At 46.4% G+C, this 72,089-nt stretch overlaps 1 pseudogene; it reads left to right on the forward strand.

The window, feature by feature from the left end:
• Positions 1-36,451: 36,451 nt before the first annotated feature.
• Positions 36,452-38,445, forward strand: LOC142750479 (heat shock cognate 71 kDa protein pseudogene; annotated as a pseudogene).
• Positions 38,446-72,089: the final 33,644 nt, after the last annotated feature.

Genomic DNA, 72,089 nt, shown 5'->3' on the forward strand with positions numbered 1-72,089 from the left:
CCCCATAAAACACCCAATTTTAAAAACTAGACCCCTCAAAGTATTCAAAACAGCATTTAGAAAGTTTATTTAACCCTTCAGACATTTCACAGAAATTAAAGCAAAGTAGAGGTGAAATTTGGAAATTTCATTTTTCTTGCTGAATTTCAATTGTATTCCATTTTTTTTCTGTAACACAGAAGCTTTTACCAGAGAAACACTACTAAATATGTATTGTCCAGATTCTGCAGTTTTTAGAAATGTCCCACATGTGTCTCTAGTGCGCTCGTGGACTAAAACACAAGCCCCAGAAGCAAAGAAGGACCTAGTACATTTTGAGGCCTCTTTGTCAGGTTTGAAGAGATGTTGAGGTGCCAAAACAGTAGGAATCCCCCAAAAGTGACCCCATTTTGGAAACTACACACCTCAAGGAATTCATTTATGGTTGTTGTTACCATTTTGACCTCACAGTTTTTTCACAGCACCTATTTGAATTGGGCTGTGAAATTAAAAAAATGTCATTTGTTCCAATAAGATGTCATTTTTTTATCACAATTTCTTATTTTCACAGGAAATAAAATACCCCATTTTGTTGCCCAATTTCTCCTGAGTGCAGCAATACCCCATTTGTGGTGATAAACTGCCGTTTGGGCCCATGGGAGGGCTCAGAAGGAAAGGAGCGCTATTTGTTCTTTGGAGTCCAGATTTTGCTGGATAGGTTTTCGAGTGCCATGTCGCATTTGCAGAGCCCCAGAGGTAACAAAGCAATGGAAATCCACCAGAAGTGACCCCATTTTGGAAACTAAACCACTCAAGGAATTAATTTCTTGGTGTTGTGAACATTTTGACCCCATAGTTTTTTCACATAACTTATTTGAATTGGGCTGGGAATTCAAACAAAATAAAAAAATGTCAATAATATGTAGTTTTTGCTGAAAATTTCTTTTTTTCACAAGAAATAAAATACCCCATGTTGTTTCCCAATTTGTCCTGAGTGTGGCAATGCAATTTGTGGTGATAAACTGCCGTTTGGGCCCATGGGAGGGCTCAGAAGGAAAGGACCACCATTTGGCCTACTGGGGATTTTCTGGTGCGAAGTCATGTATGCAGAAGTCCCTGAGGTACCAGTACAGTTGAAACCCCCAAAAGTGTGGGAAAACTACACCCCTTAAGGCATTCATCTAGAGGTGTAGTGAGCATTTTGACCGGAGACATACACCCCATAAACTGTAATGTGGGTTCTCACGGGTATGGCAATACCCTCAATGTGGCTGTTATCAGCTGCCTGGGCACACAGCAGGGCTCAGAAGGGTAAAGATGAGGGGGATAAGCTGTGTGGAGTGCATCAGGTTAAGTAAAACTGGGGTAGATTAAAAATCAAGGGACGTATGATACATTTTGAAGCACTCTTCTCTTTCATACGGAGCCTTAGTTTTTCGGGACACGTGTCACATTGATATATTGTGTCCTCCCTTATCCCCCTCTTATAGCAGACTTTGTACCTCTTTTGACTTTTTCCTTTCTTACCAGTTTGGGGAACTTCTTCTGAAAAGTGTTGCCCTGGTACGATGCGTTTCGCCCCGCTTCCAGAAGTACTGGGTGCCTCCCCTTCTTGGTCCCTAAAAATTAGTTTCTTGATAACCACCTCTTGAAATTCCAGGAAAGTTCCCGTCTGGCCAGCACATCGACGTAGCACGTACACATTGTACAATGCCATCTGTATGATGTGCACGGCCAGCTTCTTATACTGCACCGCATGGCGCTGTAGGGCTTCAGGACTTGATCTGACAAGTCCACCCCTCCCATGTACCTATTGTAGTCCAGGATGCAGTCTGGTTTGGGAGTCTCTGTACTGGTACCTCGTACAGGTACATGGGTACTGGTGTGGCATCTCTCTTGTCTTGTACTTGACACACAATATGTTGCTGCTAAATTGTGCCCCGCGCTCACCCCTTCTGAGTGTTTGCCCAAGCAGAGTCTTAGGGAGGCCTCTCAGATTTCTTCTAGCAGTGCCGCATGCCACAGGACTTCTGTAAGCGAGGCAGTTGACGAGTGGGACGATGGTATAAAAATTATCCAGGTAGAGGTGGTAACCCTGGTCCAGCAGTGGGTGCACCAAATCCCACACAATTTTTGCATTAACTCCCAGTAAGGGGGGGGGGGCATTCTGAGGGCTGAATACTGGTGTCCTTCCCTTCATATATCCTAAATTTGTAGGTATACCCTGATGCACTCTCGCACAGCTTATACATCTTCACGCTATACCTTGCCCTCTTACTCGGCAGGTACTGGCGGAATTGAAGCCTCCCTTTAAAATGTACCAAGGACTCATCAATAGAAATACACGTCTCGGGGGTATATGCTTGGGAAAACCGGGCACTGAAACGGTCTAATAGGGGTCTCCGTTTATACAAAGCGGTCTAATAGGAGTCATCTTGGAGTAGGCATTGCTCATTAGGAGAAGAGAAATATTGCCTTGTTTTTTGTTTTTTTTAGCTTCCAGTTCAGTTCTGAAGTTGCTTTGAGGGGCCTATATATTGGACACCCCTATGAAACACCCCATTTTAGAAACTAGTCAACAGCATTTAGAAAGTTTATGAACTCTTTAGGTGTTTCACAGGAATTTAGAGCAAAGTAGAGGTGAAATTGACATATTTCTTTTTGTCAGAAAATCCTTTTTATACCATTTTTTTCTATAACACAAAAGATTTTACCAGAGAAACGCAACTTAATTCTTATTGGCCAGATTCTGCAGTTTTGAGAAATATCCCACATGTGGACCTAGTGTGGTAATGGACTGAAGCACCGGCCTCCGATGCAGAGGAGCACCTAGTGGATTTTGAGGCCTCTTTTTTATTAGGCACCATGTCCGGTTTGAAGAGGTCTTGTAGTGCCAAAACAGTGGAAACCCCCAAAAGTGACCCCATTTTGGAAACTAGACCCTTTCAGGAATTCATTGTAGTTTTCTTGGGGTGCATGCAGATTTTTGATCAGTTTTTATTCTATTTTTAGATGGCGTGGTGACTAAAAAACATCAATTCTACTATTGTTTTTTATTTTTTTATTTTTTTGCAGCGTTCACCGTGCGATATAAATGACATATTCACTTTATTTTGTGGGGCGATACGATTACGGTGATACCATATGTTTATAGTTTATAAGAAACGACACCATTTATCAGTGCGACGCTGGCCTGTGCAGAAAGGATTGCTTCACAGCAAAATATCTATGAATTATTTTTATATTTTTTACCCCATTATTATACCGCTTGACTATGCCCCTTTTGTACTCTGCCCAGCTTACAAATGCCCCCACATTATAAATTTAAATTCCAGTAATACTCCAAACAAAACTACTACCAAGCAAAATCCACGCTCCAAAAGCCAAATGGCGATCCCTCCCCTCCGAACACTACAGCGTGCCCAAACAGCAGTTTACTTCCACATACCCGGGGGAACCCTTTTAACAATTTTTGGGGTGTGTGTCTCCAGTGGCACAAGCTGGGCACGACATATTTGCCACTGAAATGGCATATCTAGGGAAAAATTTAGATTTTTTACTTTGCACCAACCGCAGCGCAATCATTTATGGAAAAGACCTGTGGGGTGAAAATGCTCACTACACCCCTTAATAAATGCCTTGATGGGTGTAGTTTCCAAATGGGGTCACTTCTCAGGGGATTCTTTTATTACTTCACATCAGAGCCCTGCAATTGTGAACCAATACTTTGTAAATCGCCAAATTAGGCCTCTATTTCGCATGGTACTCTTTCACTCCTGAGCCTGGTCGAATGTCCAGGCAAAAGATTAGGGCAACATGTAGGGTGATTCTAAAACCGGGAAACACAGCATAATAATTAGAGAGCTGTTTTGTTATGGCGGCACAAGCTTGGCACCACATATTGGCATATCTATGGAAAAAATCCCATTTTCACTCTGCAACATCGAGTGCACACTAATCCATGCAAAACACCTGCGAGGTTAACATGCTCACTACACCCCACTTTGAGGGGTGTAGTTTCCAAAATGGGATCACTTCTGAGGGGTTTCCACTGTTTTGTTCCCACAAGGGCTTTGCAAATGCTACATAGCGCCCAGAAACCAATCCAGCAAAATTTCAACTCCAAAAGCCAAATGCTGCTCCGTCCCTTCTGAGCCCTGCCGTGTGCCCAAACATCAGTTTATGACCATAAATGGGGTTATGCCGTACTCGGGAGAAATTGCTTTACAAATGTTGGGGTTCTTTTTCATTTTTCATTTGTTGAGAAAATGAAAAATGTTAAACTTAAGCTACATCTTATTGAAGAAAAGGGATAGTTTTTATTTTCACTGCCCAATTCTAATAAATTCTATGAGACACCTGTGGGGTCAAAATGCTCACTACACCACTAGATGAATTCCTCAAGGGGTGTAGTTTCCTAAATGGCGTCACTTTTTGGGTGTTTTCACTGTTTTGGTCCTTCAGGGGCTTTGCAAATGTGACATGGCCGCCGCAAACCATTCCTGCAAAATTTGAGCTCCAAAAGCCAAATGGCACTTTTTACCTTCTAAGCCCTGCTGTGTGTCCAAACAGCCATTTATGACCACATGTGGGGTATTGTTTTACTCGGGAGAAATTGCTTTACAAATTTTGCAGTGCTTTTTCTTCTTTAGTCCTTGTGGAAATGAGAAAAAATTCGCTAAACCTACATTTTCTTTGAAAAAATGTAGATTTTCATTTTCATGCCCTATTCCAATAATTTCTGCAAAAAACCTGTGCAGTCAAAGTGCTCACTATACCCCTAGATAATTTCCTCAATGAATGCAGTTTCCAAAACGGGGTCACTTGTGGGAGGTTTCCACAGTTTCGTCCCCTCAGTGGCTTTGCAAATGCGATATGGCCTCCGCAAGCCATTCCTGCTAAATTTGAACACCAAAAGCCAAATGGCGCTCTTTAAAAAGCTAAAAAGAAGGCCCCAAAATCCAGTAGGTGCTCCTTTGCTCCTTTGGGCACGGTGTAGTGTTCGGAGGGGAGGGATCGCCATTTGGCTTTTGGAGCGTGGAGTTTGCTTGGTAGTAGTTTTGTTTGGAGTATTACTGGTATTTAAATTTATAATGTGGGAAAATGTAAGCTGGGCAAAGTACATCAGGGGCATAGTCAGGTGGTATAATAATGGGGTAAAAAAATAAAAAAATAATTCATAGATATTTTGATGTGAAGCAATCCTTTCTGCACAGGCCAGTGTCGCACTGATAAATGATGTCATTTCTTATCCCCCTATTGGTCCACACTCGGCACCTTTACAGTTTGGGGAATTTTGCAGGGAAAGTGTTGTATGGATACGGCAAAATGCGGGAAGCACTAGCTTTCCATGATGTTTCCATACGGCAAAGGAAGGGGGAAGGGGTTAAAACAGAAGGTATTTTAAACAATAATGATTAAGCAATTTTTTAAGTTTTCCCATTGTCGCATTCAAAGAGTTACAACTTCTTATTTTTCCCTCAACATAGCTGTATAAGGACTTGCTTTTTTGCGGGACAAGTTATATTTTTAAATTGCAGCATTTTGGGTACATATAATATATTGATTAACTTTTATTAACGTTTTTCGTGGGGTAATGGAAAAAAATCTGAAATGTTGCCATTCTTTTATGCGTCTTAAATTTACACTGTTTACCGTTTGGTATAAATAACATAATAACTTGATTCAGCAGGTCGTTATGATTGAGGTGATACTAAATGTATATAGTTTTTTTCATGTTTTTTTTTACCATATTTTCAGAGCCATGGCTTTTTTATTTTTCTGCTGACATAACTGTATGAGGGCTTGTTTTTTCTGGGACGAGTTGGATCTTTTAATAGAACCATTTTTACTTACATATAGTTTATTGATTAACTATTATTAACTTTTGGGAGGGGGAATGGAGAAAAAATAGCAATTCCACATTTATTTTTTGCATTTTAAATCAACACCGTTCACCGTGTGATAAAAATAACATCTTACTTTTATTCTATGGTTTGATACGATTACGGAGATATCAAATATGTATAGGTTTTTTCATGTTCTACTTCTTTTGCATAATAAAACCACTTTTAATAGAAAATAATTAGCTTTTGCATTGTTGTGTTCAAAGAGTCATATAACTTTTACATTTTTCTGTCAATGCAACCGTATGCAGGCTGGGATATAGTTTTGATTAGTATAATTTTGGGGTACATGGGACTTATTAATTAACTTTTATCACATTTTTTGGGCATGGGGAATAAAAACAAAGAAATTTTGCATTTTCACTTATGTCGTCCACCATGTGGTTTAAATAACATGTTAACTTTATTGTTCGGTTGTTTCGATTAGGGCAATACGATATAGGTGATTTTTTGTTCATTTTTTTACACTTTGACAAAATAAAACTATTGTTTTTATGCAAAAATTGATTTCTTTTTTATTTACTGTGCAGTTTTTAAATAATTATTATTTGACATTAAAGTTTTTTTCCCACAAAACACATGTATATCCTATCCACGGGATAGAGAATACATGTGTGATCGCTGGGGGTCCGACCGTTGGGACACAGAGAACGGGGGGTGTCTAGGGGCTGATTACTTATGTGTGGACTAACATGATTTCTGTACTAGGGTGACTTGTCACTTATGTAGCCTTGGGGGCGGGGCTGATTATCTGATTATCTGCCCCTAGTACAGAGATCATGTCAACTCATAAGTCATAGGAAAAAGGCTGGAAAAAAATTCATATGGCTACTAGACATAGACAGACAGACACACTCATACAAATTGTCACACTCACACTTCAAACTCAGCTCAGCTCAGGAGCCGGAAGACAATAGAAGCGCCGCACGGCCAACGGGGGTTGAGAAAGTGGGAGGCGTATACAAATACTGTCTCTGAGTTTGACGGCCGGGCAGCGCAAGCTCCGCACAGAACGTTATGACGCTGGAGTGGCCAGCGTCAGGACGTTGTGTGCGCCAGGGCCGCCCGCCGCTCACAATGCTCTGTCACTGGCCAGGACATTGTGTGCCTGGCCGGGCGGAGAAAATATATACAGACAATAAATGTAAAAGCAGAGGAGGGATGGGCGGGCCAGGCAACCCACTATGTCTTATATACGAGCGGCCCACCAGTCCCAGTAATGTCAATGGCCAATCCGCCCCTGGAGGAGTGGCAATTTTGTTCCCTTAGGGTATATTTACACGTAGCGGTTGAGGTGCAGTTAAAAAAAATCACACACGTTTTTTTACGATTTGTTGTGGTTTTGTGATGCAGTGATTGGCCACAGTTTTCATAGGTGAAACATGTCAATTAAATGTGTTTCACCCAGAAAAAACATTTGGCGACCATTTAACGCATCACAAAACTGCGATGCGTTAGATGCAAAATTTTCAAATGTGGTTATCAATCCACACCTCAACTGCTACGTGTGAATATACCCTAAGGTTTATGTAATGGTTTACAGATGGATATTGCGTGTCAGAGACACGCAGGACTCGCTCTCACTGAACCCGTCAGATCCGCGGGACTGACGGATTCAGTGAATAGCACTAGACACAACTGCTCTGTATATAGAATACAGAGCAGCTGTATCTCAAAAAGTAAAAATAATTTTTAATAAAAAGTGCTTGTAAATTTACATCAATCACACTAATACACTTTTTTATTAAAAAATAAAAATTTGCCTTGCAAAGGTGTACATAGCCTTTAATATAACATCTGGCTGCCCTATAAAAACGCCATGAAAAATACATCAAAACGCTGTGTGTGGAATCAGCCTCAGAAAAATTACAAGTTCCAATTTTCCTGTAACTCATAGACCAGCTGGTGTCGTTTTGGAGCGCTAGCCTAGATGCTATGTATCGGGGGAAATTCTGTGTCGGTAGTGGGGGTCTATAAATCCATTGTGTATCCTAGAATTTGCAAATGCCATATATCCGGAGGAAAAAGGTTATAATGTAATAAGTGCAAGGGGGCCTTTATTATTAAACTATATGGGGCCCAAAATGTTATCATGGCAGCCCACACTCAATTTGTTAGAACAGGCTCAATATTCGTATAATCTAAAGAAATGCATTAATTTAAGGGGTTTCTGTGTTTTTGTTTTGATAAATCTTGTGCAGAAAATACATACCATAAACTTACATTACTGATTCTTGACTATTCCACCACTGATGCTTTGTAGGGTACCGTGATGCTTTTTTATTTATTATCTGGTGCCATGTCTGTCGTCCATAGCAATGTCAAATCACGCTATGGTAATGTGACAACGTTATGGACGATAAACTATGACACCAGTTATAAAAACAAAATAAGCATCGAAGGGACCCAGGAAACCATCAGTGGTGGACCTGCCGAGAATCAGCAATGTAAGTGTAACTCTGACAACGTTTCTTATGTTTTTATTTCCTGCTAATACAAGCTTTTTGAAACTAAACAGAAAACCTCCTAAATTACAGAATAGCCGGCTAGTCCACATTACCATGCGTGACCTGCCACTCACCTCTTCTGCTGCCACAGTGGGATTTGCAATGGGCTGCAAAGTGTTCTCCGTTTACTGTGTGCCAATTCCGTGAGGAGAGAAGTGAGAAGCCATGACCAAAATGTATGTATGTGTAAAGTGCATGTACGTACGTAGTAGGTGTATATTATCTGTAATTGCATTTAGGATGTGAGTGTGTCTGCTTGTATTACGTAGTGACAATATATGTCTGCATTGTGTCAGTATAATTTGGGATTTGTTCGGTTGTATTTTTTATGCACCTTTTAAATTATTCTAGCTGTTTTTAATACCATCTTTTAACCATGGCTGGATTTAAAGCTCATTTACTCCTGCTGCCTTTATACGGACAAAGCAATTTTGGCAATGGGACCGGTGTTATGGCCAAAGTCGCCGCGTAGCCGCAGCCTAGTACTATAATATATATCTATTTATATGAGAGATGATAGATAGATAGATAGATAGATAGATAGATCGATAGATAGATAGATAGATAGATAGATAGATAGATAGATAGATAGATAGATAGATAGATAGATAGATAGATAGATAGATAGATAGATAGATAGATAGATAGATAGATAGATAGATAGATAGATAGATAATTATATCTTTATATAGATAAAATTATATATAAATTATATATCTAAAGCGATATACACAAAGATCGCTATGGAACCAGCTTTGGAAAATTTGCTCTCCAAAAGCCAGTTTGTGCACCATTCCCGGTAAGCTCTGCCTTGCGCCCAACGTGTGTGAAATGCACACATATTTGGTATCGTTGAAGTCAGCAGAAGTTGCCAAATATGTATTCAGGTGTGTTTGGCCAGTGGAATGCACCAGATGGCAATAAAGGTCACCTGAAATCACATATTTGCAAAAAAAAGCCTGTTTTAATTTTTTACATCAAACTCAACGAATTGTCAGGAAAAAAAACAGAGGGCTAAAATCTTTTATATGTCACTAAACTAATACCTTGGGGGTCTAATTTCCTAAAAAGAGTAATTTTATGGGGGTGTTCACAGTGTTTTGGCATATCACAACGTCTGTAATGGTCGTATGGTGTCAGCTGTGGAAAATTTGCTCTCCAAAAGCCAGTTTGCGCACCATTCATTGTAAGCTCTGCCTTGCGCCCAGCATTGAAGAAATGCGCACATATTTGGTATCGCTGAAGTTGGCAGCAGTTGCCAAATATGTATTCAGGTGTGTATACCCAGTGGCATGCACCAGATATATAAAAAAATCATCTATAATCACATATTCACATTTTTCTTCAATGTATTTTCCTTTTTTACCTTTACATTTTTAAAAAATGAAAATATATCACTTCATTTTTTTTACACAATATGAAAGCCCAACATGTTCTGAGAAAAACAAGACCAAATACATGTAGGTTGGAAGAATAATAGAACGTTCTGCTTTCAAATTGGCACATGGCTAAGGCCTTATTCACACGAACGTGTTTAAGGTCCGTGATACGCGTGAAAATCACGCGCGTTGCACGGACCTATGTTAGTCAATGGGGCTGTTCAGACAGTCCGTGATTTTCACGCAGCGTATGTCCGTTGCATAAAACTCACGACATGTCCTATACTTGGCCGTTTTTCGCGCATCACCCACCCATTGAAGTCAATGGGTGCGTGAAAATCGCGCATGGCACACGGAAGCACTTCCGTGTGTCGCACGTGATTCGCGCAACAGTAGATAAAGAAATGAAGGAAAAAATAAAAGCACCTCATTCATTTCTTTTTCTAAACATCAAAACCGCGTGTCATAAGGATGGCATATGCGTGAAAATCACGCAGCCACGCAGCAAACACTGATGACACACGGAACTGCAACGCTCAAAAAACGCAGTGTTTTTTGCGTGCGCAAAACGCACACGTTCATGTGAATAAGGCGTAAAACTTGAAAAAGGGCCTGATCAGGAGGATGGGGGGTAAACCCTCTGGTCAGGAAGTGGTTAATGTGACTGTTAGGGGGTTATATATTTTTTTGTAAATATTGTTTTCTGTCTTCAATGACCTTATACGGCCCTATAAACCGGGGAGCAAACTTCTTGGACGGGACCTTAAGGCGCAAGTTCTTAGACGATAACCACACCAGATCCCCGACCATAAACAAGGGGTTAGCAGAACGTCTTCTATCAGCCTGAGTTTTTTGTATGCTCTGGGACGCCTCTAGGTTCTTCTGAACCAGGGCCCAGACTGTGCACAGTTCCCGATGAACGAGCTCTACCTCGGGATTGTTGGAACTACCAGGTGAAACAGAGGAGAACCGTGGATTAAACCCAAAATTACAGAAAAAGGGGGAGACCCCTGACGAGTTACTGACCCAGTTATTAAGGGAAAATTTGGCGAGGGGAATGAATGAGACCCAATCATATTAACAGTCAGAGATAAAACACCTTAAATATTGTTCTAGAGACTGATTAGTCCTCTCGGTTTGGCCATTAGTTTCAGGATGGAAGGCAGAGGAGAAGGACAGATCAATATCCAACTTTTTACAGAGGGCTCTCCAAAACAAGTAGGCACAGGGACGGAGATGGGTGAGGGACCTGGTACCCTGGGACAAGACAGCCCCCACTCCCACCTCGGATGCGTCAACCTCCACGATAAATGGCTCCATTTGGTTGGGCTGGACCAGCACCGGGGCCGAGATAAAGCACTTCTTAAGGACCTCAAAAGCCTGGACAGCCTCAGGAGGCCAGTGGAGGAGATCAGCACCTTTGCGAGTGAGGTCCGTAAGAGGCTTAGCGATGACCGAGAAGTTAGCAATAAATCTCCTGTAATAATTAGCGAACCCCAAGAAACACTGTAACGCCTTCAGGGAGGCAGGTTGGACCCATTCCGCCACAGCCTGGACCTTGGCGGGGTCCATGCGGAGTTCATGAGGAGTGAGGATTTGACCCAAAAATGGTATCTCTTGCACCCCAAACACACATTTTTCGGTCTTAGCAAACAGTTTGTTTTCCCGAAGGACCTGGAGCACCTTCCTGACATGCTCAATGTGGGAGGACAAGTCCTTGGAAAACACAAGTATGTCATCAAGGTACACTACAAGAAATACCCCCAGGTAATCTCTTAAAATCTCATTTATGAAATTCTGGAAGACCGCGGGGGCATTACACAAACCAAAGGGCATGACGAGGTATTCGAAATGACCTTCGGGCGTGTTAAACACAGTCTTCCACTCATCCCCCTCCTTGATGCGGTTAAGGTTATATGCCCCCCGTAGATCAAACTTAGAGAACCATTGGGCCCCCTGAACTTGATTAAAGAGATCAGGAATCAAAGGAAGGGGATACTGGTTCCTTACAGTGACCTTATTCAAGTTACGGTAGTCAATGCATGGCCTAAGACCACCATCCTTCTTCCCTACGAAGAAGAAGCCAGCACCTACCAGAGAAGTAGAGGGGCGAATCTAACCCTTGGCCAGGCTTTCCTGGATATACTCTCTCATGGCTTCACGTTCGGGACAAGAAAGATTAAATATCCTACCCTTAGGGAGCTTAGCTCCTGGTACCAAATCGATAGCGCAATCGTATTCTCTATGAGGAGGTAACACTTCGGAGGCCTCCTTAGAGAAAACATCAGCGAAGTCCTGAACAAACTCAGGTAGCGTGTTCACCTCCTCAGGGGGAGAAATAGAATTAACAGAAAAACATGACGTCAAGCATTCATTACCCCATTTGGTTAGCTCCCCAGTATTCCAGTCAAACGTGGGATTATGCAACTGCAACCAGGGAAGGCCTAAAACCAAATCGGACGATAATCCCTGCATCAACAGTACAGAGCACTGCTCCAAATGCATGGAGCCAACAAGGAGTTCAAAAACAGGGGTATGCTGAGTAAAATAACCATTAGCAAGAGGAGTGGAGTCGATACTCACTACCGGGACAGGTTTAAGCAAATCAATCAAAGGCATAGCTAGAGACATAGCAAATTCCACAGACATGATATTAGCAGAGGACCCTGAATCCACGAAGGCACTGCCGGTAGCAGGCCTACCACCAAAAGAGACCTGAAAGGGAAGCAAGATTTTATTACGTTTCATATTTACGGGAAATACCTGGGCGCCCAAGTGACCTCCCCGATGATCACTTAGGCGCGGAAGTTTTCCGGCTGCTTATTCTTACGCCTAGGACAGGTGTTCACTTGATGCCCACAATAGAAGCAGAGACCATTCTTCCTGCGGAACTCTCTACGTTGTCGGGGGGACACGGAGGCCCCGAGTTGCATTGGTACCTCCGAGTCTTCCGTGGAAGAGCAAAGCAACGGGACCTCGGGAGGCATCATGGGGGAGTCAGAGGGGAAAACACAAAAACGTTCAAGTTGTCGTTCCCTGAGACGTCGGTCAAGTCGTACCGCTAAAGCCATAACCTGGTCTAAGGAGTCAGAACAGGGATAGCTAACTAGCAGGTCTTTCAGGGCGTTCGACAGACCCAACCTAAACTGGCACCTTAAGGCAGGGTCATTCCACCGAGAAGCTACGCACCACTTCCTAAAGTCAGAACAATACTCCTCCACAGGTCTCTTACCCATACGTAAGGTCACCAGCTGACTCTCGGCAAAGGCAGTTCTGTCAGTCTCGTCATTAATGAGTCAGAGAGCAGAAAAGATCAACGGAGGAAAGTTCAGGGGCGTCAGGAGCCAGGGAGAAGGCCCATTCTTGGGGCCCTTCCTGGAGCCGGGACATAATTATACCCAGCCGCTGGCTCTCAGAACCTGAGGAGTGGGGCTTTAAGCGAAAATAGAGCTTACAACTCTCCCGAAAGGAGAGAAAAGTCCTCCGGTCCCCTGAGAACCGGTCAGGCAACTTGAGGTGGGGTTCAAGAGGTGAGGTGAGGGGCACTACCATGGTAGCGTCAGGCTGGTTGACCCTCTGAGCCAGGGCCTGGACCTGTAGGGAGAGACCCTGCATTTGCTGAGCCAGGGTCTCAAGGGGGTCCATAGTAGTGTGGGGGACCAGGGTAGCCTAGGTATATGGGCTTGTGATTATGTAATGACAGGGGGGTAGGGAAACAGACAGTGAGCCCTAATCTACCCACCACTCAGTCCCTGCCTACTTGCAACGACCCGCCCTAGGCGACGGGGTACAACTGGGCGACGGTCCCTATGCTCAGTAGGTGCACGACAGACAAACAGACAAGGGGTCACAAGCAAGGGAAATGGGGCAGTTGCCCACAGCAACACCGTGAGCAACAAGAGAGGTGAACGAGCCGAGTCAAACCAGGAGTGTACGAGGTACCAAACGCAGAGCAGGAGAGTAGTCAGTAAGCCGGGGTCAGTATGAAGCAAGGTCAAATAGCTAGAAGCTGCAGCAAGGCCAGGAAACCACACGAGAAGAATCACAAGCAAAGGAGGAACAGGAAAGGCAGGTATAAATAGACAGAGGGCGGGAGCTAGCTCCGTCTGGCCAGGCTGCGATAGGCTCTCCCACTCCTAAGCCTGCCATCCTGAGTGGTGGAAGATGGAGTCAGTCTCAGAGACATAGAACCAGGTGCAGACTGATTACCCATGGGCGTATACACAGAAGTTGTGCCTGGCAGATCCTTTACAGTAGCTGAATAAACATTATGACATCACAAGCTTCCATTATAATAATACTATCATGTATAACCGGAGCTCACTGCTCAGATCATAAGATATATAGATAGATAAGCTCTAAGCATATATTGGTTGTAGGCTAGGTACAGTTTGGAAAACCAACTTCCCCCCATATTATATCAAAATAGACTGCTCCATAGTTATAGAACCATACCGAAGAAAAAAGAGCTATAGCGTCTAAGTATGCAAGAATATATAAATTTTATTAATAAAAAATGACATACATTTAAAAACACATCATAAAGAGACTCTAGTACTAATACCGTGGTATACAGTACAGCACAGGACAGAATTAGACAACAGAGTGATATGTTAGGGCAGACCCGTATTAACTACACCATACAAGATAAATATATACGATATCTTTATCCAAGTGGATCATATACTGATAATTAATCAAAGTCCTAATGTTTATGTGGTAAGTGGGTCACTACCTGACCACAATATAGTAATATAGGAAAAGTCAGTAATTGTATGGTGAGCAATTATAGTGATGCTGTCATACCCATTAAAAAAGTGAGAGTCTCACGAAATGTCCGTGCTGAGAGGTCCACAGTACTGGGTTGTACTGTGGACCTCTCAGCACGGACATTTCGTGAGACTCTCACTTTTTTAATGGGTAAGACACCATAATGGAACCCAATGGACCCCATTACAAGTCATGCCAGGTGCCATTGCAGATGTGAACAGAGCCTTATTTATCACTTGCCTCCATTTAATTACTTGTAGCATGACACAGTAGTATAGAAGATATATGTATAATATAGTAGGGAGCATTGCTGCCCTATAGTGCCCCACCAAGGGCTTTAAAAGGATTTGTTTCATATTAACAATATACAGATATTTATTCAATTAGTAAATGAATTCCCTTATTCAATAACGGGCTGTATGTTATTAATATGTAATAATACCAGTCATATATGATAGAATCTGTATGATCAGCACATAAATAAATTATATAATATATTATAAAGTGTGTATGACAAATTGTGCAAACCCATAGCAACCAATATGAATCCAGCACGGTTTTAGATTGCTATGGGAAACACACACTTTTTGTCGGCACTTTATAGGGAGATTCCCCAGAAGTAGTGCAATGGAAAAAAGTGGACATGTTACCTACAGAAACCAATCAGGATGCTGCTTTCAAATTCCTAGAGGCTGCGAGAAAATAAGAGCTAATTAGTTTCCATGGCACCCAAACACTTTTCTCTTGCACTTCCCATGACCTATGTAGAGATGCTCCTGTTACAGCAGTAAATATGTATATTTTATTATCATCATCACCATTATCATTATCATTAACTCCTTCCCGACCGCAGGTCCCAAGTCAGGGGTGAACCTAGCCCCTCTGCTGCCTGAGGCGAACTATAAAAAGGGCACCCCCCCCCCCCCAATCTATCAGAGTTTTCTCATTACTGGCTTTACACATCAAACACGCAATATATAAAAGAAAAAAAATAGGAAAACATTTGTTGTTTATTTGTAAAGTGCTGTTTAATGTATAGAGAAGATTTAAAGAACTCTTTTTACTGTATTACTTTAGTATCATAGATCAGCAACGCAGCATTAACACTGAAAATGGTTTAACATCTTCTATGCCCCCTTTTTATTACCTAATTGACTTATGATTTTTAACCGAGTTCAGTGGCCCGGCGTGGTCGGCATGATGCAGTGACGTCATCGTGCCGGGCAGTTGACGTCATCAGCGTGCTCCCGATCTCTTGTAGGCCTCAGGCCTAAACCAGTCTGTGGCCTACAAGAGCAAACGGCGGAGCAGGGGTTTCTATTGTGGCAAATTATTATTTTTTTACATTTTATACTGCTAACTTTTTTTTGGTGGGTTCCGCTGGACCGTTTGGACTACGTCGTAGATTCATTGGACTACTTCAATGATCTACTTTAAAAAAAAAAAAAAATGTGAAAGAGGGTTGCATGGGGGAGTTTTCATTTCAATAAAAAAAAATTCTTATGTCTGTTTTTTTTTTAATACTTTATTATGGCCTTAGTAATGGCAGCTGTCTGATTGACAGCATTCAATTACTAAGGCTGGGGCTTAGCATTAGCCAGTAAAAAGGCTATCACTAACCCCTATTATTACCCCGGTTCCCACTGCCACCAGGGATACCGGGAAGAGTCGAGTACGATTCAGTGCCTGGCAATCTGAAACGACTGTTAGGCCTCAGGCTGGTATTATCAGGCTGGGAAGGGCCAAAAAAGTGGCCCTTCCCACCCTGGGGATGCTAGGCTGCAGCTGCTTTATTGTATCCGGCTGGTTATGAAAAATTGGGGAAACCCCTCGTCATTTTTTAAAAATAAATTGAAAAAAAAATTACGTGAGATCCCCTCCATTTTTTATAACCAGCCAGATACAATAAAGCAGCAGCAGCAGCCTAGCATCACCAGGGTGGGAAGGGCCATGGTTTTTGTCCCTTCCTAGCCTGATAGTACCAGCCTGCGGCCACCCAAGTACCCTTCACTTCAGATGGTCGGGTGCTGGATCGTACCCAGCTCTTCCAGGTACTCCTGGTGGCGGTGGGTACCGGAGTAATAATAGGGGTTAGTGATAGCCTTATTACTGGCTAACACTAAGCCCCTTCTTAGTAATGGACGCTCTCAATCAGACAGCAGCCATTACTAAGGCGGTAATGAAGTATTAAGAAACAGAGACATAAAGTAATTTATTTTATTGAAATGACAACTCTTCCACACAATCCACTTTAACCATTTTATTAAAAAAAAAAGAAAAAAAACTTACATCAGCGAAGTAGTCCAACGAATCTACGAAGTAGTCCAAATGGTCCAGCGGAACCTGCAAAACAAAAATTAGCAGTATGAAAAATAAAAATAAAGTTGGCTGCCCCCACAGACATATGAATAAATAGCTACCTTCGGGAACATATTAAAATAATTAGAAAAATTAGGCCCATAAAATAAAACATATCAAATTAAAAAAAATTATTATAACACCTTTCTTTTAAAGAGAACCTTTCACCTCCCCATACATGTGCAGCTGAGTGCAGCATGTAATGGGGAGGGCTGCACAAACTCTGGGGCACGTTACATTTTTTTCCTAGCCTCCTTCGTTATTTAGATATCGGTGCTGTAATATTTGGCGCCCGATATTTAAATATCCCCCTGAACTGTCAATGGGGAGGTAATTGGCAAGGGGGCGTGTAACATCGCTGTGACACTGTGCAATCACTACAGACAGTTTCAGAGCAAGAGCTGGACAGAGAAGAACGTGAAGGCGCGCACGCACGCTCTCACTCTTTAGCTCTCGGCAGACAAGGACGACAAGACTGATCTCTCACCTGAGATCACAGTCTTGTACTTGCCTGCCGAGAGCTGAAGAGTGAGAGCGTGTGCACGCGCACATGCTCTCCTCTCTCCAGCTCATGCTGTTGACATTGTCCGTAGCGGATTGGGCAGTGTCACAGCGATGTTACACGCCCCCTTGCCAATTACCGCCCCATTGGCAGTTCATGGGGTTATTTCAATATCGGCGCAAAATATTACAGCACCGATATCTAAGTAAGGAAAGAGGGTAGGAAAAAAAAAGTAATGTGCCCCAGTGTTTGTGCAGCCCTGACCATGACCTGCCTATGTAGAGTCGTGTGTTAACCTTAGACCATACTATCCCCCCACCCCCACTTAGTAAAGACACATGACACCGAGGTTGGATGTGAAATGGCCACAGCAGCCGTTTATTAATTTCACAGTTTTATAAAAACAATTTAAATCCGAAACATTCGGATAACTAGTTAGGAATCCACCAGAGAATTCCTCCTAATAATTCACATGACCCAACATGGGTCAGAATCATAAATAACAATTAAACGTTAACATTAACCCGAGCAGAGGAAGTCCTTGAAGCCCCTTCAGATGTTCCTTTCAAGAACACACCGAATTAGCCATCTGCAAACCACTAATTACCTCCAGCCGTAAACCAGCTCGGAAGCACCGTTCACCTCTGCAGATGGCTCCAACCACTAGAAGTCCACTTCAAGGGGATAACACCCGATGAAGCCCTCAAGTGATATACCGACCACTAGAAGTCCACTTCAAAGGGATAACACCCGATGAAGCCTTCAAGTGATATACCTTCTACCAGAAGACCACTTCAAAGGGATAACACCCGATGAAGTCTTCAACCATGTACCTTTTTTGGGGGACGCATACCCCCGATGCGACCCCCCCACCATTTTGTACTGACTGGCCTCAAGGACTCCCCCCGCCAGCTGCCATGACAACAGAACCTACTCCGGAAAAAAGAAAAACAAGTTAAATAAGCACACAAACTAAATCACAACGCTCCTAAACAGACGTACATAAGACCTAAGGAGTAACAAACCAAGGGTGGGAGGGTGGGAGCTTGCTTGTGCTATGTTACTCCTCCCGCTGCTGCCGGCTCAATGCCGAGAAACAGCGGGAAGCGCAGTAACGGCCCCCCGTCCCCCTTAACTCCTCCCCGCCCCTCCTTAGCTTCTTTCACCTCTCCCTCACCTCATTAACCCTTTCCCTACCAGGGCGGTCATGTCGGCTTCCCTTAAGCCTGCGGCTGCGTCCTGCCTCTTCTTGACCTGCCTATGTAGAGTCGTGTGTTAACCTTAGACCATACTATCCCCCCACCCCCACTTAGTAAAGACACATGACACCGAGGTTGGATGTGAAATGGCCACAGCAGCCGTTTATTAATTTCACAGTTTTATAAAAACAATTTAAATCCGAAACATTCGGATAACTAGTTAGGAATCCACCAGAGAATTCCTCCTAATAATTCACATGACCCAACATGGGTCAGAATCATAAATAACAATTAAACGTTAACATTAACCCGAGCAGAGGAAGTCCTTGAAGCCCCGTCAGATGTTCCTTTCAAGAACACACCGAATTAGCCATCTGCAAACCACTAATTACCTCCAGCCGTAAACCAGCTCGGAAGCACCGTTCACCTCTGCAGATGGCTCCAACCACTAGAAGTCCACTTCAAGGGGATAACACCCGATGAAGCCCTCAAGTGATATACCGACCACTAGAAGTCCACTTCAAAGGGATAACACCCGATGAAGCCTTCAAGTGATATACCTTCTACCAGAAGACCACTTCAAAGGGATAACACCCGATGAAGTCTTCAACCATGTACCTTTTTTGGGGGACGCATACCCCCGATGCGACCCCACCACCATTTTGTACTGACTGGCCTCAAGGACTCCCCCCGCCACCGCGAAACAGGCCTTGACCACCTTAAGCCTGTGAGTTCCTCCACACCACCACCGCCCTTTCTATGCCTTCTGCTATAGCCAAGCTCCAAAGATCAATGCCAACCTCGGTCAGATGAACCCCGTCACTTCTCCAGAAATTCCCCACTCCTGACTCCAAATCCCTATGCCTCACGCAAATGCCCCCGTTCTTTGCCACAAAACGGGACACCGCCCGGTTAACTTTTATGCGAGCCTTATTGACTCTCTCCACCGATCTAGCTAACCGCCAATGCTTCCTTGGGACTATGTCCGACCACACTACCACCAACTTGGGATAAGATACCCACAAACACAACAAATCATGTTTGATATCCCGCACCAACTCACGAAAAGGGCGGACTCCTAAGTCATTCCCACCCACGTGCAACACTAAAACCTCCGGAACCCTATCAAGCCGCACATATGTCTGGAATTCCGCCAACACCCTGTTCCACGACATACCTCTAAACCCCAGCCAATGCACAACCGCATCCTGTCGCGGAATGCGCAACTGGCGACCATCCGGGCGGACGTCCGCCCTCAAAGCCCCCCAGTGCACGTACGAATGACCCATCAACCACACTAGACAAGGAGGCGAATCTGAAACGGAAAACACAGTTAGGCACCACCATATAACATTTGCAAGCATAAACAACAAAATTACAACATATGGGGGCGGACATAGGACTTAAACCTTTTAGACTCCCAACGACCAATACGCCTCACCCCCTCATCATCCAACCCCCAGCGCCCCGCTTCCGTTGCTGCGCCAATCCGGAAGGAGTGAGATGAATATGAGCCTGCCGCAACCCCAACCGCCGTCAAACATTTTTTAAAAACAGCTCCAAACTGAAACCTGGACAAAAACGACCCGTCCACATGACGTAACAAAGGCAAATCTGGAGACCCCCTGTTTTTCGTAAAACCCCGCATGCACTCTACTGGGCACATGACCGACCCCGGGAGAGCGAACAAAACTATCAGTTTTCCCTTCCCTAATTGGTCAGTTTTTGATCTACGCAACCACACCTCCAGCCGATCTGCAAAAAGGCTCACCTCCCCAGATCTCAGCCCCCCTGCCTGTTTAGTACTTGGCGACACCAACTCACCTATTCTAAATGCTCCGAAGAACGCCAACGAAAAAGCCAACCGAAACAAATCCATTTCATCTGAAGAACGACATACCGATGCTAATGAACCGCCCAACAAGCCAAGCAAAGCAAACGACACCGGCCTTCTACTATCCGCCTCCAACCTACCTCTGCGCAACCCCTTCAAAGCCTGCGATACCAGAAATTCCTTGGATACATCCCGCAAGCCCCTCAACTTAAGCCCAAACGCCACCGCGGATATGAACCGGTTCACCTTCGCTACTGAAAACCCCGACTCCCAGGCATCCCCTAACCAATACAAAAGTGCCACCAACCTGTCTCTATCCGTATTGACGTCACCCAACTCTCTTACCCACTCCTCCCACTGCCTCCAACAAGCAGCATAAGCACTCCACGTCGTGCGCGCCAAAGACCTTTGTAACAGCTGCTCTACGGGACCGATACCAGATCCCAAAGATGCTCCGGACAAGCCAAACCGAGACGTTCCGCTCCCGGGGCCAATTGCCGAAACCGGTCCCACTGCGAGCGAGAAAGAGCATCAGCAATACAATTCCGTACACCCGGGACATGCACCGCCACCACCCACGCGTTCAACGACAAACACACCAACACTAAATGTCGCAACAATTGAACTACCGGAGGAGAGGACGCCGTGATGTTATTAATGGCAAGCACCACCCCCATGTTGTCGCAGTAAAAACGGACCTTCTTATCCCTGAGCCTGTCCCCCCAAATGGTAGCCGCCACCACGATGGGAAACAGCTCGAGCAGGGCCAGATTCCGCATCAGTCCACTGGACACCCAGCTAGCCGGCCATTGACCTGCGCACCACGGACCTCCCCCGTAAGCTCCAAAGCCACCCGCCCCAGCCGCATCCGTGAAAATATTCAGATCACTCGTATCCTGCGCTGGGGCCATCCATAGCGAGCGACCATTGTACTGGCCTCCTTGAGCCGCACAAAATGATGCGGCGCCCGCACTCCCGCCGTTGCCGCCGCCAACCTTCTACCAAACACCCTCCCCATCGGCATAATCCGGCAGGCGAAATTCAACTTCCCCAGCAGCGACTGAAGCTCCCTCAGCGACATTTTCTTCCTTCTACAAGCCCGTCGCACCTCCAGCCTCAAAGCACCCAACTTATCCGCCGGGAGCCGACACTCCATTGCCACCGAGTCAATTTCGATTCCCAAGAAACAAATCGTCGCTACCGGGCCCTCCGTTTTTTCCGGCGCCAAAGGGATCCCAAAATCCCTCGCCACCTTCTGCAGGGCATGAAGCAAGTTACCGCAAACCAGCGAACCCCCCGGGCCAACGCACAAAAAATCATCTAAGTAATGGATCAACGAATCGACCCCGGATACTCCCCTCGTTACCCACTCCACGAAGCTACTAAACGCCTCGAAGTATGCACAAGAAAGAGAACACCCCATCGGAAGGCACCGATCCACGTAAAAGGCCCCATTCCAAAAACAACCCAACAGCCGTTGGCTTTCTGGATGGACCGGCAACAACCTGAACGCCGCCTCGATGTCGGTTTTTGCTAGCAGCGCCCCCGGACCCGCAGCCCGCACTAACCCCACCGCCTTATCGAATGAGGTATAAACTACGGAACACAACTCGTGATCAATCCCGTCATTTACCGACGAACCTTTGGGATACGATAAATGTTGAATCAAACGAAACTTTCCGGGCTCGCGTTTAGGGACAATACCCAAAGGGGACACAACTAAATCTTTCACCGGCGACTCCCCAAATGGCCCCGACATGCGCCCCAACGAAACTTCTTTTAACAACTTTTCCGACACGACTTCCGCATGCAAGTAAGCCGATTTTAAATTTCTCCGCGTAACCGGAACCTCATAAGGAGGCGGAGGAATAACAAAACCAACACTAAACCCTTCATAAAGCAACTTAGCTGCCGCCCTATCCGGATATTCACTTAGATAAGGGGCCATCCTTTCCACCCTCACCGGCGACACCCCCTTGACCAACCCCGTGCTGGTTCCCTGACCTCTTTTTTCGCAGACATTTTGCCGCCCCGTGTGATGCACCATTACACTCGGAGCACACGTGCTTGAACTTGCACGTGGCCCCGAACTTGCACTGGCCTTCATTGAATTGCCAGCAAAACCCCGCCTTTCCCCCGCCGCTTTGTCCACTCTGACTAGACTGGCCTCCCTGGCCACCGCTCCCGGGAAAGGGCTGCCTAACCGGAGCCGTAACTCGTAACCAGAGAGCAATATCCTTCTGGTCCCACCGAATCGCCGGCCGAACCGCCTTCCGCTGACGGAATTGCTCATCATATCGCAGCCACGCCTGACCCCCATACGCCCTATGAGCCTCCCCAATAGCATCAAAATAACAAAACAACGCCGAACAATTTTCCGGCGCCTTTTCCCCTATCACACTAGCCAATATGGCGAACGCCTGCGACCAATTAACGAACGTCTGCGGGATAAGCCTATACCGCCGCCGTTCCTCCTCGTCCTTTTTACTCTCATCCCGCTTGCTTTTATCCAAATTAAATTTAGCCAGCGGCAAGAGAGAAAAAATTTCAACATATTCGTCTTTCCAGATCCGATCACGCACCTCCTGCTTTAAATGCGCCCCCAACGGACCCTCAAAACAAACATACACCTCACCCCGAGCACGATCGTCCATACGCACTCGATCGCCGTCCTTCTGTGCCTCGGTCTGTACCGACACCGCGACCGCCTCTCTAACCGCCACCACAGGACGCGCCTGCAACGATCCCACGTCCCTGGGGCCTTCCCAAACTACCGCAGGAGACGCTTCCGTTACTACCGGCGCCGCGGCCCTATCCAGGCGCCCCACCAGCTCCCGTAAGCAACCCACTAAATCTGCCAAACCCGCTCCGTCGCGTCCGCCCGCGCCACTACCGGCCCCCGATGCAATGCTAGCAGCCCCCCCGCCGACACCCGACATAAAAATCGCTGGATAAGACAATGATGGAGTTATACACTCACCGGGCTGCACAGGCGCTGTGTTCCCGTCAGCCGGACCATCCTGACCGCGACGATACACGTCCAGTTCACCTTCCTCCAATTCCTCTCTCGCCGACGACTGTCCCTCCCAACGACATCTTCGGAAAGGGGATGAGGACGCGCTGACCGATGGGCCGGCAACCTGCCGCCCGACCGCCGGGACCCAGACTTCCGACCGGACCTGTTGCCTCGACGTCGCTGCAGATCTAGTCGTCCGTCTAGACGATCCTGACGAAGCCTGCCCCCTGGCCGGAACATCACCATGCGGGGCGGCCGTACCTTGTTCTCCACATCTTCCATCTGATGGGGGAGGGGTGACAGGGAGCCCAGCCTGCGACTCCCTGCTTACCGCCGGACCCCGTCGCGGCCTGGGATTCCTGCCAGGACGCAGGGCCTGGGAAGGGGCGGTCCTCCCAGCTGCCTGGCCTGCAGCGTCCGGGATCGGGCTCCCTCTGCGACGCCGTGTCCGCGGGACTACCTCCGGACTAAGGCGCTCTGGAGGTCGGGACCGCCGAGAGGGACGGGTCGACCCAGCCTGCATCGCCGTCACCCCTGGCACCGCTCTCTGCCTGCCGAGCGCAGGAGCGGTTGTTGCCGACTCCCCCCCCGCCGCCATAGCCATGCTCGTAAGGGGGCCGGGGGAGGGGAGCCTGTCCCTTTCAACAGACCCCGAACGCCGTGCCCGACGTGGCGAAACGGCGTCCGGGATCCTCGTTAATGCAGCCACGGTCTCCTCCAGCCATCCGGGACCGTGGTGCACAGCAGCGGCACGCAGCCGCTCTAAAATCAGGGCCTCTGCCATTTCTAAAAGCCGGGCAACGGGGAGCTTGCTTGTGCTATGTTACTCCTCCCGCTGCTTCCGGCTCAATGCCGAGAAACAGCGGGAAGCGCAGTAACGGCCCCCCGTCCCCCTTAACTCCTCCCCGCCCCTCCTTAGCTTCTTTCACCTCTCCCTCACCTCATTAACCCTTTCCCTACCAGGGCGGTCATGTCGGCTTCCCTTAAGCCTGCGGCTGCGTCCTGCCTCTTCTTTACATGCTGCACTCAAATGCTAATCTGTGGGCAGGTGAAAGATTCTCTTTAAAGTGTAACAACTTTTTAAAAAACTTTTGACATGTCAGAAGTTTTGATCAGTGGGGTCCGAACACTGAGACCCCCCACTAGTCGCTTAAACGAAGCAGCAGAAGTGCTCGGGTGAGCGGTGTGCCGCTTCAATTCTGTTTGGCTTTCCTTGGAGCAGTGTACGGGCTCAATAGAAAGTCTAGGAGTCCGTACACCGCTCACTCGGCTGAAAGTCGATCATAAATGAAGCGGCACAGCGCTCACCCAAGCACTTCTGCTGCTTCGTTTTAGCGATCGGTGGGGGCCTCAGTGCTCGGTCCCCCACCGATGAAAACTTCGGACATGTCACTATGATATATAAAGATATCTATTAATGCGATTGGTGCAAGTTTTAATTACTTTTTATTGAAAATGATTTGTACTTTTTGAGATACAGCTGCTTTGTATCCTGTATACAGAGCAGCTGTATATAGCGCTGAGAGCTGAATCCATTAGGTCGCCTATTACCGATCACATCTAAGTTATGAACTTAGATGTGATTGGTAACAGCTCGATCCTGCAGGACCCGCTGACCTGACGGATACAGGATACAGCGCTATATACATTATATAATATATTTATTTTAATTAGCGGGGGCAGGTTTATGGGGAAGGATTAGGGCCTGTTCACATCAGCGTTGGCTTTCCGTTCCGGGGTTCCGTGGGAGGTTTCCGTCGGGTGAACCCCGCAACGGAAAGTCAAACTGAAACCACAGCTTCCGTTTCAGTCACCTTTGAAATCAATGGTGACGGAAACATTGCTAATGGTTTCCGTTCGTCACCATTCCGGCAGATTTCAGTTTTTGTGAAGGAATCAATAGCGCAGTCGACTGCGCTAATGGTGACGGAAACGGAAGCTGTGGTTTCAGTTTAACTTTCCGTTGCGGGGTTACCTCCGACGGAACCCCAGAACGGAAAGCCAACGCTGATGTGAACAGGCCCTAAGGCTTCTTTCACACTAGCATTAATATACGTTTACCTCTCTTCCGTCAGAGGAAGAGAGGATCGATACGTTAAACGGAAAGCAACGGTTCCATTAGAATTACCATTGCTTTCAATGGTAATTCTTTTGTATCAGTTGCTTTCCGTTTGTCTCCGTTCGCTAAGTTTCCGTTTTTTTTAAAAGAAACAAAAGTGAAGTCTGCAGAACTTTTATTTCCGTTCAAAAGAACGGAAACCTAGCGAACGGAGACAAACGGAAAGCAACTGATACAAAAGAATTACCATTGAAAGCAATGGTAATTCTAATGGAGCCGTTGCTTTCCGTTTAACGTATTGATCCTCTCTTCCTCTGACGGAAGAGAGGTAAACGTATATTAATGCTAGTGTGAACAAAGCCCAATACAAGTAAGATATTAATATAATAAAAAAAACCCAGCTGGGACTTGAACCAGCAACCACCATATGTAAGGCAGACAAGCTAACCACTACACTATAGAAAGCTTCACAGTCAATGCCTGTGAAACTGTAGTAGTTGAGGGTTTATTCAACGACAGGCACTATTAGTCTCTCCTGTCTGCTGCGTGTGGGTGGTGACTGGTCAAAGACTCACAGTCAGACTGAATACCGCAGCTCAGGGGCGTAACTAGGAAAGACTGGGCCCCATAGCAAACTTTTGACTGGGGCCCCCCTCTGCTGGGTATCACACAACCCCCCCCCTTGTAGATAGTGCCTCCCTATAGATTCCACCACACAGCGCCCCACTATAGATAGCACCATGCACAGCCCCCTGTAGATAACGCCATACAGACCCCCTGTAGATAACACCATACAGCCCCCTCTGTAGATAACACCATATAAGCCCCCCCCAAAAAAACAAAAACGGCCTATAGTTTGTCCTACAAAAGACATGCATCCCCTATCCACAGGATAGGGGATACATGTGCGATCGCTGGCATTGATAAGGAGAACGGGGGACCGAAAGTCCCCCGAAGTTCTCCATGACTAACCTCGGACTTCTGGCGTCTGCGCAGTTCAATAAAAATGAAAGGAGCGCTGGTCACGCATGCGCACAAGCGCGACCGGCGCTCCATTCATTTCTACGGAGCTGCCGACACAGACCCCGGAAGTCCGAGGTTTGTCATGGAGAACTTAGGGGGGACTTTCGGTCCCCCGTTCTCCTCATCGCTGGGCGTCCCAGCGATCCCACATGCATCCCCTATCCTGTGGATAGGGGATGCATGTCTTTTGTAGGAACAACCCCTTCAGTGGCGTCGCGCTGTAGCAGCCATAGCGGCTGCTAGCGGAGCCTGCGGCCATGGTGGGGGCCATGCTGGCAGGTGCCACGGGCCTCCTCATGCTGCAGGCCCCATAGAAGTCGCTACGGCTGCTATAGCGGTAGTTACGCCACTGCGTATAGGTTTGTATGGTGTAAAACTACAGCTCCCAGCATGGCCGGAACAATGGTAAGGATATGCTGGGAGATGCAGTTTCACAAAAAAAAATCATACCACCATCATCTCGCTGCAGATCATACAGTGACTACAATACTGATTAGAGGCAGATTAATTTACATTAAGTGACTCACCGGTGACATCTCAGATTCTAGTTCTTTTCTTCTCCCTCCGGTTCAGACATCTATGATGGATTTCTCCCGGCCATGACCCATTTCTGCAGTTTTCCGCTCAGATGTCTTCGGCTTCTCAGTTTTAAAACATTTCTGCACCTATAAACAAAGTTAAAATTCTCAACACATCTAAATATAACTGTCTCACACACACACACACACACACACACACACACACACACCGTGCCCCCTGTAGATAGTGCCCACATATGGACTCCAGAGCTGCAAGGCAATAGCGCTAACCACTGAGCCACCGTGCTGCCCTACATATAGCTTCCCCTATAGTTAGTGCTCCACGTATAGCCCACCTCTGTAGATAGTGTCTCACATATAGCTCCCCCTGTATATAGTGTCCCACATATAGCCCACCCCTGTAGACTGTGCACTACATATAGCCACCCTGTTGCTAGTGCCCCACAGGTATCCCACCCCTGTATATAGTGTCCCACACATAGCCCACCCCTATAGAAAGTACCCTAAAAAATAGCTCCCCTATAGATAGTGCTCTACATATAGCCCACCCTTGTATAGTGTCTCACATATACTGCCCCACATATAGACCCCCCTGTAGATAGTGGCCCACATCCCCACATACAGACCTCCCCTGTAGCTAGTGCCCCACATATAGACCCCCCCTGTATATAGTGGTCCACATATAGACCCCCCTGTATATAATGGTCCACATATAGAGCCCCCTGTATATAATGGCCCATATATAGAGCCCCCTGTATATAGTGGCCCACACCCCCACATATAGACCCCCCTGTAGCTACTGCCCCACATATAGACCCCCCTATATATGATAGGCCCCACATAAAGACGACCAACCCCCCCCCCATTATAGATAATGCCATTCACATTTTTGAAGAAAAAAATAAATAAATTGCCATACTCACATGATCCCGTTCCCACGCTGTTCACTGGCGATGCAGACATGCTCTCTTCTGAGCATGTCTGCAGGAGCTGAACCAGCGTCCTCCAATGACGCTGATTCGCGGGGCAGAATGACTTGCCCCGCCAATCAGCACCTTCCAAGCATGGAAGCGGCGCGATGATGTCATCGCGCCGCTAGCCAATCAGTGTCATTGTAAGGCACTGGATGGTCAGGCACGGAACATGCCCGGCCATTCAGTGCTAACACATGTATTTGGCTGCCGCTAGCACTGGGGCCCCCTCCGGTGCTAGCGACACCTACAGGCATGATGAGAGGGCCTGTGTAAGGCTCGGCGGCGCGGGCCCCACAGTAGCGGCGCTACCGCTGTAGCAGCCATAACGGCTGCTAGCAGCGCCACCGGGCATTTGGGTGGGCGTGTCGGCTGGCGGCACGGGCCCCCTCAAGCCCAGGGCCCCGTAGCAGCCGCTACTGCTGCTACCGCGGTAGTTACGCCACTGCCGCAGCTGCTGCATGCAGTGTGCACTGGGAGTGACTGTGATACTCACCAGTCACAGCTCTGCTTGTAGCTTTCTCACGCTAATTAAGCACAGGAAAGCTACAAAGCCAGGAGTATACTGCAAGGGGGGGGGGGGTCTGGGCGTTTTACTGACATGGGCTGGAATTATCCCCCCACCATAGAGCCCTGACTAGTTACTATACTGAAAGGTTATCGGGGTATGAGCATCTGACTGACTGCTCTAATGGGGGGGGGCAGAATCCCCCCCTATAGAGCTCTCTGCAGTAAGTCAGACGCTCAGACCCTCCCCCACCCACACTAATCCTTCCATTATAGTGATGTGAGGGCTCTATGGGGTGGATTATTCCAGCCCCATAGAGCCCTCTGCTGTCGGTAAAATGCCCAGACTCCCCTTTGCAGTATACTCCCATCATGGGTCCTGGTCCCAGCAAGGCAGGAACTTACCTCGTGCTGCTCGTGCTGCTCGTAGCTCCTCCTGCAGACTTGCTCCTCTCTGGCTGCATACAGCGTCAGAGAGGAGGAGGAGTGTTTCAGACGTTCAGCACGTCTGCTATCTATGTGCGTCTGCATGGCCCCTCCCCCCGGTCCAGTCCGTCCCGGGCTGAAAATGCCGCCACCCCCCCGTTTGGGTAGGTGGTGCCACCTGAGGCCGTCGGCTCACCTGGCCTCATGGCAGGTGCGGCACTGGTCCCAGTCTACGACTACGTCTATTGGTGTTGCTGTAGATGAGGCTATTGAGCGCTCGTGTGACCGCTCATCCTCTAAGCCGGAGCTGTAACTTACAGCTCCTGATCTCAGAGGAGCCTCCTGAACACAGCTGGGATCGGAAAACATTCGGACCCCAGCTGTTTAACCCTTTTATTGCCTTTGTTCGTGACTGCGGCATGATCAAAGGGAATTCCCCTCCTTGATCGCATCACCGGGATTTCGGTGATGCGATCAAACACCGGGAAATCCCTCTGCAGTCAGCCCTGGGGACCTACAAAGGACCCCAGAGCTGTCTGTTCCGTTTGCCTGCTGTTCGGGCACACATGTGCTGCCCGATCAGCAGCCTGTGTCATAGTGACACAGCGTAATGTATTAGCATACAGGAGTATGCTAATACATAATAAGTAAAAAATAAAGTTATAAATAATATTATCCCTTAATGGGATTAAAAAAAAAAGTTACAAAAAAATAAATATATAAAAAAAGTCCCAAAAAAAGGTCATTATTTTGCATAAAATATATTTTATTGCCCCCCCCTTTCCATAAAAACTACACATATTAGGTATCTACACGACCGTAATAACCTGACAAATTAATTTAACAGGTTTAGCGTGAAACGTGATAAAAAATAAACAAGAAAAAACATCCCGAGAATCCCTTTTTCCTATATTCACACCTGCCGAGAATCGCTTTTTCCTATATTCACACCGTAAAAAAATATATTTTTTACCCCCAAACTGCGTGGATAAAAAATACTATTTCTCTCGCATAAAACAAGGCCTCATACAGCCACGTCAATGAAAAAAATAAATAAATAAATAAATAAAAAATAAAAAGTTATGGCTGCTGAAAGGCAGAGAGGCAAAAACAGAAAAATGTATCTGGTCACTGACAATTTTGGCCTTGAGGACAGGACAATTTTTTTATTTTTCCCTCTTTGCATCCCGACGCTCATAACTCTTTTATTTTTTGTACGACGTAGTTGTATCAGACTTTGTTTTTTGCAGGACGAGTTGTACTTTATGTAGGTAACATTTTTTGGTACAAATACATTATCGTTTAATTTATATACATTTTTATTTTGGCGAAAATGCAGAAAGAAAGCAGTTCCAAAGCAGTTTTAATATTTTATTTTTTTACACCATACACCGATCATCATAAATAATGTTATACATTTGTTGTACAGGTTGTTCCGGTCGTGGCGATACCAAATATGTCTATATTATTTCATGTTTTGGGACTTATATTTTAAAAAGTTTATTTATTATAAAAAAAAATGTGTGTTTCTGTGTATTTTTTTTAACTTTTTAATTATTTATTTATCATTATTTTTTTTTACATTCATTTAACTTTTTTTTTTAAATTCCATAAAGGGATTTATCATTTTGATTTTGATTTTGTAACTGTAATGTACTGGCATAGATCTATATGCTAGTACATTAGCCTGTGTACTGATTGTACACAGGCAGTTGTTAGGGCATACCTCAGTATGCCCTAACAACAGGAAATATGTTCAGACAGCCCTGGGGTCCTTCAATAGACCCTGGGCTGTCTGGCCCATACAAGTTGTGGGCTTTGATCGCGTCACAGTTATCTTCTATGACCCGATCAAAGTGCAGTCCCCTCTCCTTGAACGTCGCGATCCGAGAATGCTCGTCTTAATGCGCCAAGTACTTGCCGCTCAGGATGAGCATTCTCGTCCTGTGTCGGCAACCAGTTAAGGTCTTTTAAGGCCCAGTCATTAAGGGGTTAATATGGTTGTTGTTATTATTATTATTATTATTATTATTATTATAACATACTGGGCCTAATGCGGGCAATAAGGGGGTGGCGTTTTCCACAGCAACCAGAGTACAGCATCCATGTCCTACACTGCACTGAAAATATGAAACATGTAATCTGATTGGTTGCTACAGGCAACACAACCATTTTGTTTCTAATGGGCCCTAGTGTGACATTACGATGCATCTGGGGGTGATTTTTCATGGCTTGTGTTGTTTACAGGTCGGCTCCAATCATCATATTTGGATATTTGCAGAAGATTCAAACAAGAATATGTTAAGCTGAGCTTCCCTGAAAGTCCATTATACGTAGCCACCGGCGCAGAAGGAGGATCCCACACTTTGTTTCCTTTATCAACATTAGGTAGAATAACACTTTAACACCCCACATACAAATATATTAAAACTGACAGACTACCCCATTAATACAGATCCCAAACCAAATTAACCCTAACTACGGACCCCCATACCAGACTATTCTCTTAAAATAGAACGCAAAGAACAGTCCTCCTATATAAAGACCCCAAACCAGACACCCCTAAATGAAGACCCCAGACAAGACCATCCTCCTAATACAAACTGCAGACAAGACTACCCATAAATATAGAGCCCAGAACATACTACTCCTAATTACAGACCACGGGTCAGACTATCCCTCTAATACAAACTTTAGACAAGACTAACCCTAGACCAGACTACTTCTTAATACAGACCTCAGACGAGACTACCCTTAATTACAGAACCGACTACTCTCAGATAAACAGACCGCAGACCAGACTCTCCCTAAACAAAGGCCAATGACTATACTCCCCTTAAATAAAGACCCCAAATCAGACTCCTCCAATTTCCGATGCTCTGGCCATTCATTGTTTAAAGCCCATAACATCACTGTCCATATATGAACAGTGACATCAGAACATCCTTGAACCTCTTGACATCACTGTTCATATATGGAGCGTAGTCAGTAAAGCCAGGGTCAATATGAAGCAGAGGTGTAAAGGATCTGCCAGACACAGCTTTTGTGTCGACGCCCGTGGTTAATCAGTCTGCATCTGCTCCTAGGTCTGATAGAGTGACTCGATCTGCTACCACTCAGGCTGGTAGGCTGAGGAGTGGGAGAACCTATCACAGCCTGGCCAGACGGAGCTAGCTCCCACCCTCGGTCTATTTATACCTTCATTTCCTGCTCTTCCTTTGCCTGTGATTCTGTCTTGTTTCCTGGCTTTGCTGTTCCTGCTAGTACTATTGACCTCTGCTTCAAATTGACCCTGGCTTTACTGACTACGCTCCTACACTGCTTTTGGTACCTGGTACACTCCTGGTTTGACTCGGCTCATTCACTACTCTTGTTGCTCACGGTGTTGCCATGGGCAACTGCCCCATTTCCCTTAGCTTCTGTGTACCCTTGTCTGTTTGTCTGTCGTGCACTTATTGAGCGTAGGGACCGTCGCCCAGTTGTACGCCGTCGACTAGGACGGGCCGTGCAAGTAGGCAGGGACTGAGTGGCGGGTAGATGCTCACATGTCTGTCTCCCTACCCCGACATTACATAATCAATGGCCCATATACCTTTTCTACCCTGGTTCCTACACAACTATGGACCCGCTTGAGACCCTGGCTCAGTAAATGCAGGGTCTCTCCCTACAGGTCCAAGCCCTGACTTAGAGGTGCAAACAGCTTGATGCTAACCAGATAGTGCCCTCCACCTCACCTGTTGAACCCCACCTCAAGTTGCCTGACCGGTTCTCAGGGGACCGGAAGACTTTTTTTCTCCTTTCGGGAGAGTTGTAGGCTCTATTTCTGATTAAGACCCCACTCCTCAGGTTCTGAGAGCCAGCGAGTGGGTATAATTATGTCCCCGCTCCAGGACGGCCCCCAAGAATGGGCCTTCTCCTTGGCTCCTCACGCCCCTGAACTTTCCTCTGTTGACCTTTTTTTTTCTGCTCTCGGGCTCATCTATGACGAGACTGACAAGACTGACTTTGCCGAGAGTCAGCTGGTGACCTTACGTCAGGGTAAGAGACCCGTTGAGGAGTACTGTTCTGACTTTAGGAAGTGGTGCGTAGCTTCTCGGTGGAATGACCCTTCCTTGAGGTGCCAGTTTAGATTGGGTCTGTCGAACGCCCTGAAAGACCTATTAGTTAGCTATCCCTCTTCTGACTCTCTAGATCAGGTTATGGCTTTAGCGGTACGTCTTGACCGACGTCTCAGGGTACGACGACTTGAACGTTTTTGTGCCTTCTCCTCTGGCTCCCCCATGATGGCTCCCGAGGTTCCGTTGCTTCGTTCTTCCACGGAATCTCGGATGAACCAATGCAACTCGGGGCCTCTGTGTCTCCCCAACAACGTAGAGAGCTCCGCAGGAAGAATGGTCTCTGCTTCTACTGTGGGGATGACAAGCATCAAGCGAACAACTGTCCTAGGCGTAAGAATAAGCAGCCGGAAAACTTCCGTGCCTAAGTGACGATCGGGGAGGTCGCTTCGGCGTACAGGTATTTCCCGTAAATATCAAACCTAATAAGATCTTGCTTCCCTTTCAGGTCACTTTTGAGGGTAGGTCTGCCACCGGCAGTGTCTTCGTGGTTTCAGGGTCTTCTGCTAAAATTATGTCTGTGGAATTTCCTATGTTTCTAGCTATGCCATTGATTGATTTGCCTAAACCTGTCCCGGTAGTGGGTATCGACTCCACACCACTTGCTAATGGTTATTTTACGCAGCATACCCCTGTTTTTGAACTCATTGTTGGCTCCATTCATTTGGAGCAGTGCTCTGTACTGGTGATGCAGGGATTATCGACCGATTTGGTTTAGGCCTTCCCTGGTTGCAGATGCATAATCCCACGTTTAACTGGAATACTGGGGATCTTACCAAATGGGGTAATGAATGCATGACGTCCTGTTTTTCTGTTAATTTTATTTCTCTCCCTGAGGAGGTGAACACTCTACCTGAGTTTATTCAGGAGTTCGCTGATGTTTTTTCTAAAAAGGCCTCCGAACTGTTACCTCCTCATAGAGAATATGATTGCGCAATCGATTTGGTACCAGGAGCTAAGCTCCCTAAGGGTAGGATTTTTAATCTCTCTTGTCCCGAACGTGAGGCCATGAGAGAATATATCCAGGAAAGCCTGGCCAAGGGTTACATTTGCCCCTCTACTTCTCCGATAGGTGCTGGTTTCTTCTTCGTAGGGAAGAAGGATGGTGGTCTTAGGCCGTGCATCGATTACCGAAACTTGAATAAGGTCACTGCAAGGAACCAGTATCCCCTTCCTTTGATTCCTGATCTCTTCAATCAGGTTCAGGGGGCCCAATGGTTCTCTAAGTTTGATCTTCGGGGGGCTTATAACCTTATCCGAATCAGAGAAGGGGATGAGTGGAAGACTGCGTTTAACACGCCCAGGTCATTTCGAATACCTCGTCATGCCCTTTGGGTTGTGTAATCCTCCCGCGGTCTTCCAGAATTTCATAAATTAGATTTTAAGAGTCTACCTGGGGGTATTTCTTGTAGTGTACTTTGATGACATACTTGTGTTTTCCAAGGACTGGTCCTCCCACATTGAGCATGTCAGGAAGGTGCTCCAGGTCCTTCGGGAAAACAAACTCTTTGCTAAATCCGAAAAATGTATGTTTGGGGTGCAGGAGATACCATTTTTGGGTCAAATCCTCACTCCTAATGAATTCCGCATGGACCCTGCCAAGGTTCAGGCTGTGGCTGAATGGGTCCAACGTGTCTCCCTGAAGGCGTTACAGTGCTTCCTGGGGTTTGCTAATTATTACAGGAGATTTATTGCTAACTTCTCGGTCATCGCTAAGCCTCTTACGGATCTTACTCGCAAAGGTGCTGATCTCCTCCACTGGCCTCCGGAGGCGCTCCAGGCATTTGAGATCCATAAGAAGTTCTTTATCTCTGCTCCAGTGCTGATTCAGCCTAACGAAGTGGAGCCATTCATCGTGGAGGTTAACGCTTCCGAGGTGGGAGTGGGTGCTCTCTTGTCCCAGGGTACCAGGTCCCTCACCCATCTCCGTCCCTGTGCCTACTTTTCCAGGAAATTCTTGTCCACTGAGAGTTACTATGACGTGGGCAACCGCGAACTCTTAGCCATTAAATGGGCATTTGAAGAGTGGCGCTACTTCTTGGAGGGGGCTAGGCACCAGGTATCGGTCCTTACCGACCACAAGAATCTGGTCTTCCTAGAATCTGCGCGGAGGCTAAACCCGAGACAAGCTCGATGGGCGTTGTTTTTTACTATATTCAACTTTATGGTCACCAATAGGGCTGGGTCTAAAAATATTAAAGCTGATGCACTGTCGCGTAGCTTCATGGCCAGCCCTCCTTCGGTGGAAGATCCTGCTTGTGTTTTGCCCCCAGGTATAATCATATCCTCTGTTGATTCTGACTAAGTCTCCGAAATTGTGACTGATCAAGGTTCAGCTCCCGGGAACCTTCCTGAGAACAAGCTGTTTGTTCCCCTGCAATTCCGGCTAAGGGTACTCAGGGAAAATCATGACTCTGCACTATCTGGCCATCCAGGCATCCTGGGTACCAAGCACCTCATTGCTAGAAACTATTGGTGGCCTGGGTTGCCTAAAGACGTTAAGGCCTAAGTCGCCGCTTGTGAAATTTGTGCTAGGTCCAAGACTCCCAGGTCCCGACCAGCGGGCTTACTATGTTCTTTGCCCATTCCCCAGAGACCTTGGACCCATATCTCCATGTATTTTATCAACGATCTGCCTCCATCTCAAGGCAAGTCGGTGGTGTGGGTTGTAGTAGACCGCTTTAGTAAGATGTGCCACTTTGTGCCCCTCAAGAAACTACCCAATGTCTCCATGGGGGTTCCTGTCAATATTGTTTCTGACAAAGGGGTATAATTTGTTTCATTGTTTTGGAGAGCTTTCTGTAAAAAGTTGGAGATTGATCTGTCCTTCTACTCAGCCTTCCATCCTGAAACTAATGGCCAAACTGAGAGAACTAATCAGTCTCTAGAACAATATTTAAGGTGTTTTATCTCCGACTGTCAATATGATTGGGTCTCCTTCATTCCCCTCGCCGAATTTTCCCTTAATAACCGGGTCAGTAACTCGTCAGGGGTCTCCCCCTTCTTCTGTAATTTTGGGTTTAATCAACGGTTCTCCTCCGTTTCACCTGGTGGTTCCAACAATCCCAAGGTAGATGTCGTTCATCGGGAACTGTGCACAGTCTAGGCCCAGGTTCAGAAGAACCTAGAGGCGTCCCAGAGCATACAAAAGACTCAGGCAGATAGAAGACGTTCTGCTAACCCCTTGTTTGTGGTCGGGGATCTGGTGTGGCTGTCTTCAAAAAATTTGCGTCTTAAAGTTCTGTCCAAAAAAAAATCGTTTTCTCCCCGGTATATAGTCATTGAGGTCCTTAACCCTGTCTCCTTCCTGCTGGAGTTACCCCCGACTTTTCAAATACACGACGTGTCTCATTTCACCAGCACGCGGCTCGGAGACGGCGAGCAGCTCAGTAGATCCAAAGCAACCGCAGTGCAGGAATCATGTCTAAGGGACCAGCAGTCGGTATCAATCTCGGCACCACCTACTCATGTGTGGGGGTCTTCCAGCATGGCAAGGTTGAGATCATCGCCAATGACCAGGGCAACAGGACCACCCCCAGTTATGTGGCCTTCACCGACACCGAGAGGTTGATTGGCGATACTGCCAAAAATCAAGTTGCCATGAACCCAACAAACACAGTTTTTGATGCCAAGCGACTGATCGGGCGCAGGTTTGAGGACGGCGTTGTACAATCTGACATGAAGCACTGGCCGTTCAATGTTGTGAGTGACAGCGGAAGACCCAAGGTTGAAGTGGAATACAAAGGAGAGACCAAGTCTTTCTATCCAGAAGAAATCTCCTCCATGGTCTTGACAAAGATGAAGGAGATTGCAGAAGCTTACCTCGGCAAGATCGTGACCAATGCTGTGATCACTGTTCCGGCCTACTTCAATGATTCCCAGCGTCAGGCTACCAAGGACGCCGGCACAATTTCTGGCCTCAACGTTCTGCATATCATTAATGAGCCGACTGCGGCCGCCATTGCCTATGGATTGGACAAAAAGTTTGGTGCAGAAAGGAACGTGTTGATCTTTGATCTGGGTGGTGGCACTTTTGACGTGTCTATCCTCACTATTGAAGACGCCATCTTTGAAGTGAAGTCAACAGCCGGAGACACTCATCTGGGTGGTGAAGACTTTGATAACAGAGTGGTGAATCACTTCGTAGCAGAATTCAAGAGGAAACACAAGAAAGATATCATTGACAACAAGCGAGCTGTTCGCCGTCTCCGCACCGCCTGCGAGCGTGCAAAGCGTACCCTGTCATCCAGCACCCAGGCTAGCATTGAAATCGACTCTCTGTATGAGGGCATTGACTTCTACACCTCAATCACCAGAGCTCTCTTTGAAGAACTGAACGCCGATCTCTTCAGGGGAACCCTGGATCCGGTAGAAAAGGCTCTCCGCGATGCTAAGCTCGACAAGTCACAGATCCACGACATCGTGTTGGTCGGTGGGTCCACACGTATCCCCAAGATTCAGAAGCTGCTTCAGGACTTCTTCAATGGAAAGGAACTGAACAAGAGCATCAACCCGGATGAGGCCGTGGCCTACGGGGCAGCTGTGCAGGCTGCCATCTTGTCTGGAGACAAATCTGAGAACGTGCAGGACCTCCTTCTGCTCGATGTCACCCCTCTGTCTCTGGATATTGAGACTGCTGGTGGAGTCATGACTGTCCTGATCAAGCGTAACACAACCATTCCCACAAAGCAGACACAGACCTTCACCACCTACTTCGACAGCCAGCCCGGTGTCTTGATTCAGGTATATGAAGGTGAACGAGCCATGACTAAGGACAACAATCTGCTCGGCAAGTTCGAGCTGACCGGCATTCACCCAGCCCCTCGTGGCGTTCCTCAGATTGAGGTGACATTTGACATTGATGCCAATGGTATCCTGAACGTGTCTGCTGTGGACAAGAGCACTGGCAAGGAAAACAAGATCACAATTACCAACGACAAAGGTCGTCTCAGCAAGGAAGACATCGAGCGCATGGTTCAAGAAGCCCAGAGGTACAAGGCTGAAGACGAGAAGCAGCGGAACAAGGTTTCCTCCAAGAACTCGCTGGAGTCTTACACTTTCAACATGAAGGCAACGGTTGAGGATGAGAAACTCCAAGGAAAGATCAGCGACGAGGACAAGCAGAAAATCTTGGATAAATGCAATGAGATTATCGCTTGGTTGGACAAGAACCAGACTGTAGAGAAGGATGAATTTGAGCACCAACAGAAGGAACTTGAGAAGGTCTGTAACCCCATCATCACGAAGCTGTACCAGAGTGCTGGGGGTATGCCAGGAGGAATGCCCGGAGGAGTGCCTCATCTGGACCCACCATTAAAGAGGTCGACTAAACGAACTGGAAATTCATTCCCCTGACAACTCCGAGGACACAATTGTTTTAATGGCCGTTTCAAATTAATTCCCACCTAAACTGCGGTAAAGTTTACTCTGGGGCATTAATACTTGAATTCACTCCATCAGACAAATGGAACGCCATTGCACTTTACTGTACTGTAACAAGCTTGTCCAGAGAAATAAATCTATTTAACTGGAGAAAAAAATTAATTAAAAAAAATATAAAAATACACGACGTGTTTCATGCCTCCCTCCTGAAATGCTGCTCCCCCTCCTTGGCTACCTCGAGGAAACCTCCGGTCCGTGTTCTCACCCCTGAAGGGGTAGAATTCGAGGTGGCCAAGATTGTGGACAGCAGGATGGTCCAAGGTTTCCTCCAGTACCTGGGCCATTGGAGAGGATACGGGCCTGAAGAGAGGACTTGGGTACCCGCCCGGGATGTTTACTCTGGGGTATTGCTCAGGAGCTTCTATCTTCGGTTCCCCAATAAGCCAGGTACACCTATGAAGGGTCCAGTGGCCCCTCATAAAAGGGGGGTACTGTAAAGGATCTGCCAGACACAGCTTCTGTGTCGACGCCCGTGGTTAATCAGTCTGCATCTGCTCCTAGATCTGATCTAGATCTTTTCCATAAATGAATGTGCTGCGTATGGTGCAAAGTAAAAATGTACAATTTTCCCCAGATATGCCAATTCAGTGGCAAATATGTCATGCCCAGCTTATGTCACTGGAGAGACACACCCCAAAAATTGTTAAAAGGGTTCTCCTGGATATGGCGGTGCCATATATGTGGAAGTAAACAGCTTTTTGGGCACACTGTATGGCTCAGATGGGTTCAGTCAGGAGGTGATGCCTTTTCATTCTCTCGACACTCCGGTAAAGTTAATGTGGGAGTAAGTGGGAGCACAGCGTTATCTTGCGAGACCACGCTGTGCTGTGAGTACAGCTGAACATGAATGAAGAGAAGTGTATGGCGCTGATTGGTCAGCGTCATACACTTCTCTTTACTACGCCCACTTGGTCAAGAGTAAAAAAACGCCCACTTGGGCATTAAAAACAAAATAGCATAACACTTAAAATGCTCATAACTTTGTCAAAAATAAGCGTGTTTTTTTAAAATAAAAACACATTACTTATCTACATTAAAGCGCCTATTACATTAGGTAGAAGATAGGGCAGTTAGAAACTGATGACAGAGCCTATTTTTTTTTTTAAATCAGTTATTTTTTATTGAAGTTTCAAGATTAAACAATACAAAACATAACATACAAACCCTTTCCCTAACCCTCCCCCCAGGCACCATCTGATAGTACAGAAATAAAAGACATATGTGGTGAGACATATTCCAAACATCGAATAAACAATTCACCTGATAGCAAGTACAATACAGATGTAAAACAGACATAGGACTCTCTTAATCCCCCACCTCTCATCCCTTCCAGTATAGAAATTTAATTGACATACAATACAGAAGGCTTCACCCAGAAAAAGTCCATGGGCACAGTTTATGATACTGATTCCGATACACATAACCATGATCCCCATATGGAATAAAAAAATGTAAGCGCTTTACACTTTACGAACACAGCTTTTTCCTACACAATCATTTTATTCACTTTAGCAATGAATTCACTCCTAGTCGGCGGGGCGCCTTGTATCCAGTGTAATGCAATACATTTTCTAGCTATGTATAGCAGTCTTGCAATAGCAAGCCGCTCCTGGACAGAAGTCTGAATATGCGTAACACACCCCAAAATGCACTCCATAGGAGTCCCCTGAAGCGTAAGCCCATAAGCATCCTGATTCAGCTTCAGCACGTCTGACCAATATGAACTTAAATGTGGACATGACCACAACATATGCAGATGATCCGCCCCATCTTCCGAGCATCTGGGACAAGTAAAGTCACCCCGTACACCAATGTTGAAAATAAATTTAGGAGTCTTATATACTCTATGGATAATGTATAATTGAGAGATGTACCCAGCCTCACTAAGAGAAATATTCGGAACTGCTTCCATGATATCTGACCATTGTTCTTCAGAGATGGGACCCATATCCCGCTCCCATTTTCGAAAAGCAATCAAGGGGTACTTATCCAAAAATTTACTAAGCAACAGCTGATAAATGTTCGAGATAACCCCCGAAGTACCACTCCCAGTATGTAAGACAGCCAGCACCCCATCTGTATGTACATTCAAATCTACAACCTTCTTTTGGGCATCATATGCATGTCTTATCTGTAGATATTGGTAAAAGGAATTTCGAGGCAACCCAAATTCCTCCTGAAGCTGTTGATAAGTTTTAAATATATCATCCTGGAGCAACTGTGATACACGGGATATGCCCCTCGATTGCCAACCCTCAAATCCTTCAAGAGAGAAGAACTCCTGAAGTGCCCTATTGCCCCATATAGGCGTAAAAGCTGTGCATACCCCGATATCTCTAATGGACCGGACCTTATCCCAAACTTTACGCATTAGCGCATATGTGGGCATATTCCTACCCGACAGCAGAGAATGATCTGCTTCCAAAACTGTCAATAAAGCGGATGAACCAAACTGTAACTGCAAAATCGCACTATTAGATCCACTCTGTATAATTTCCCCCCACCCCTTAAAATGCTGGCATTGGAAAGCAAAGAAGTATAACCAAGGATTGGGTAGGGCCAGGCCGCCGTCATGCTTTGCACATTGTAGAATTTCCAATTTAAGTCTGGGGTGACCCTTACGCCATATTAGATCTCTAAAAAGTGCATTAACATAATAAAAGTCGCGTAAAGGAATTCATACAGGGGAGTTATGCAAAATGTACAATAATTGTGGCAATAGGATCATCTTGATAAGATTAACCCTACCTACAACCGACAAATATAACTTACACCAAGCCGATATTTTCATTTTGAATTTGACCAAGAGGGGTTGCAGATTAAGGGCAATATAATCAGAAGGAGAAGCCGAAACCACTATCCCCAAATATTTAAAGTGTTCAACACACCCCACAGACACATCATGAACCCTATTTATTTTAAAACCAGACAATGCACCAAAATTCTCAATTAGGGATATTGTTTCTGCCAGTGATCTGCCTACATCCCCCAAATAGAGAAGCATGTCGTCTGCATATAGCGCCACTTTTTCCTGCACAGAGCCATATGAAAATCCCTTAATATTATCGGACAAACATATGTGCGCTGCTAGGGGCTCCACTTCCACAGCAAACAGGAGGGGCGATAATGGGCATCCCTGTCTAGTTCCTCTTTCAAGAGCAAACCGAACAGATAATCCACCATTTGCCCTTATTCGAGCTGTAGGACAAGAATACAAGACCGTGATCCATGATATAAAGGACGATCCCAAACCCATAGCCTCCAAGGTGCACCAAAGATATTGCCACTCCACGCTATCAAACGCTTTAGCAGCGTCCAATGAAAGAATACATTATCCGCCTTCAGCTGAAGATTTAAAAATAAGCGTCTCAAATTCATAGTTGTGGACCTAGCAGGCATAAAGCCTGCTAAGGCAGAGCTAAGGCCTTCGCCAGAATCTTGACATTAGTTGACAGTAACGAAATCGGTCGGTAAGAATCATCTAATTGAGGACCACAATAATGGCCTCTTGCATAGAAGCCGGCAAAGAGCCATGTGCTAGTGAATGGTGAAACACTTCTAATAATTTGGGTAAAAGCACCTCAGAGTATTTTTTATAAATTTCCACTGGCAAACCATCCGCCCCAGGCGCCTTATCATTAGCCATCTGTTTGACCGCTTCTTCCAATTCCTCCTGGCCTCCCCTGACAGTTTAGAGAGTTGTGCTTTGGCTAAGAATGAGCAAATATCATTTGTGGATGGATGCACCTTAGAGGCATATAGATCAGAATAAAATTCCCCCAAAACCTCCAAGACCTCTGAGGTCTCCGTAACCATAGTGCCCCTCATCGTTTTTAAAGCAGCTATATGCGACACCCCTTGTGTGCCTTTGCCAGCATATGCCCAGCCTTCTCTCCTTCTTCAAAATAATTCTGCGCATAAAACTGACGTTTTCTACCCGCTACTGCTAAAAGATGTAAGTTTAATGCGTCTTGCGCATTTCATAAACTTGATTGATGTACCACAGTTGGGTTTGAAATAAATGCCGCCTCTGACCTACGCATTTCTTCATGTAATCTCTTATCCTCCGCCCTAGTTGCCGTTTTGTGCCTGCTAATTGCTTGCATAAACAAGCCTCTCAAATACGCCTTCATTGCATCCCAAACATAAGGAATAGAAGAGCCACAATTAATTTTAAAGTAATCCTCTATTCTCCGGCCAATCCAACTCGTTACCATCTATTTCAGTCATGGCGGCCTCCCCTTTTTCTGTTCTTTTGTCTGCAGTACGGCCTCTTCTTGACTCAAATAAGTCGAGTCGTGTACCCCCCTTTATTTTCCTCTTATAAAGCAGACACTGAAACAGAGTTGGAATTTAATGGCCACAGCAGCCGTTTATTATTCTCATAAATAACCATAACTTTAAATAACCATATAACATAACTTTTTTGAATTCCCCTCCGAGGAATTCAACATAACATACTTAACCATATGACCCTCTCCGGGTCAACAAAAGAATGACAGGGGCAAGTCCTTCAAGCCACCAATAATTTTTGTATTTACAGGCCAACTGCCCACCAATACCTTACCCCCAGCCGTAACCCGGCTCGGGGGCACCGATTACCTTTTTGCAGATGACCTCCACCATATATGTCACAGCCTTCAAAAGGGGTAACACCCTAAGAAGCCGATTTCCAACAAAATTGGGGGGTGCATCCCGTGATGCATTCCCCCCCACCATATTTTTCGACCTACTTCAAGGACTCCCCCCCGCAGCTGCAATGACAAAACCAGGATGAACACTTGACTTCTTCACACCAGTGTCCATCCCACCATATATATATAAAACTTTGACTCTCCAGGCTGGAAACCACCAGCCATCAAAACACCATCCAGCGACCACGATGAGACCCTGCAATCCACCATAGGGCGGGCGGGGACATGTTCCTGCTTCAGCATCCTAGCGAAGAGAGGGAGAGAAAGCACAGGAAAAGGTACATCCCCTTACTTCCCCCACCCCTTTTCTTACTAGCCCTCCTACTAGTTTATCCCCAACCCCCATAGGCCAATCCAACTCGTTACCCCTCCCATCTATTTCAGTCATGGAGGCCTCCCCTTATTCTGTTCTTTTGTCTGCAGTACGGCCTCTTCTTGACTAAAAAAAAGTCGAGTCGTGTACCTCCCTTTATTTTCCTTTTATAAGGCAGACACTGAAACAGAGTTGGAATTTAATGGCCACAGCAGCCGTTTATTATTCTCATAAATAACCATAACTTTAAATAACCATATAACATAACTTTTTTGAATTCCCCTCCGAGGAATTCAACATAACATACTTAACTATATGACCCCCTCCGGGTCAACAAAAGAATGACAGGGGCAAGTCCTTGAAGCCACCAATAATTTTTGTATTTACAGGCCATCTGCCCACCAATACCTTACCCCCAGCCGTAACCCGGCTCGGGGGCACCGATTACCTTTTTGCAGATGACCTCCACCATATATATCACAGCCTTCAAAAGGGGTAACACCCTAAGAATCCGATTTCCAACAAAATTGGGGGGTGCATCCCGTGATGCATTCCCCCCCACCACATTTTTTGACCTACTTCAAGGACTCCCCCCCGCAGCTGCAATGACAAAACCAGGATGAACACTTGACTTCTTCACACCAGTGTCCATCCCACCATATATATATAAAACTTTGACTCTCCAGGCTGGAAACCACCAGCCATCAAAACACCATCCAGCGACCACGATGAGACCCTCCAATCCACCATAGGGCGGGCGGGGACATGTTCCTGCTTCAGCATCCTGGCGAAGAGAGGGAGAGAAAGCACAGGAAAAGGTACATCCCCTTACTTCCCCCCACCCCTTTTCTTACTAGCCCTCCTACTAGTTTATCCCCAACCCCCATAGGCCAATCCAACTCGTTACCCCTCCCATCTATTTCAGTCATGGAGGCCTCCCCTTATTCTGTTCTTTTGTCTGCAGTACGGCCTCTTCTTGACTAAAAAAAAGTCGAGTCGTGTACCCCCCTTTATTTCCCTTTTATAAAGCAGACACTGAAACAGAGTTGGAATTTAATGGCCACAGCAGCCGTTTATTATTCTCATAAATAACCATAACTTTAAATAACCATATAACATAACTTTTTTGAATTCCCCTCCGAGGAATTCAACATAACATAACATACTTAACCATATGACCCTCTCCGGGTCAACAAAAGAATGACAGGGGCAAGTCCTTGAAGCCACCAATAATTTTTGTATTTACAGGCCATCTGCCCAACAATACCTTACCCCCAACCGTAACCCGGCTCGGGGGCACCGATTACCTTTTTGCAGATGACCTCCACCATATATGTCACAGTCTTCAAAAGGGGTAACACCCTAAGAAGCCGATTTCCAACAAAATTGGGGGGTGCATCCCGTGATGCATTCCGCCCACCACATTTTTCGACCTACTTCAAGGACTCCCCCCCGCAGCTGCAATGACAAAACCAGGATGAACACTTGACTTCTTCACACCAGTGTCCATCCCACCATATATATATAAAACTTTGACTCTCCAGGCTGGAAACCACCAGCCATCAAAACACCATCCAGCGACCACGATGAGACCCTCCAATCCACCATAGGGCGGGCGGGCGGGGACATGTTCCTGCTTCAGCGTCCTGGCGAAGAGAGGGAGAGAAAGCACAGGAAAAGGTACATCCCCTTACTTCCCCCCACCCCTTTTCTTACTAGCCCTCCTACTAGCTTATCCCCAACCCCCATAGGCCAATCCAACTCGTTACCCCTCCCATCTATTTCGTCATGGAGGCCTCCCCTTATTCTGTTCTTTTGTCTGCAATACGGCCTCTTCTTGACTCAAATAAGTCGAGTCATGTACCCCCCTTTATTTCCCTTTTTAAAGCAGACACTGAAACAGAGTTGGAATTTAATGGCCACAGCAGCCGTTTATTATTCTCATAAATAACCATAACTTTAAATAACCATATAACATAACTTTTTTGAATTCCCCTCCGAGGAATTCAACATAACATACTTAACCATATGACCCTCTCCGGGTCAACAAAAGAATGACAGGGGCAAGTCCTTGAAGCCACCAATAATTTTTGTATTTACGGGCCATCTGCCCACCAATACCTTACCCCCAGCCGTAACCCGGCTCGGGGGCACCGATTACCTTTTTGCAGATGACCTCCACCATATATGTCACAGCCTTCAAAAGGGGTAACACCCTAAGAAGCCGATTTCCAACAAAATTGGGGGGTGCATCCCGTGATACATTCCCCCCACCACATTTTTCGACCTACTTCAAGGACTACCCCCCGCAGCTGCAATGACAAAACCAGGATGAACACTTGACTTCTTCACACCAGTGTCCATCCCACCATATATATATAAAACTTTGACTCTCCAGGCTGGAAACCACCAGCCATCAAAACACCATCCAGCGACCACGACGAGACCCTCCAATCCACCATAGGGCGGGCGGGGAGGGACATGTTCCTGCTTCAGCGTCCTGGCGAAGAGAGGGAGAGAAAGCACAGGAAAAGGTACATCCCCTTACTTCCCCCACCCCTTTTCTTACTAGCCCTCCTACTAGTTTATCCCCAACCCCCATAGGCCAATCCAACTCGTTACCCCTCCCATCTATTTCAGTCATGGAGGCCTCCCCTTATTCTGTTCTTTTGTCTGCAGTACGGCCTCTTCTTGACTAAAAAAAAGTCGAGTCGTGTACCCCCCTTTATTTCCCTTTTATAAAGCAGACACTGAAACAGAGTTGGAATTTAATGGCCACAGCAGCCGTTTATTATTCTCATAAATAACCATAACTTTAAATAACCATATAACATAACTTTTTTGAATTCCCCTCCGAGGAATTCAACATAACATAACATACTTAACCATATGACCCTCTCCGGGTCAACAAAAGAATGACAGGGGCAAGTCCTTGAAGCCACCAATAATTTTTGTATTTACAGGCCATCTGCCCAACAATACCTTACCCCCAACCGTAACCCGGCTCGGGGGCACCGATTACCTTTTTGCAGATGACCTCCACCATATATGTCACAGTCTTCAAAAGGGGTAACACCCTAAGAAGCCGATTTCCAACAAAATTGGGGGGTGCATCCCGTGATGCATTCCGCCCACCACATTTTTCGACCTACTTCAAGGACTCCCCCCCGCAGCTGCAATGACAAAACCAGGATGAACACTTGACTTCTTCACACCAGTGTCCATCCCACCATATATATATAAAACTTTGACTCTCCAGGCTGGAAACCACCAGCCATCAAAACACCATCCAGCGACCACGATGAGACCCTCCAATCCACCATAGGGCGGGCGGGCGGGGACATGTTCCTGCTTCAGCGTCCTGGCGAAGAGAGGGAGAGAAAGCACAGGAAAAGGTACATCCCCTTACTTCCCCCCACCCCTTTTCTTACTAGCCCTCCTACTAGCTTATCCCCAACCCCCATAGGCCAATCCAACTCGTTACCCCTCCCATCTATTTCGTCATGGAGGCCTCCCCTTATTCTGTTCTTTTGTCTGCAATACGGCCTCTTCATGACTCAAATAAGTCGAGTCATGTACCCCCCTTTATTTCCCTTTTTAAAGCAGACACTGAAACAGAGTTGGAATTTAATGGCCACAGCAGCCGTTTATTATTCTCATAAATAACCATAACTTTAAATAACCATATAACATAACTTTTTTGAATTCCCCTCCGAGGAATTCAACATAACATACTTAACTATATGACCCCCTCCGGGTCAACAAAAGAATGACAGGGGCAAGTCCTTGAAGCCACCAATAATTTTTGTATTTACAGGCCATCTGCCCACCAATACCTTACCCCCAGCCGTAACCCGGCTCGGGGGCACCGATTACCTTTTTGCAGATGACCTCCACCATATATATCACAGCCTTCAAAAGGGGTAACACCCTAAGAATCCGATTTCCAACAAAATTGGGGGGTGCATCCCGTGATGCATTCCCCCCCACCACATTTTTTGACCTACTTCAAGGACTCCCCCCCGCAGCTGCAATGACAAAACCAGGATGAACACTTGACTTCTTCACACCAGTGTCCATCCCACCATATATATATAAAACTTTGACTCTCCAGGCTGGAAACCACCAGCCATCAAAACACCATCCAGCGACCACGATGAGACCCTCCAATCCACCATAGGGCGGGCGGGGACATGTTCCTGCTTCAGCATCCTGGCGAAGAGAGGGAGAGAAAGCACAGGAAAAGGTACATCCCCTTACTTCCCCCCACCCCTTTTCTTACTAGCCCTCCTACTAGTTTATCCCCAACCCCCATAGGCCAATCCAACTCGTTACCCCTCCCATCTATTTCAGTCATGGAGGCCTCCCCTTATTCTGTTCTTTTGTCTGCAGTACGGCCTCTTCTTGACTAAAAAAAAGTCGAGTCGTGTACCCCCCTTTATTTCCCTTTTATAAAGCAGACACTGAAACAGAGTTGGAATTTAATGGCCACAGCAGCCGTTTATTATTCTCATAAATAACCATAACTTTAAATAACCATATAACATAACTTTTTTGAATTCCCCTCCGAGGAATTCAACATAACATAACATACTTAACCATATGACCCTCTCCGGGTCAACAAAAGAATGACAGGGGCAAGTCCTTGAAGCCACCAATAATTTTTGTATTTACAGGCCATCTGCCCAACAATACCTTACCCCCAACCGTAACCCGGCTCGGGGGCACCGATTACCTTTTTGCAGATGACCTCCACCATATATGTCACAGTCTTCAAAAGGGGTAACACCCTAAGAAGCCGATTTCCAACAAAATTGGGGGGTGCATCCCGTGATGCATTCCGCCCACCACATTTTTCGACCTACTTCAAGGACTCCCCCCCGCAGCTGCAATGACAAAACCAGGATGAACACTTGACTTCTTCACACCAGTGTCCATCCCACCATATATATATAAAACTTTGACTCTCCAGGCTGGAAACCACCAGCCATCAAAACACCATCCAGCGACCACGATGAGACCCTCCAATCCACCATAGGGCGGGCGGGCGGGGACATGTTCCTGCTTCAGCGTCCTGGCGAAGAGAGGGAGAGAAAGCACAGGAAAAGGTACATCCCCTTACTTCCCCCCACCCCTTTTCTTACTAGCCCTCCTACTAGCTTATCCCCAACCCCCATAGGCCAATCCAACTCGTTACCCCTCCCATCTATTTCGTCATGGAGTCCTCCCCTTATTCTGTTCTTTTGTCTGCAATACGGCCTCTTCTTGACTCAAATAATTCGAGTCATGTACCCCCCTTTATTTCCCTTTTTAAAGCAGACACTGAAACAGAGTTGGAATTTAATGGCCACAGCAGCCGTTTATTATTCTCATAAATAACCATAACTTTAAATAACCATATAACATAACTTTTTTGAATTCCCCTCCGAGGAATTCAACATAACATACTTAACCATATGACCCTCTCCGGGTCAACAAAAGAATTACAGGGGCAAGTCCTTGAAGCCACCAATAATTTTTGTATTTACGGGCCATCTGCCCACCAATACCTTACCCCCAGCCGTAACCCGGCTCGGGGGCACCGATTACCTTTTTGCAGATGACCTCCACCATATATGTCACAGCCTTCAAAAGGGGTAACACCCTAAGAAGCCGATTTCCAACAAAATTGGGGGGTGCATCCCGTGATACATTCCCCCCACCACATTTTTCGACCTACTTCAAGGACTACCCCCCGCAGCTGCAATGACAAAACCAGGATGAACACTTGACTTCTTCACACCAGTGTCCATCCCACCATATATATATAAAACTTTGACTCTCCAGGCTGGAAACCACCAGCCATCAAAACACCATCCAGCGACCACGACGAGACCCTCCAATCCACCATAGGGCGGGCGGGGAGGGACATGTTCCTGCTTCAGCGTCCTGGCGAAGAGAGGGAGAGAAAGCACAGGAAAAGGTACATCCCCTTACTTCCCCCCACCCATTTTCTTACTAGCCCTCCTACTAGCTTATCCCCAACCCTAGGCCAATCCAACTCGTTACCATCTATTTCAGTCATGGAGGCCTCCCCTTATTCTGTTCTTTTGTCTGCAGTACGGCCTCTTCTTGACTCAAATAAGTCGAGTCGTGTACCCCCCTTTATTTCCCTCTTATAAAGCAGACACTGAAACAGAGTTGGAATTTAATGGCCACATCAGCCGTTTATTATTCTCATAAGTAACCATAACTTTAAATAACCATATAACATAACTTTTTTGAATTCCCCTCCGAGGAATTCAACATAACATACTTAACCATATGACCCTCTCCGGGTCAACAAAAGAATGACAGGGGCAAGTCCTTGAAGCCACCAATAATTTTTGTATTTACAGGCCATCAGCCCACCAATACCTTACCCCCAGCCGTAACCCGGCTCGGGGGCACCGATTACCTTTTTGCAGATGACCTCCACCATATATGTCACAGCCTTCAAAAGGGGTAACACCCTAAGAAGCCGATTTCCAACAAAATTGGGGGGTGCATCCCGTGATGCATTCCCCCCCCACCATATTTTTCGACCTACTTCAAGGACTCCCCCCCGCAGCTGCAATGACAAAACCAGGATGAACACTTGACTTCTTCACACCAGTGTCCATCCCACCATATATATATAAAACTTTGACTCTCCAGGCTGGAAACCACCAGCCATCAAAACACCATCCAGCGACCACGATGAGACCCTGCAATCCACCATAGGGCGGGCGGGGACATGTTCCTGCTTCAGCATCCTAGCGAAGAGAGGGAGAGAAAGCACAGGAAAAGGTACATCCCCTTACTTCCCCCACCCCTTTTCTTACTAGCCCTCCTACTAGTTTATCCCCAACCCCCATAGGCCAATCCAACTCGTTACCCCTCCCATCTATTTCAGTCATGGAGGCCTCCCCTTATTCTGTTCTTTTGTCTGCAGTACGGCCTCTTCTTGACTAAAAAAAAGTCGAGTCGTGTACCTCCCTTTATTTTCCTTTTATAAGGCAGACACTGAAACAGAGTTGGAATTTAATGGCCACAGCAGCCGTTTATTATTCTCATAAATAACCATAACTTTAAATAACCATATAACATAACTTTTTTGAATTCCCCTCCGAGGAATTCAACATAACATACTTAACTATATGACCCCCTCCGGGTCAACAAAAGAATGACAGGGGCAAGTCCTTGAAGCCACCAATAATTTTTGTATTGACAGGACATCTGCCCACCAATACCTTACCCCCAGCCGTAACCCGGCTCGGGGGCACCGATTACCTTTTTGCAGATGACCTCCACCATATATATCACAGCCTTCAAAAGGGGTAACACCCTAAGAATCCGATTTCCAACAAAATTGGGGGGTGCATCCCGTGATGCATTCCCCCCCACCACATTTTTTGACCTACTTCAAGGACTCCCCCCCGCAGCTGCAATGACAAAACCAGGATGAACACTTGACTTCTTCACACCAGTGTCCATCCCACCATATATATATAAAACTTTGACTCTCCAGGCTGGAAACCACCAGCCATCAAAACACCATCCAGCGACCACGATGAGACCCTCCAATCCACCATAGGGCGGGCGGGCGGGGACATGTTCCTGCTTCAGCGTCCTGGCGAAGAGAGGGAGAGAAAGCACAGGAAAAGGTACATCCCCTTACTTCCCCCCACCCCTTTTCTTACTAGCCCTCCTACTAGCTTATCCCCAACCCCCATAGGCCAATCCAACTCGTTACCCCTCCCATCTATTTCGTCATGGAGGCCTCCCCTTATTCTGTTCTTTTGTCTGCAATACGGCCTCTTCTTGACTCAAATAAGTCGAGTCATGTACCCCCCTTTATTTCCCTTTTTAAAGCAGACACTGAAACAGAGTTGGAATTTAATGGCCACAGCAGCCGTTTATTATTCTCATAAATAACCATAACTTTAAATAACCATATAACATAACTTTTTTGAATTCCCCTCAGAGGAATTCAACATAACATACTTAACCATATGACCCTCTCCGGGTCAACAAAAGAATGACAGGGGCAAGTCCTTGAAGCCACCAATAATTTTTGTATTTACAGGCCATCTGCCCACCAATACCTTACCCCCAGCCGTAACCCGGCTCGGGGGCACCGATTACCTTTTTGCAGATGACCTCCACCATATATGTCACAGCCTTCAAAAGGGGTAACACCCTAAGAAGCCGATTTCCAACAAAATTGGGGGGTGCATCCCGTGATACATTCCCCCCACCACATTTTTCGACCTACTTCAAGGACTACCCCCCGCAGCTGCAATGACAAAACCAGGATGAACACTTGACTTCTTCACACCAGTGTCCATCCCACCATATATATATAAAACTTTGACTCTCCAGGCTGGAAACCACCAGCCATCAAAACACCATCCAGCGACCACGACGAGACCCTCCAATCCACCATAGGGCGGGCGGGGAGGGACATGTTCCTGCTTCAGCGTCCTGGCGAAGAGAGGGAGAGAAAGCACAGGAAAAGGTACATCCCCTTACTTCCCCCCACCCATTTTCTTACTAGCCCTCCTACTAGCTTATCCCCAACCCTAGGCCAATCCAACTCGTTACCATCTATTTCAGTCATGGAGGCCTCCCCTTATTCTGTTCTTTTGTCTGCAGTACGGCCTCTTCTTGACTCAAATAAGTCGAGTCGTGTACCCCCCTTTATTTCCCTCTTATAAAGCAGACACTGAAACAGAGTTGGAATTTAATGGCCACATCAGCCGTTTATTATTCTCATAAGTAACCATAACTTTAAATAACCATATAACATAACTTTTTTGAATTCCCCTCCGAGGAATTCAACATAACATACTTAACCATATGACCCTCTCCGGGTCAACAAAAGAATGACAGGGGCAAGTCCTTGAAGCCACCAATAATTTTTGTATTTACAGGCCATCAGCCCACCAATACCTTACCCCCAGCCGTAACCCGGCTCGGGGGCACCGATTACCTTTTTGCAGATGACCTCCACCATATATGTCACAGCCTTCAAAAGGGGTAACACCCTAAGAAGCCGATTTCCAACAAAATTGGGGGGTGCATCCCGTGATGCATTCCCCCCCACCACATTTTTTGACCTACTTCAAGGACTCCCCCCCGCAGCTGCAATGACAAAACCAGGATGAACACTTGACTTCTTCACACCAGTGTCCATCCCACCATATATATATAAAACTTTGACTCTCCAGGCTGGAAACCACCAGCCATCAAAACACCATCCAGCGACCACGATGAGACCCTCCAATCCACCATAGGGCGGGCGGGGACATGTTCCTGCTTCAGCGTTCTGGCGAAGAGAGGGAGAGAAAGCACAGGAAAAGGTACATCCCCTTACTTCCCCCCACCCCTTTTCTTACTAGCCCTCCTACTAGCTTATCCCCAACCCCCATAGGCCAATCCAACTCATTACCCCTCCCATCTATTTCAGTCATGGATTCCTCCCCTTATTCTGTTCTTTTCTCTGCAGTACGGCCTCTTCTTGACTCAAATAAGTCGAGTCGTGTACCCCCCTTTATTTCCCTTTTATAAAGCAGACACTGAAACAGAGTTGGAATTTAATGGCCACAGCAGCCGTTTATTATTCTCATAAATAACCATAACTTTAAATAACCATATAACATAACTTTTTTGAATTCCCCTCCGAGGAATTCAACATAACATAATTAACCATATGACCCTCTCCGGGTCAACAAAAGAATGACAGGGGCAAGTCCTTGAAGCCACCAATAATTTTTGTATTTACAGGCCATCTGCCCACCAATACCTTACCCCCAACCGTAACCCGGCTCGGGGGCACCGATTACCTTTTTGCAGATGACCTCCACCATATATGTCACAGTCTTCAAAAGGGGTAACGCCCTAAGAAGCCGATTTCCAACAGAATTGGGGGGTGCATCCCGTGATGCATTCCCCCCCACCACATTTTTCGACCTACTTCAGGGACTCCCCCCCCCGCCAAAGCGACATAAGCCTTGACCACCTCAAGCCTGTGAGCTCCTCCACACGCCCACCGCTCTTTCAATCCCTTCAGACAGGGCCAGACTCCACATATCAATTCCCACATCATTCAAGTGCACTCCATCTTCCCTCCAATAATTGCCTGTCCCAGCCTCCAGATTCCAATGCCGCACAGCCACTCCCCCACTCCGTGCCACAAAACCAGATATGGCCCTGTTGGCCTTGATACGAGCCTTATTGACCTTCTCCACGGAGCGAGCCCACCGCCAACTTTTTCTCGGGACGATCTCCAACCATACGGTCACCAGTTGGGGATGTGATGACCACAAGCACAACAGGTCATGTTTGACGTCCCGCACTAGTTCCCGAAACGGGCGTAAGCCCAAATCATTCCCTCCCACATGCAAAACCAACACCCCCGGTACCCTGTCCAACAGTACAAAGGTGTTAAACTGCTGTAACACCCTGCCCCAGGTCATACCACAGAAACCCATCCATCGCAAAATTGCTGTGTCCCGCTGAATCCTGAGCTGTCTGCCGTCGGGCCGTACATCCGCCCGTATGGCACCCCAGTACACATACGAATGCCCCATGATCCACACCAAACAAGGAGGAGGGCCTGCAAAACAAAGAAAAACATACTCACACACCATTCACCCTTGCACACAACACCACATTACAGGCGGGAACGCACACAACCAGATCAGTAATGCAGAAATACACAAATTACAGCATATGAGGACGAACATACGAGCGAAAGCGCGCTGACTTCCAGCGCCCGATACGCTGCACCCCGGCGTCGTCCAAACCCCACCTTACATCTTCCGTCGCCGCTCCTATCCGAAAGGAATGAGACGAGTACTGTTCCGCCCGCACCTGACACGCCACCAAACATTTTCTAAACACTGCCACAAACTGAAAACGCGACAGGAAAGTACCGTCCGAATGCCGAAGTAACAGGGAATCCGAAATAACTGCGCCCGCCGAGAACTCCCTGAGGCAGGAAACCGGACATACCGCCTTCCCTGGCAAAGCGAACAACACCAACCTCCTTCCCCTACCCATTTGATCAGTTTTGGAATAACGAAGCACTATCTCCACTCTATCCTCATACACATCCACATCATCCTGCCTCACACCACCCGGCGTAGATGCACTAGGGGACACCAGCTCCCCCACCTGGAAAGCCCCGAAAAAGGCTAAAGAAAAGGCCAAACGAAACAGCTTACTCTCAGAAGGTGATTTACACACCTGCCACACCACCTCACCCAACTCACAAAGCAACTGAAATGACACTGGACGCCTTCTGTCCCTTACCACCACACCCTTTCTCAAACCCCGCAATACTTGGCTCACCAAGAAATGCTTTGTGACGTCCACCAATCCCCGGAGCTTCAAACCAAAAGCAATGGCCGCCATAAAGCGATTGACCTTGGCAACCGTGCAACCCTGCAGAAAAAGCCTCCCCCAGCCAAAACAGCAACGCAAGTATCCTGTCATTGTCAGACACCACATCCCCCAGGGACCTAATCCACTCATCCCACTGACGCCATCCCGCGGAATATGCTGCCCACGTCGATCTGGCTAGGGATCGTTCAATCAAGGCACCGGCAGCCCGTACACCAGCTCCCAAAGATGACTGGGACAGTCCATCCCAGTCAAGTCCACGTCCGGCACCAGCTGACGAAAACGACCCCACTGTGAGCGAGAAAGTGCGTCAGCGATACAATTTTCCACCCCCGGTACATGCACCGCCACTACCCACGCATTCAACTGCAGACAAGTGAGCACCAACTTTCTTAACAAGCGAATAACCGGAGGAGACGACGCCAACACATTATTTATTGACATAACAACCCCCATATTGTCGCAATGAAAACAAACTTTTTTGTCCCGGAACCTATCCCCCCAAATGGTGACAGCCACCACGATGGGAAATAGTTCGAGCAGGGCCAAGTTGCGCGTCAAACCCCCCTCCACCCACGAGGCCGGCCACGTGCCCGCACACCACTGACCTCTAAAGAACGCTCCGAAACCCACCGCCCCCGACGCATCAGTGAACAACTCCATATCGAAAATATTCAACGCCTGAGACATCCATAAGGAGCGCCCATTGTAGGTAGCCAGGAAATGAAGCCATACTTGCAAATCCTCTCGGTGATCAGCAACCAACCTAATAAAATGATGCGGCTCCTTAACCCCTGCCGTCGCAGCTGACAGCCGACGGCAAAACACCCTACCCATCGGCATGATGCGGCAGGCAAAATTTTACTTCCCAAACAGCGACTGCAACTCCCGTAACGTGATCTTTTTAAGACGACACGCTCTGTCCACCTCCAACCGCAAAGCCACCAGCTTATCCTCCGGCAATCTACACTCCATTTCCACCGAATCCATAGCAATCCCCAAAAAACAAATGGATGACGTCGGACCTTCCGTTTTATCAGCCGCTAAAGGAACCCCAAATTCCCGGGACACCCACTTAACCGTCTCCAGCAAGTTCGCGCACATTCTCGAACCCGCCGGACCGACACACAAAAAGTCGTCAAGATAATGTATAACCGAATTCACTCCTGCAACACTCCTAACAACCCACTCTAAAAAGGAGCTAAAAACCTCGAAATACGCACACGACACAGAACAGCCCATTGGCAGACAACGATCAACAAAATATCCCCCGTTCCAGTAACACCCCAAAAGCCGCTGGCTGTCAGGGTGCACCAGCAGCAAACGAAAAGCTGCCTCGATGTCAGTCTTTGCCATCAAAGCCCCCCGTCCGTACCCGCGCACCAGCTCTACCGCCGCATCAAATGACGTATAGACGACCGAACACAAGTCAGGATCTATCCCATCGTTAACCGACAACCCTTTTGGAAACGACAAGTGGTGTATCAGACGGAACTTGTTCAGTTCCCGTTTTGGCACCACGCCCAAGAGTGACACTACCAAATCCGGCACCGGAACCGACGTGAAAGGGCCCGCCATTCTGCCCAGCTCCACTTCTTTCTTAAGCTTTTCTGATACTACCCCTGCATGCTGATAAGCCGACCGCAAGTTGCGCTGCGTAAAAGGGACCGCGTAAGGCGGCGGAATAATAAAACCCAAACTAAAACCTGAACTAAACAGCAACGCACCTTCCTTGTCGGGGTATCTACTTAGATAGGGGGCCATCTTTCTGACCATCACTGGCGTCACCCCCATGACCAGAGGACCCACTTGTTCCCCCTTGTCGTCGCCCTTTTTTAAAGCATTTTGCCGCCCCATGGGACTGACCGCTACAATGGGAACAGACATGCTTAAACTTACATGTGGCTCTGAATTTAAATTGGCCTTCATTGAATTGCCAACATGTTCCAAGCTTGGAGCACAATGCCTGCCCTGCCTGAGCAGAGGTTCCCGCCCCGCTCCCGGGAAAGGACTGACCCTGCTTGTACAACGCAGTTACCTTCAACCACAGGGCTATGTCCTTGTGGTCCCACCGGATGTTTGGCCGCACTGCCTTTCGCTGACTAAATTGTTCTTCGTACCAGAGCCACGCCTGACCCCTATAAACCCTATGAGCCTCCCCTACCGCGTCTAAGCAGCAAAAGAGCGCCGAGCAATTGTCCGGCGCCTTCTCCCCAATAACACTCGCCAATATTGTGAAAGCCTGCAACCAATTGACGAATGTTTTCGGGATTAACCGATACCGTCTCTTCTCCTCCTCATCCTTCTTAGTTTCGTCGCGCTTAACCTTATCCAAATTAAACTTTTCCAAAGACAGAAGGGAAAAAATCTCAACGTACTCGTCTTTCCAAATATGCTCTCTAACCTCCTGTTTCAAATGGGCTCCCAACGGGCCCTCGTAACACACATAAACCTCACCCCCTGCGCACGATCATCTAAACGCACCCTATTCACCTCCTTCGGCGACTCCGTCTGCACCGAGACCGCTACCGCATCCCCCACCTCCCCAGGTGATATAACTCCCGTACCCAGGATTGGGGAGCTAGTATGTTGACCAGTCCAAACCGCAACTGGGGACGCAACCGCCTGCCCGGGGGACGTGGCCCCCCCCTAACCGCCCCACTAACTCTTTTAAGCAACCCACTAAGTCCGCCAGATTATCCCTATCCCCACGCGCTTGAGACGCAGGAACTCCAGAACACCCTGCCCCAACTACATCCGCCCCGACACCCGACATTAATAACGCAGGAAAAGGTAATGTAGGAGTCAACTCACCAGGCTGCCCAGGGGCTGTGTACCCATCAGCCTGACCCGCATGTCCACGTGCAGAGGCCCGCCGCTCACCATCATCCAATGCTCCGGTCCCGCTGTGGCGTTGTCCGCATTAACAATGTGTGCACGGGAAATTCCAGCTCCTGGAAGGGACTTGAGGATGGGACACCACATCATCCTGGCGGCACTCGACTCCTCTCTGCTGTGCTGAAACACCGGCCCCTTGGTGCCCATTGTCTGGCACGCACACCACTGACTGCAGACGTCGATCACCGACACCCTCGCCGACTGTCATCTCCTCGTCTGATCCAGCCGGCCCTCTGCCTGGAACCTCGCCATGCAGGGCCGCCGATAAACTTCTTCCCCGTCTGGACGAAGGAGGAGGGGTGGCCGGAAGTGAAGGCCTCCGTCTTGTGGACGTCGCCGCCGGGCGCAGCCGCGTTCTGGGATTCCTCCCGGGACCAGCCCGCGGAGCAGCAGGCGTCTGCACCGCAGCCCGGCCTGAAGGGGTCCACAGAGGGGCTACTCCTGCAGCGCCGTGCCCGCGGGATCACCGCCGGACTCAGCCGAGCCGGAGGTCGCGAACGCCTCGTGGTGCGCTTCGCACCGGAAGTGCCGGCTGCATCCGGCGTCGTTGGGGAGACAGGCTCTCCTCGCCCGCTCCCTGTCCCCTGCGAGCGACGCGTTCTCACCTCCGGCAGCTCCTGCATCGAAGGAGCTGATGCTGCGGGGGAGCGCTCCCGGCCTGCACCCTGAGCCTCCGATGAGTCCCGGACATCAGCTGATGATCAGCGCCGCATTCTCCCGCTGCAGCCAACCCGGCTCCCTGGAAGCAGCTGCGGCCAGCAGCTGCTGCAGCACTTTAGCATCAGACGCCATAGAAGCAGAGGAGGGGAAGGACATGTTCCTGCTTCAGCGTTCTGGCGAAGAGAGGGACAGAATGCACAGGAAAAGGTACATCCCCTTACTTCCCCCCACCCCTTTTCTTACTAGCCCTCCTACTAGCTTATCCCCCAACCCCCATAGGCCAATCCAACTCGTAACCCCTCCCATCTATTTCAGTCATGGAGGCCTCCCCTTATTCTGTTCTTTTGTCTGCAGTACGGCCTCTTCTTTCTGTGTTTCAGATGGAGTATACTGAAAGTATCAGGAAGGCAAAAAAAATAAAAAATCAGTACGGCATAATCTACATTTTAAAAAGCACTCTTCTCATAAATATACCGGACTCATAACTGTAAGTCTGCTGTATTCTTTGATCACTCCTATTAGACACATGGCACAATATTTTACCTTATGGCAGCTTATTCAGTTGAAAGATCCAGCAACACTATGAAACACAACAGTATTCTCATTAACCCCTTCCCGACATTTGTAAGTATACTTCATGGAAAGGCGGTGCTTCCCGCAATTTGTCGTATACTTACGACAAATGGATGACACGGGCTCAGAAGCTGAGTCTGTGCCATCATCCCCAGGTGTCAGCTGTATGTTACAGCTGACACCCTGCTGTAATGGCGGGGACCTGTCATTTCCAAAATGGGGTCACTTCTCAGGGGTTTCTTTTATTATTTTACATCAGAGCCTCTGCAATTGTGAACTAATACTTTGTAAATTGCCAAATTAGGCTTCAATTTCGCATGGTACTCTTTCACTCCTGAGCCATGTCGAATGTCGAGGCAAAAGATTAGGGCCACATGTAGGGTGTATGTTTCTAAAACCAGGAAACACAGCATAATAATTAGAGATCTGTCTTGTTATGGTGGCACAAGCTGGGAACAACAATAGAAAAATTTCCATTTTCACTCTGCCACATGGAGTGCACACTAATTTCTGGAAAACACCTGTGGGGTTAACATGTTCACTACACCCCTAGGTGAATACCTTGTGGGGTGTCGTTTACAAAATGGGGCCACTTCTCGGGGGTTTCCACTGTTTTGGTCGCACAGGGGCTTTAGAACCCAGAAACCAATCCAGCAAAATCTGCACTCCAAAAGCCAAATGGTGCTCCTTCCCTCCTGAGCCCTACTGTGTGCCCAAACAGCAGTTTATGACCACATATCAGATATTGCCGTACTCGGGAGAAATTGCTTTACAAATGTTGGGGTGCTTTTTCTCCTTTCATTTGTTGAGAATTTTTTTAATTTTGAGCTAAAACTAAGTCTTATTGGAAAAAAATATATTTTTATTTTTTTACTATTTAATTCTAATAAAATCTATGAAACACCTGTGGGGTAAAAATACTCATTACACCCCTAGACTAATTCCTCAAGGGGTGTAGTATTCCAAATGGAGTCACTTTTTGGTGTTTCCACTGTTTTGGTCAATCAGGGGCTTAGCAAATACGACATGGTGCCAAGAAACGAATCCAGCAAAATATGTACTCCAAAAACCAAATGGCGCTCCTTCTCTTCTGAGCCCTGCCATGTTCCCAAACAGCAGTTTATGACCACATATGGGGTATTTCCGTACTCTGGAGAAGATGCTTTACAAATGTTGGGGTATTTTTCTTTTTTTATTCCTTATGGACATTGTTTTGCTTTTTTTAGCTAAAACTCCATCTTATTGGAAAAAAATGTAATTTTTCATTTTCACGTCTAAAGTCTAATAAAATCTATGAAACACCAGTGGGGTCAAAATGGTCACTACACCCCTAGATGAATTCCTTGTGGGGTATAGTATCCAAATTGGGGCCTCTATTGGGGTGTTTCCTTTGTTTTGGCATCATAAGACCTCTTCAAACCTGACATGGGGCCTAAAATATAATCTAATAAAAAGAAGGCCCAAAATCCAGTAGGTGCTTCTTTGCTTCTGAGGCCTGTGCTTCAGTACATTAGCACACTATGGCCACATGTGAGATATTTCTAAAAACTGCAGAATCTGGGCAATAAATATTGAGCTGCATTTTTCTTGTAAACACCACTATGTTACAGAAAAAAAATTGATCACATATGAATTCCTGTAAAAAAAAATTACATTTGTAAATTTCACCTCTACGTTGCTTGTGTAATTCTTGTGTAATTCTTGTGTAACACCTAAAGGTTTAAGAAACTTTCTAAATTCTGTTTTGAATACTTTGAGGGGTGCAGTTTTTAAAGTGGGGCAGCATGGTGGCTCAGTGGTTAGCACTATTGCCTTATCGCTCTGGATCCCACATGTGGGGCACTCTTTACAGGGGGCTGTATGTAGGGCGCTATCTACAGGGGTTCTATGTAGGGAACTATCTACAGATGCTCTATGGGGGTCACTAGCTACAGGGGGCCATGGGGGCACAATCTACAGGGGGCACGGTGTGTTTGTTTGTGTGTGTGTGTGTGTGTGTGTGTGTGTGTGTGTATGTGTGTGTGTGTGTGTGTGTGACACAGTGTATGGTACTATTATAAGCATGGACACGGTGTATGGTGCTATTATATTTAGGGGTGTTGCGCATTTTGTTTTCATTTACAGGTGCAGAAATGTTTTAAAAGTGAGAAGCTGAAGAGATCTGAGTGGAAAACTGCAGAAATGGGTTGTGGCTGGGAGAAGTCATCATAGAGGTCTGAACTGGATGGAGAAGAAAATAGAAAACTAACTAGAATCTGAGACGTCACTGGTGAGTAACTTAAAGGGAATGTGTCCTGAATTAAATCTTTTTTTTTTTTTTTTTTTTAAAGTAAGTTACTTATTTCTATTATATTTTTAAAGGTTTTTTTCTGCATCTTTTTTTCTTCCACATGGTGGAAAGTATTAAAAATGAAATAATAATTTGACATGTTTTCCTATGTTAGCCACCAGAGGGAGCACTTCCCAGAATTACAGCAAGGTGAATAAGGCAAAGCAACCTGACTCACAGCTGCCGTAAATGTGGGAGGGAATCTCACCCCCCTCCTACAAGCCTGGAAAAGGTGTCTTCAAATTGCTAAGCAGTGTCCGGCTGACATTTTGGGTGTGATTGTACAAATGGCAGCTGGGAGAAGCTATAGAACACACCAAAAGGCTAAGGGTATGTTCACACGCTTAGGGTATGTTCACACGGCCTATTTACGGACGTAAATCGGGCGTTTTTGCCCCGAATTACGCCCGAAAATAGCGCCTCAATAGCGCTGACAAACATCTGCCCATTGAAAGCAATGGGCAGACGTTTGTCTGTTCACACGAGGCGTATATTTACGCGCCGCTGTCAAATGACGGCGCGTAAATAGACGCCCGCGTAGAAGAAGTGACCTGTCACTTCTTTGGCCGTAATTGGAGCCGCTATTCATTGACTCCAATGAATAGCAGCGCTAATTACGGCCGTAATTGACGCGGCGTTCAAGCGCCTGCACATGCCGGTACGGCTGAAATTACGGGGATGTTTTCAGGCTGAAACATCCCCGTAATTTCAGCCGTTACGGACCCCCGCCGTGTGAACATACCCTTACTAAACAAAGGGAAAACAGCTCCTGATTTTCAGCCATTTTTTTTATTAAATTCGCGTTTTTGGCGGCATTTTTAGAGCTGTTTTTCTATAGAGTCAATGAAAAATGGCTCCAAAAACGTCCCAAGAAGTGATATGCACTTATTTTCGGTGGGCGTCTTTTTACGTGCCGTTTTTGGAAAACAGTCGCGTAAAAAATGTCCCCTCGGATGCTTCCGATGTTTGAGCTATGAAGGATGAGCGCCCGTGCATACTCCGCTGCACAAAAATAGAACACAGCTCTGCTGCGCATACTACACACACAGCTTTGCTGCGCGAGCGCACACACATAGTACTGCTACATACAGACACACACTCAGCTCTGCTGCACACACACTCAGCCTGCTACATACTGACACACACTCAGCTCTGCTCCACACACACACACACACACACACACACACACACAGCTCTGATTCATACAGACACACACTCAGCTCTGCTGCACTCACACTCAGCTCTGCTACATACAGACACACACTTAGCTCTACTGCACACACACACACACACACACACACTCAACTCTGCTACATAGACACACACTCAGCTCTGCTGCGCACACACACACACACACACACACACACACACACACACACACAGCTCTGATTCATACAGACACACACTCAGCTCTGCTGCACACACACTCAGCTCTGCTACATACAGACACACACTTAGCTCTACTGCACACACACACACACACACACACACACACACACACTCAGCATTGCTATAGACGCACACACACACACACACACACACACACACACACACACACACACTCAGCACTACTACATACAGACACACACTCAGCTCTGCTACATACAGACACACACTCAGCTCTGCTACATACAGACACACACTCAGCTCTGTTGCACACACACTCAGCACTGCTACATACAGACACACACTCAGCTCTGTACATACAGACACAGACACACTCAGCTCTGCTACATACTGACACACTCAGCTCTGCTACATACAGACACACACTCAGCTCTGCTGCACACACACACACACACACACACACACACACACACTCACTCAGCTACATACAGAAACACACTCAGCTCTGCTGCACACACACACTCAGCACTGCTACACACAGACACACACACAGCACTGCTACACACACACTCAGCTCTGCTACATAGAGACACACACACAGTTACAGCAGGTGTGGGCGGCGCCGCCGGGGGGGGGGGGGGTCTGAGGGCGGGTCACGAGAGCGGGGGTCTGTGAGAGAGGGACAGATAGAGAGACACATACACCTTACCTGTAGTCTTCATAATGGCGCCTGCTATCACCCTACAAACCAGCTTCTCTGCTGTGTGGCTCTGAACTCCGGCTGCGCAGTACATGTGTCCTATGCACTGTGCTGCCGTATTCCATTTGTATATGTGTTGTTAAGAGACACATACACAGATGAAATAAAACATTGCAGACCCAGTAAAGTAAGAAAGTGTTAATAAAAAAACTTTGTGTGTGAAAAATTAAATAAAGTCAATAGAATATTTTATTAAATAAAAACACATAAATTAATTTAAAAAAATAATCATGACACTGTCCCTTTAATGTAAGACAAAAAAGTAATGGAGACAGCACTACCGAATTTTCAAAGTGAAGATCCTTTTATTCCACAGTGCAACGTTTCAGCTCAATACGAGCCTTTCTCAAGCATAATAATGTGACACATAAAGCGCATATATATGCAATACAGGGTCATAAGGCCAATTACATACATATAATAAACTTGTGCAATAATGCTACAACAGGTATACAAAATTTTTATATCAATAGGATCCCCTATGGATGTGCTAATACATGAATAGAAAAATAAATTAAAAAACAATACATATACATAGTATAAATAGTGCATTCACTGTAATAAGGCCAATCAATCAGATGGGCTACACGTGTATAATGACATGTGATAGTGTAAGAAAACAGGTGTATAAAATAAAGTTAAAAACATCTTACCCTCGCTGGATCGGCTGATAGCGTTGTGCACTTTCCTACTACATGAAAACTAAGCATTGCGTAATCCTAGCACCTGTGTGTATGAGTCATCGCATGATACGTCATTATACGCATGCGCATTGTCTACTAGAGGCGCTAGTCGCCATATTGAAAGAGGGCTATACACCCACAAATGTTTCCCATGGATGACGTCGGATCCTGTCCGTCTCAAATATGAGTCATTGGACATATCGTGGATTCGCATCTGCGCAATGCCCATTAAGGATCGTCGGACCCATTTTGAAAGAGGGCAACATCATTCCATATGTTGCACATACATCCCATCCACTATGGAGTCTAATTGGTCAAATATAAAACGATGTGATCTATATATACTATCTCTGTACACCATGAATAAACATTATATCTCAGACCAATAATCCCCATGCCTCATCTGTAATGATGGGGATTTAGGCACACATATGGGTATATATAAAACTCATAATATACAGACACAGATTTACACATCGTCTTAGAGATACTGACGGAAGACATGAATAACATATATGGGAAAACTTTTCAAAAAATAGGATGCATATAATCAGGTATAAGAATAGTGCAAATATACAGCCTCAACCGATCCTTGAGGCAAATCTTGAGAGTAATATCTAGGATAAAAAGAAAAAAATATAAAATAGTTTATAGGACACTGACAATATATATCAGACCTAAACATTGTAAATAGCATACAAAATATAATTATATTATAGATATGGTCAAATTATTTCCTATTCTCCTAATGCACAGAGGAGGGGGAGGAACAAGGGGAAGATGAATGTACGGGCAGATGTTCAAATCAGAATGTACCACTGGGTTATCTAGAGAAACTTGGAAAGATCTTGAAGTCTATATTGAGACCTCTAGGGGATAAGGTGTCTAATTTAAAAATCCATTCCAACTCCAATCTTTTTAGTTTGGAGATCCTATCTCCACCTCGTCTATGGCGCGGTACATGATCAACAATATATAACTTAAAGTCATTCTCGCCATGGTTATTTTCCACAAAATGTTTAGGTAATGGTAGGTCAATTTTCTTGGTACGAATGGTGGACTTATGGTTGTTGATACGTTTTCTGCAATCTAGAGAGGTTTCACCTACATACAATAATTTGCAAGGACATTGGATGATATATATTACATGGTCCGATTTACATGTAAGATGATGTTTAATTTTGTAGGTAGAACCTTTGACAGGATGGGTGAACACCTCGCTCTTAACCATATTCCTAAAGTTATTACAACCTAAACACGGGAAGCAACCAAATTTTTTGGGGGCTAATAGAGACTGATAATTCTTAGTCAAAGAGCCCACATCAGCATGTACTAAACGATCTCTCAAATTTTTGGTCCTGCGATAGGCTATACGTGGTGGGACCTCAAATTCCGGGATTTTATCAAAAGAACTCCTAAGTATCCCCCATTCTTTTTTAATGATGTTGGCAATATCATTGCTCTTATGGGAGTATGTAGACACCAGTGTTAGTCTATGGGAGGGCGATTGTTTGTGATTTTGCAGAAGATCACATCTCGAAATCCCGTCCACTTTAGATTTTTTATTGTCCAATAGTTTTTTAGGGTACCCCCGATTCCTGAATTTCTGAGACATATCGCTCAACCTGACGTCGAGAGTTGAAGGATCCTGCACAATCCTTTTCACCCTCAACATCTGGCTATAGGGGAGAGAAGCGATCATAGGATGGGGATGGCAGCTTTCAAACCTCAGTAAATTGTTATGATCTGTAGGTTTACTATACAAATCTGTGGTAAGTTTATGTTCCTGAATATAAACTCTAGTGTCAAGAAAATTTAGAGATGTTGTTGAAGAATCCATAGTGAATTTAATATCATCATCATTTTGTATACCTGTTGTAGCATTATTGCACAAGTTTATTATATGTATGTAATTGGCCTTATGACCCTGTATTGCATATATATGCGCTTTATGTGTCACATTATTATGCTTGAGAAAGGCTCGTATTGAGCTGAAACGTTGCACCGTGGAATAAAAGGATCTTCACTTTGAAAATTCGGTAGTGCTGTCTCCATTTCTTTTTTGTCTTGACTGAGGGGTCACTCGGACTGTGACCCAGGAGACGTGCACCCTCTTGAAAAATTTATCCTGTGCTGCTGATCTATACATATCTATTGCTGAGTCCCAAAAGCGTGCACGGATACTCATTTGCAAAGATCCTGACGGTTACATGGAACCTCAATCCACTTTATTTTCCTACTCTGAGGAGGATGTGAGTAGAATTTTACGGGGATTACCGGGAGAGGTGTCGTTTCTCAGTGTACCGGCTGTGGAGAGCATTAAAAGGAAATGGGAGAATGAGTCCAAAAAGGCCATTACAGTGGAATTGCATTTGATTACCCTGGGCGAGTATTGCAAAGTCAATCGCATACCCCGTGGGATACAAATTCGGTAGTGCTGTCTCCATTTCTTTTTTGTCTTGACTGAGGGGTCACTCGGACTGTGACCCAGGAGACGTGCACCCTCTTGAAAAATTTATCCTGTGCTGCTGATCTATACATATCTGTCCCTTTAATGTAAATGTTTATTCTGCCTCTAATCAATACTGTAGTCATTGTATGATCTGCAGCGAGAGCATGGGTGGTATTATTATGATATGATTTTTTGGGTGAAACAGCATCTCCCAGCATATTCTTACCATTGTTCGGACCATGCTGGGAGCTGTAGTTTTACACCGTACAAACCTATACGGCAGGGGTTGTACTAAATTGAGCTGTATTTGTTCTGGTGCTGTATATATGTACTGATCTTTGTTCTGGGGCTGTATATATGTACTGAGCTTTGTTCTGGTGCTTTATTTATGTACTGAGCTTGGGTCTGGATACGTAATTAGTACGGTTTAAAAAAGAAACATGTCCATTGTTCTGTTGCTGTATATATGTACTGAGCTTGGTTCTGGGGCTGTATTTATGTACAGAGCATGTTCTGGGGCTGTATTTATGCACTGAGTTTGGTTTTGGTGCTGTATTTATGTACTGAGCTTTGTCCTGGTGCTGTATATACGTACTGAGCTTTGTTCTGGTGCTGTATTTATGTACTGAGCTTGGGTCTTGTGCCGTATATATGTATGAGCATGGTTCTGGAGCTGTAACCATATAGGATATATTTATAATAACAAAATTGCAGGGCAGAAGAATGGTTTTCAATTCATTGTATATTTAATGGGAACCTGTCTTGTAGTTTTAACCCAAGAATCCTTGAATCGCCAACATGCGGTAATACATAACCTGACAATATTTCCAAATGTATGTTTTTTTCAGATGCAGCAATATCTATAAAATCAACTTTTAAAACGGCTCATACTATATGCTAATTACTTATTAAAGGGTCATGGGGCGGTGCCGCCATCCTGAAGAGTCACATAGTCCTGCCTCCAAACCCACCTTTCCATGTTTGATTGACATCCCCCTGGCTGATATAACTTTCTCGGATGCGCTAATGCCTTCTACTACTTGGGCACTCACCGTGCAGCGAGGTGTACTCTGCCCGGCTTCGTTGCTGCACCGCGCATGCCAGGGGAGTACAAGGCAACTGGCATCCGCAAGAGTTTGAGGAGGCTGGTAGTGATGTAGAACAGCCAGGGATGTCAATCAAAATCTGGGGGGGGACCAATTCAATTTTCGCCTCAGGCAGCTGAAATCTAGAATTGGCCCTGAGGCTGCAGGCCACTTTAGGCCTGCAGCCTAAAAGGTGCTGGGAAAACTCTATGCGCAGGCTGGCATGATGACGTCAATGCATCACGCAGGTCTGCACATGGGTCCTGACCGGAGCCTGTGCAGCGCTCCGTCCGTCGCAAGAATGGGGTAAGGTAAGTACAAAATATTTTTTTTTGGTGGGGCTGTGAGGCACTATATACAAGACGGGGGAGCAGGGTTGCACTATATTCAAGCAGGGGAGCAGGGTGGCACTATATACAAGGGGGGGGGAGCAGGGTGGCTCTTTATACAAGGGGGTAGCGTGGTGGCACTATATACAAGGGGGGAGCAGGGTGGCACTATATACACGTGGGGGAGCAGGGTGGCACTATATACAAGGGGGGAGCTGGGTGGCACTATATACAAAGGGCTACAGGGTGGACTATATACAAGGGGTGAGCAGGGTGGCACTATATACTAGGGGGGTTGTGTGGCACTATATACAAGCGGCTGTGTGGCACTACTAAGGGGGACTGTATGAATATTGTCCATCAAAAAATAGGACATGTCCTATTTCTGTCAGTTGTCACGGCCAGAAGGCTCCCATAGAAGTCAATGGATCAGTTTTTACCGGCCGTTTTTTAGGAAACAATCCTTGTAACGGCCGGTAAAAACTGATCCTGGCCAAGGACTCCCTGCACACAGTGCTACTTTGAGCGCTAAGCCCGGGGAAGCCCCTGACATTACTGTCCATAGAAGGACAGTGATGTCGGGCTTTCCACAATTGAATCCCCGGCAAGAGCATCACAAGATCTCTGGCCAGAGACTTCAGTGTTGTAGCTAGCACTCCTCCAAGTAGATAGTACCCCCTGCCTGAAGATAGCAATCACCCCGCCCATCCCCCGTATATAGCGCGCCCTGTAGGTGCGAAATCCCCAGCGGCTAGACCCCGCTCTAGCAGGGGATTACGCTCCTGGAGAAGCCCCCAGCGTCACTATCCATATATGGACAGTGACGTCAAGATGTTAGTCCTGGAGCGGAATCCCCGGTCTGCTCTGGCAAGGGATTACGCTCTCCTGACGTCACTGTCCATATATGGACAGAGACTTCAGGGTCTCCATCTATGAGGAATCTCCGGCCAGAGGGATTCCGCTCCTACAGTGGATCTATCTACAGGGGAGGGGGCGTATATTGGTGGTGTGGCACTATCTACAGGGGACTCTGTGGTGCTATCTACATGGGCACTGTGGCATTATGTAGGCACTGGCACTTTATATGTGGGCACTATGGCACTTTATATGTGGACACTGTGGTACTATGTGGGCAATGTGGCACTATCTACAATGGGCACTGTGGCACTATGTGGGCACTGGCACTTTATATGTGGGCACCGTGGTATTATCTGGTCACTGTGGCATTATTTACAGTGGGCACTGTGGCACTATCTACAGGGACATTGCAGCACTATCTACATGGGCACTGTGGTGATTTCACGGGGTTGGGACAAAAAAAAACCTGACAAATTAAATCGATTCTTTTTTTTTACGGCCATGAAAAACGGATGGCAAACAGAACACAAACGGCCAACAAAAACGGACAGACAGACTGGGTATGGAAGAAAATTTAGAGACACACAGATGCAAAACGGCCATGAAAAACTGACAGTTGATCAGTCTTTAATGGCCAGTTTTTAATTGTCGTGTGAATGTAGCCAGTGTTAAATAAAAAAAGAAAAATATGGCCTCCTTCACCACCTAATAGTCGGCCATTCCGCACCTTTTCCCCTCACCTATGACAGACTTGTCATAAGTAGGAGGAAATGTAATTACCGGTAGCTTTTCTTATTACTACATATAGAGCACATCTCTATGTGTAATATAAAAATATTCTAAATATCTTAGACATGGTCTGTGGTCTCAGTTACAAAATAAAAAATCCGGCCTCCTCCACCCCTTAATAGCCGGCCATTCCGCACCTTTTCCCCTTACCTATGACAGACTTGTCATGGGTAGGAGGAAATGTAACTACCGGTATCTTTTCTTATGTACTACATATGGAGTATAGCACTATGTCTAATATAAAAATATTCTAACTATCTTAGGCGTGTTCTAAAGTGCTAGTTTAAAAAAAAGGCCTTCCCCACCCCTTAATAGCCGGCCATCGCACACTTTTTTATTTCTTCCTATCACATGATGGCACCACCAGTTGGTGCTATCATGGGCTTGAGGAAATCAGTAAATATTTAAGCTAAAATGTATTACATATGCCTAGGATTTATTGAAGCACAGATGTTTTTGTGCTCCCACTTACCACCAGTAACCATTATGGTCTGTCGACTTCTCCATCTAGTAGGGTTCCTTAGCATCTTGTGGACACATTCTACTTCAGTGAACAAGAATTGCTGCTGTGAAAAATCCTTACCTCAATGTTATAAAATACTGTAACTATACCTCCCAACCATGCCGGGCGGCCGGGGCTATGTTTCGCTGTCAACTGTATCTGCATCCTTAGGACGCAGATAAAGTTGAACCCAATGCTGAAGCAGGGAATCAGCTCCCTTCTTCAGAATTAGTTCATAGCGGAAGAACAAAGGGAGCTCCTCTGCTCGCTGAGGACTCCCTGGGCACAGCGCTACCTTAATTGATGTCAGGGGCTTCCCCTGGAGCGGAATCTCCGGCCATGGAGTAGCCACTGACGTCACTGTCCATATATGGAGAGTGACATCAGGGCTTCTCTCTAGGAGCGTAATCCCTGGCCTATGCTCTGGCTTTGGATTCTGCTCCTAGCGGGAGTCCCAATGGCGCTATCTGCAGGGTGGGGGCGTTGATGATATCTACAGGGGGTGGCGCTATCTTCAAGGGGGTTGTGGCCCTATCAACTTGGATACTGTGGCACTATACATGGGCATTATCTACATGGGGACTATCTACATCATGGGCACTGTGGCACTATCTACACGGGCACTGGCACTAGGTCAACTTTGGGAGTATTATACTATATAAGGGCAGCTAAGGGGGCATTATGCTGTATGGGGGATTAAGCCATATGGGGCAGCTATGGGGCATTATACTGTATGGTGGCAGCTATAAGGGAATTATGCTGTATGGGGGCATTAAGCAGTATGGGGGAAACTATAGGGCATTATACTGTATGGGGGCATTAAGCAGTATGGATGAAACTTTAGGGCATTATACTGTATGGGGTCATCTGTGTGGTCATTATACTGTATGGGGCACCTATGGGGGCATTATGCTGCATGGAGGCAGCTAGGGGAATTCTGCCCTATGGGGGAATTTGTTTGGGCATTATACTGCATGGAAGAATCTGTGTGGGCTTTATACCGTATGGGGGTATCTGTGTTGGCTTCATACTGTATGGGTGCATCTATTGGGGCATTATACTGTATGGGGGCAGGTATTTGGCATTATACTGTGTGGGAGACACCATGGGAGCATGATTCTGTGTGGGCTGAAGCGGGTGTGTATGGGTGGGGATTGGGTGGGATTAGGGGTGTGGCTTAAAATAAAAAAGGGTTGTCCCTCTTTGTGATATTTGAAAGATGGGAGGTACAATTGCCAGGTGTACCTTTGGTACACCATGTACGGTTCCTGTATCTCCCCACTGCCATGCATGTGCACTTTCTTGTGTTGCTGGGTCTGACTATAGGGCAGGCGCGTGCTCACTTCCTGCATCTTATAGGGCCAGCGCGTACTCCCAAATCCATCCCCAGCCTATCCATGTCAATCACCAGGTATATTAGTCTGTTTCACTGGACACACCATGCCTGAGCAATATTGGAACAACCTACCTAGAATTATCCAGCTAAGGATCCTGAATGCAGAGGCATAGCTAGGTTCTTCAGCACCCGGGGCAAAGTCCCCCCCCCCCCTCCCGAACTTCTTCCCTGAGATCTTCCTCCCCTCGCCATGTTTGCTTTCTCTACCAATCAATGAGGTGTAATTTTTTTTCAAAATCATTTTTGTATGTCGAGTATAAAACCATTTCTAAATTTCCAAGCAATAGTAAGAAAAGGTAGTTAACATGACAATAAATTAAAAGGAAATAAATGAAAGAAGTCAGTGTGCCTAACTAAAACAGATTGTATAACTGAGGCTAAAGAGACTATATGGTGAGATAATGAACAACCACTTCTTGCAGATAGTGCAATACACCTCCCCTTGTACATAGTGCCACACAGTCCCCTCTGTAGATAGCGCCA

This window comes from Rhinoderma darwinii, chromosome 3 (genome assembly GCF_050947455.1).
Source record: "Rhinoderma darwinii isolate aRhiDar2 chromosome 3, aRhiDar2.hap1, whole genome shotgun sequence".
Lineage (NCBI taxonomy): Eukaryota > Metazoa > Chordata > Amphibia > Anura > Rhinodermatidae > Rhinoderma > Rhinoderma darwinii.